Here is a 71,897-nt window from a genome sequence, read left to right as displayed (position 1 = left end):
CAGCAAAAATGTTATGTGAATAACGGCAGTTGTCTCTGTGAGAAGGGAATTAATCGGATCAACAATAGAAGGATGTGTCCAATTTAATCTAGATAATCAGCAGATTAATATTTGAATTGTCTGTAACAGTAGTCTAAAACAAGTCTAAGCATGCCCCAAAAATGCATCCTCATCAAGAAACAAATTTGCCTAATGCAACCAGCTCAGCAGTAGACCTCACTATGGCAAAAGGAACATTAGACGGGGCAAATATTCAACTTAACTATCTACAGAGATATTGCTAGCATGCAGGAAACGTGTCTTCACTCTGAGCTACTCGTGTGTGGGGGAATTCTTCAGCTCATAGGGAGAAAATACATGTACTTAAGTATACGTAAGATAAGATTATAATACAAAGCAGGAACAAGTTGAATATTTTCATGAGCCATACGCGTCTGAAATAATCCACTAATGGTCTTTGAATCATTAATTCCCTATGATCATCCTCTCTTAAATAGGTTCACTTCAAATAGCAGTAGTTTAATAATGCTGTTATCAATGCTGAAATTCGTATTAGCTTTCCAATAGATATTAAATAGAAATGTCGTGTTTCAGTGGTACTGCTCATGGAAATATTTCAGTTTTATGGAAAATTATATTTGGGCTTTGTCCCCTTTATTGATAAGGACTTCCAAATCCTGTACAGAGCATGGGGACAATTGCTTAGAAATTCCTTTTGTTATCATGCTATTCCACACAAAGTCAGGCTGACACAGGCATAAGCAGTCATGTTTTTCCTATGTGCTGATCTATTTATTTAAGCCAGAATCTTCATGAATGTACTTCAAGCTACTACAAAAGTAGTGGAATTCTGCTTGTCTAATAAAAGCTTCATTTAGAAGAGCACTCACAACATGACTTTGTGCAGCTAGAGGACACATTACTTCAGCTAGAATGTCTGTTCCCTCTCCTAATATCTAGGAATATATTAATTATTCTTAAACACAGCTATTAGATGTTAATATAAGGCAAAGATAAAGGTAATTTAGATTGTCCAAAAGGAGTGAGGCAATATTTTACTGTCTAAAGTATATGCTTGTGTTAATGCTTGTGGTCAGAATCCATCATCATGCATCAATGCATGCCAGGTCGTATAGGAAGGAAGCACTACTCTAACTGCCAGCTACAGCATGGATCAAAAGACCAGAGTGATATGCTAATTTGGTCTAAGATGAATAAGCATGTCAGTTGCAGCATTTTATGTAAAACAGAACTTGTGAAGTTTTACAATCAGGTAGACACCAGAAAGGAATTACAATAATCCACCTTGGAGGTGACAGAAGTAGTATATGGATTAGCATTTCAGCTGTGGCTTGAGAAAATATTATCCTCAACCCAGCATCAGCAAGCACATAAATGAGTAAAAAATGTAGGGAGGATGGCATGTAAATGACCACTGAAGAACACAAAGAATAAGAGTACTGTGATTATCTGTGACAAGGAATACAGGGAAAAATGCAGCTATGAACAAGAACGCTAGGAATACAGTGAATATATGTGGTTTTACCTCCATCATATCTGAAACACCTTTGCACCTTTATCTGAAGGCCTTTATTCATCAATGCATTTAAACTGGCAATTTGATATATATCCAAGAGAGACAGAAAATTCTAGCCAGTTCGTATCAAGAGAGGATACCTCCTATTCTTAGAACATGGCTGTGAGAGGTGTTTGTTCCCAAATTCTCCTCAGTGCTTTCAGGTAGTTGCCGTGGTCCCAAAAGGAGTTTGGGACCTATACATTTTCCTGATGCAAATAATGAGGGATTTTTTTTTTTTTTAATGCATCACTTGACAGTGTATTCTAATAAAATTTGTTGTCTCTTTATGTGACAATTACCATCTACAACAGATCTACAATAGAAAATGTGATAAAATCACTACAGAGTGTAACAAGGTTGCCTACTTAAAAAAAATAAAGTTACATAGAAAACATTGAAAGCCAGTGACCTTGGATTTGAAATGCATATGAATAAGTTCACAGAACTAATTTAAGTATTTGTTTAACATTCCATTTTAAACATTTGCTTTCTAGGAACAGATGTGGTGATGCACTGGAACAGGCTGCCCAAGGAGGCTGTGGATGCCTCATCCCTGGAGGCATTCAAGGCCAGGCTGGATGTGGCTCTGGGCAGCCTGGTCTAGTGGTTGGCGATCCTGCACATAGCAGGGGGGTTGAAAGCAGATGATCATTGTGGTTCTTTTCAACCCAGGCCATTCTATGATTCTATGAATCTAACAGCATTGGTTAGTCCTTCATCCTCAGATGAGGGAAATGGTACTTCACGCTGCTCACAAGGGAATTATTGACTTGACTTTAAAACTTGAAACTTAAGATAAAGGTATACGTATTAACATTCTTGTGCTTTGTTTTGTATGAGCCTAGTGTCAATGCAACAAATAACATTTCCCCAGGGAATTATGCTAGAGATGGTATGAGTGTAATTGAAACCATTATAGGAATATAATGTATGAAGTACATAGGTCATGCATTTTGATAAATATGGATATAATTTCTATTTGCTTCACTGGGATAGGTTATACCTGGACAGGTGTTTTATGGGCACATTCCCCATGAAACCGATTATCCTTACTCTAGTGAACGCCAACAGGTATTTTAATTGAGAAAATATTATCACACATTCAGTGTCAAGTAGTTTAATGGTGTTTAACCAGGTGCTAAATAAGTGTCAAATGCTAAGATTCACAGTTCTAATATGTATGTTGCAAAATAATGATTAAGTAGGTATGTTTCACATGTACACAGCCAATAATAATTTTTGTGCTGAGTAGAAAATAAATAAATTAGGCTTAGGTGTACAAAATCCAAACAAGTGGAGCAATCCCATCTCTCCTAACACATGAAAATAATTTTGTGAGAAATATGCAAACCCCACCAAAGTAGCATATATAGTTGCAATGATATTCAATACATTCTTGTGAATTTTAGGCTTTGTAGTGATTTACAGGAATGAGCAGCTTGAGATCTAAATTAATGTGAGATTTGTACAAGCTCTGTTACACAGCTATGTACTTCTACTGTGGTCGTCTGTCAGATCTGTGTCTTGCTATTCCTATCCATGCTTTAGATTTGAATTGGCTTGAACTTCACCAGAACCTGCACTGCATTAAAATAAATTTATCACCCCCCTCTTTTTCTTCTTGAAAACATAATAGATGTCTAAACTGTTCTGATGCAAATCAGCAAATAACAGAACATTCTTCCCTTCATGTTTTGAAGTTCAGGACCTTTAAAGTGCTGCTAGGCTGTGTAGGAGCTGCTTAAACATCTTAAACTCCAAAGAATGACTTTTATTTTCCAAAAATATTTTGGATAACTGAAGAATGTCATAACCCCAGTTACCACGTAAGGGTGCATGTTTCTTGTGTGTTTTCTTGTCTTTGTATATGTTTAGCTTGTTAATGAGCAAAAGCTTTAGACTGCTGCAATGCCTGTGAGAAAATAACTGAGCTTGTGTCAGATTTGGACAGGGGATAGGCTATACTCCTACAAGGGAAAAATAAGCAAGTAACAACTAAGTCTATCTTTCAAGGCCTATTTTTACATAGTCTCCTCTAGACAAAAGAATCAGCAAGACATTTGCGACAGTGCCATCTGGTGACTCCCAGTACCGTCAGCCATAGTCATAGGATTTATTTTCAACATAGGATTTATTTTCAACAGTTACAAGTTTGCATCACAAAACATACCCAAAATAATGAGGGATGACTTTCTTCTGATTTTAATTAGTAAAAAAAGAAAAAAAGAAAAAAAGAAAAAAATAGATGGTGTCTTGATGTTGATTGTTGGCTTGGGGTTTGGGAAGTGTTCCAGTTATTTTCAATATTTACAAACAGCAGTCAAAAGAATGATGCAAAAGTATTAAAAAGTAAGACTATTAAAATATTACGTCATATAATATACATATACTCACATGTGTGTGTACTTGGAAGTGCAAAAGAGCTATTTACACTAAGCGAAGGAAAATAGTTGGACAAAGGTAAAGTTAAGCAAAACATCTTTAGTACTGTATATTCTAAAACCTTCAGTAATAGGATAAATCTTGATTAGCACTAATATTGTACTATTCTTTCAGAATGGAAATTGTGGTGACCCAAGTAAGTGAAGGCCGGTAAGCATAACAAAAAATATAGGGAAAATTAATGGAAAAGCTAATAAGCTGATGGGATTCAATTAATACAAAATTAAAGGTATGAATATAATTAACGATGGTCAACATGGTTTTGTAGAAAATAGGTCTTCTTAAATTAAACTTATTTCATTCTTTGATGGGATTATTAATTTGGTTTATGAAGTAAAAAGCATACTTTTGGACTTCTGTAGGGAGTTTGTATCTAAAAGATCTGCTACAGCCTTCTTCTGCCTTCTTGTAAATGGCCTAAAAAATTTCAGTAAGAACTCCTTTCACAGGATTAAGAAATGGGTAAATCTTCCACGAGAATGGATGGGCCTTGTAAGTAAGCACATTGTGGCCATATTATACAGTGCAAGATCATACAAGCAAGAGCATCTATCCTGATTTTAGCAGGGCACTGTTAGGTTCAGTGGATGGCCTGATACTTTTTATTTATAGCAATTTAAAAAATTGCTGATAGAGTTCATATATTGCATGAAAGCTGGCAGAATGTAAAGGCAAGACAGACAGACCAGAGGGATTTTGAACTGATCAGTAAGGTAGACCAAAGTCTATCATTCTAACTACAAAAAAAAAAAAAAAAAAAAAAAAAACTAGGAACAAGCTGGGCCATATGTGAAAAGTGAAGGACCATGTTCTGCAAATCAGTGTCTTCAGGAAGGATTTAAAGGCTCAGTGAGAACATAAAAATTGAAAGGGAATCGCAAGTGAGATACAGGAGCAAAACAATGAATAGAGCTGAACGATCTTATCTCCACACACAGCGCAGGTGAGACTACTGTTAGACCTAAGGGAGAGCAAAAATAAGACAATCTGGAGGAAAGACGAAAATGAGCGCTAGAGAGAAGAAAAATGCTTTACAGAAAGGAAAATCGTTTCAGCTTATCAAAAAAGAAGATAGAGTGGTGTCTTGATTATAATAGCTCCCTCAGGAGAAAAGCCCACAAACTAAAGAGTTTTTTAGTTGAGAAGGAAAAAGCATAGCAAGCAGCTGTGTACTGAGTACAAGACAAATAAATTAAAACAAGAAATAAAGCACAAAGTTTAAAAGTGGAGATGATTAACTATGGAACAAACCAACAAAGGAAACATAGTGAATACACTATCTCTATTAATGTCTTCAACTCAAGAATAAATGTCTTTTTGGATATGCTTTATCTAAACACAAGTTATTGAACTCAATAGCGAGGCTGTTGGGTGAAATTCAAAGGCTTGTTAAATACAGGAAGTTAGAGTAGATGATCTAATGGGAATATTTGCAAAGATTAATCTTAGCCTCAGGATACTAGTCTCCTTGGGTTACCTCTTCAGTCAATAGAGAGTTTTCTTTAGAGAGCAATTCAGAGAAGAATAACTTCAGAGCTCTGATTCTCCCCTCTCCACTGAGAGCCTGCCTGTCCACTGGCAGGAGAGCAAATCAGAGGTTTAAGGAAAAACCTGTTTTCTTCATTAAAGTGTAACCACTCTAAAACTGTAATTATAAAATTACAATATATTACATACTTGGGGAAGGGCTTAGTGGGTGAAGTCCAAAGTGGGGTGCCTCTACGCTAATTAACCCTTGATAACTCAATCTGCTTATGTGTGACTATGCAGGAGCTATGGTTTGTCCCAAAGATTTTATCACCTATACAGTGAAGGTGAGAATTACAATAACGTTTATTTCTCATCCCTGAATAATGTACTCTGGGAGACCTCCATCCTTCCTCCATTCCTCTCTCATTTTGGAGACCATGAGCTGGAAAGAGACGCAGAACAGTATTTGATGAAAAGCAAAAAGCTCCTGGCCACAGGGAAATTGGGAGGGTGCCTCCACTTGCTCTTCCTTTTTACTACTGGAAATGGTAGCAATTGCCTTACTTCTTAGCTAACATTCTAATGTGGCTATTCATTTTGTACTTCTAGACTGTGATGCTACTACAGTATTTGTACATTCAAACCAGACACTAGGACACTTTGTGCAGCCTCTGTTATTCTGAAAGGAAAAGGTAAGCCACCACAGATTTGCCATGCTGAAAACAATCTCTGTTGTGGCTATTTTAATACTAACATATCCTATTTCAGAAAAAGTTAAATGCATAACACAACATTTAAAGTGCCTAAGCCTCACTTCTCACTTTTGTGGGCCAAAAGCATACAATCAATAAGCATGCATATTTTAATTCTTCCTTCGAGATTTAAAATGTTTTCAAAAATAAATCAAAAGGTTAAATTACACCAATCCTTAATTATACTGAAAATTGATCCTAAGATACTTTTTATTAGAATCCATGCAAAATCAACAAAGGGGTATTTTACAAAGCTGTAGCAGCGGTTGCAAATGTTTGTCTGCCATCTAGTGGAATGTGTGAGAGTTTTCAGCAACGTTTGTACTTTCTCTCCTGCTTTGTGTTTTGTAAACGTTGGACATTCTTCAAAAAAAGTTACAGAAGTGAGCATGAAAAGCAGGAATAACAATAGTTCTCTTATCATAATATTCTTAGACAACAAACTTCAATTGCTTCAAAAGACAAAATAGCCACCTCTGTAAATATAAAATAATGTAGTGCATTGGGATGTGTCAGTTGATTATCACAGAAGCCAAAAGGAAAAAGATGAATACGGTGAAAGACAACGCAAAGCTGTTTTTCCTTTTTTTTTTTTTTTTCCTCTGAGATTCTGTTCTAGAAATACTTTGGCCAAACTTGAACCTAAAACAGAGGTCAAACATGACTCATATATCTAGTATTTGACACAACATAGGACAGTATTTTTATAACAATCCCTGATCTTTATATGATGCCTCTCCACAGAAATGGAAAGCACATCCCAATCCATTGGATACCTAAATTGTACACTGTAACAGCCTAAATCTATTTTGGAGGTACAAAAATACAGGAGTTTATGCACCAGGCCACTGAGCAGATCTGGCCATGCAGAACACTGTGAAGCTCTAACAGTCTCTCTAGAAGTTGTATTCTTATTAGGTCCATTCAAAGTAAAATTCTATCAAAATTGTTTCCAGAAGAAAGATGAGTTGTCATGAAAACTTATTGAATGATGCCTGATCTTGAGAAAATACTGTAGAAATGACTGCTGAAAAACTGGAAACCAATGAAGCTCCTCAAATGAGAAACTTAGATTGGAGAGCTGCAGATCTACTGCCAAGAAATCCAGTTCACAGAACAGAAACAGGAGGACAAGACATCGAAGAATAAACTATGATAAAACTATTTTGAATTAAAATATTTGAATCTGTATTACGTTTTTTAATTGTCGCTATTTTTTAAAATATATATATATTTTTTTTTTTACATGTCATTGAAGAAATGACCTATTTTAACTAGAGTGCTTTCCCACTTTAAAGCTAGATCTGCCCTAACAAAATAATTTCATTGTCCTCCGTTCAGTCTCACTTAAGATGAACAATGTCCATACCCACTGGTAGCTTAAGTTTTGTATGACTGTTTCACTAACTTCAATAAAACTTCACATGGTGTAAGTTAATGCTGAATCTGGGCTAGCATGTCTAAAAATAGAATGGTCGTTGCAAAGTCATTTAACTAGAGCAGACAGACAGGTGCTGATTGACAAAAACTGGCAGCTTTATTACTACTGTCATTCTTACATTGAAATGCATAGCCTGAGATACCGTACTAAAAATAAAGGCCAGATTACCAGACTGCATATATGGCATTCTGTCTTCCACGTGAGCACAGTTGTCACAGCATGTAGAACTAAATAACCATGCATGTAACTTGCTGAGTAGCTCCTAAGCCTGAGTTTGGTTTCACTGGTTTCACACAAACAGTGAAGCTAAACAAAACATTCATTTCTCAACTGGAAAACCACTTGAATGTGAAAAAAAAAAACCCTGAGTTTTACTTCAGTTTGTATCCCTGATCTGCTAGAGACTAGCTAGACTTCTTTTTCTATGGCTGAAGGAACATTTGTCTAGGTGTTTTTGCTTATATCTTTATCTTAAAATATGTTAAGCTAATATAAGATTTAATGAGGTACTGGAAGAGGAATCAAAATTAGACTACAGTATTTGTAAGTGATTAATATTTTTCCCTACATATTTTCCCATATTTTTCCCTTACAGCATTTATATCTTATCTAAGGTCTTTAGCTTCATGTGTAAAATCTGGACTTTTTCACAGCTCTAAATCAGAAATAGTATATAGCAACCTACTGCTCACCACATAATTTGAGTTTGATGCAGTCAGACTCAACTGGTCATTGGAATTAGCCTATTTCTCTGCATGATTAGCTGAGCCCTCTCAAAATTTTCTTTTGTTGGTTCACAAATCACAGGATCATAGGGTTTGGAAGCGATCTAATCCCTCCACTAAAGCAAGTTTGCTAAAGTAGGTTGCACTGAAAATGTCCGCACCTATAAACTGGCTTGGGAACAAAGCTGGAGTGCACCAAGCAGGTCTCTTAGGAGACAAGAATAAATGTCGCCAGAAAGTTTTCTGGAGCTTGAAGAAGAATGAAGCCAGAGGTGATGACTTCAGCTAGTTAACCTCACAAACCACTTGCATTGACAGGGGTGTGTGATGGGACATCTGCAACACGGTAGTGACAGCAGGGGTGGCCAGAAGCCCCTTTGTCCCCCTGCAGCCATCCTCAAGACTAAAGTAAAGACATCCGGTCAAAGACATTTAGCACAGCCATTCTGGGCCTGTGTCTAACCTCACTTACCCTCAGGAGGCCTGGCCTTGTTGCATCCTCGGCCTACCACTGTCTGCTAGGAGATGCCTGATGCCCAGGGCTGCCCCCAGTGCCCCTGCAGCCCACACTGCTCCTGGCAGCCAGACCCTGTGTTTGATGAGAGCCCCCAGCCTCTGCAGTCCCCTGCTGTGCCCTGACACCACTTCAGCATTGCTGAGTGTTTAGTAAACAGTTGTGTTCAATTAAAAAAAATAAATCTATTGCTGAACTTGCTGATGCTGGGGATGAGGAGAAAGGAAACATGATCAGCTATGTACCTTAGTCTCTCTTTCCCTCATCTCTGTTACACAGGAACCCATCACTCTCTTCAAACATGACAATTTTGGATCTGTTGTGCAGATCAAATATAATAAAATCAGGCTGGGTTATCCCTCAGCCTCCTCACCGTCCTGTAGTCTGCTTCCTTTTCCTGTTGGCTCAGGGGTCATCCACAGCTCTTTCCATCAGAAATTGCAGTATGGCCACTTGTTTCCTCCTTGATTCCTCTCTTTTCTATCTTCTTCAGAGAAAATTAGCTATGAGCATTCAATTCACATTCACTGATGTAAGGATGCCACTGATCTCTTCCAACAACTTTTGGAGATCCATTTCCACGCATCTCCTTTCATGTAACAAATCAGAGGTGAAGAAATAGGAACACTGTGATAATAAAAGTGCTCAAACTCAACATATTCAAGATTGCCAGCTCAAATTTTTAACAGGTGGTGGAGCTTTGTTTTTATCAGGTAACATATAAATGTCTTAGAAACTAGGCTTCCATTTATCTTACTGACAGAAACACTGCTGATATTTATCCTCTATATTCTTAATTTTCATCACATTTTCATGGAGCTCTTTTTTACTGCCCTTCATAGATAGTGAAGTCAGAAGGAACTGCTACAGCCAGTATGGCCTCCTGCAAAAAATAATCAGAGACCTATCCCCAGAAACTGCACTGATATTACTAAAAGTCATGACTTTTAGTAACATTCTTAATTTCATTTTAGTAATATCAAACAGTAGCTAGCTTGCCATTTGTCTAGTATAGAATCACCAAGGTTGGAAAAGACCTACAAGATCATCCAGACCAACCGCCCACCTATCACCAATAGTTCTCACTAAACCATGTCCCTCAACACTACATGCAAACATTGCTTGAACACCTCCAGGGTTGGTGACTCCACCACCTCCCTGGACAGCCCATTCCAGTGCCTGACCACTCTTTCAGAAAAGCAGCATTTCCTGATGTCCAGCTTGAATCTCCCCTGGTGCAACTTGAGGCCATTCCCCACAGTTCTATCACTCTTACATGAGAGAAGAGGCCAACCCCCACCTCACCACAACCTCCTTCCAGTTAGTTAGAGAGCGATGAGGTCTCCTCTGAGCTTCCCCTTCTCCAGACTGAACAATCCCAGCTCCCTCAACCGCTCCCCATAAGACCAGTGCTCCAGACCCCTCACAGCTTTGTTGCCTTTCTTTGAACACATACCAAGGCCTCGATGTCTTTCTTGTACTGAAGGGCCCAAAACTGAACACAGTACTTGAGGTGCGGCCTACCAGAGCGGAGTGCAGAGGGACTGTCACGGGTTATCCTTAGATAAAACTCCGTGACGGGGGCACAGGTCTCGGCGAGAAAAAAGAAAAAAAAAGGCAGAAAGGTTTGCTGGCCGGCCCCAGGCCACGTGTGCTCCGGGACACGGGGAAGGACAGAGAGCGAGGCGATAGTTTTAACAAAGAGAAAACACAACAGCAACGATCTGAGGAGGAAGGGTAATTTACTGAATCTAACTGACTCAAACAAAACGAGAGAGACAAGAGTAACAAAAATGAGAGTCAAACCATGAAAGTGCGAGGGAAGCACGTGCTTTCTCCGCAGCGAACTGAGACGGCTGAGCTGGGCCAGATGAAGAAAGAGGCAGCCGCTCCGCGTCCTGTCCACCGCTCCCCCCTTTCACCTCCCCCCAGGTCCTCCGGGGATGCCGCCCCCTCCCCTCCCAATCAGGATACTCAGAGAGTCCACAACAGTAAACGGAACCAGAACATTAACTCGTTAACTCCACATGATGTTCTGATGTGGAATACTGACAACAAAAAATCACGAAACCACAACAGGGACAATTACTTCCCTGCTCCTGCTGCTGGCAACACCATTCCTGATACAAGCCAGGATGCTGTTGGCCCTCTTGGCCACCTGGGCACACTGCTGGCTCATGTTCAGCCTTAGCACCAACCAATACCCCCAGGTCTGTTTCCTCTATGCAGACTTCCAGCCATTCTGCCCCAAGCCTGCAGTATTGTCTGAGGTTGTTTTGGCCAAAGCGCAGGACCCAGCACTTGGTCTTGTTGAATCTCATCCCATTGGACTCATCCCAGCAATCCAGCCTGTCCAGATCCCTCTGTAGGGCCTTCCTACCGCAGGCAGATCAATACTTCCTGCCAATTTGGTGTCATCTGCAAACTTAGTGAGAGTGCATTCAATGCCCTCATCCAGGTCATCAATAAAGATATTGAACAGGACAGGCCCCACCAGCAACCCCTGGGAACATCACTCATGACTGGTTGCCAGCTGGATTTAACTCCACTCACCACCACTCTCTAGGCCCAGCTGTCCAGCCAGCTCCTTACTCTACTGATGTTTTTCCAAAAATTCTTCTCAATTTACCGTTTTTTGAAAATTAAGAATTTGTTCTTTTACATTTCTTAATGGTGTTTTATTTCACACCCAACAGGACAGCAAAAGAGGTAGCAACACAGTACGTTTCTGTTTGCATTGAATTATGCCAACAGTGTGCTTTAAGTGAAAACTGTCCTGCATAAATTCAAGCATACCTTATCCCCATTTCACACAGACACCTATAAGTAATAGTAAAAAGTAGTAATTGAAAAAAGAGCCCATCTACATTTCCATGAAACTGTTCAAATGAAACTCATGACTGTGCTTAAGCTCTCACAGCTATGATACATATGACAGTAAAGACAGTAAAACTGCAGGAAAACTGTGAGGAACTGCAAAAATATGAGACTGATTAGGAAATAAAATGGCAGATGAAACTCAGTATAGATAAACAAAAAAAGGGCACACATGGATACTAAGAAGGGAATTTAAAAAAAGAGTAAACAGTCTGCATATCTAAAGGTTTCCTTCTCAAAAAAATGAGATAAAAGTTTCAAATACTGAAGTTATTCCACACCCTTCGGCAGCCAAAGAATATTTAAATTAACATATTTCAGCATTAGTTACAGTAGTACCAAGAGGAAATTTAAACATAAATTTTATATCTGCAGAATCATGACTGGCACAACCACCATACTTAAATGTTTACTGTGTAGGAACATAAAAATAGTAAAAATCAGGTTCAAAATAAACAAGAAGGATCAATTCTTTTTGTCACAGACATCAATTGATGCAAACTGCTTTTATTCAGGAAGCATATAGTCCCAAGGAAACTGGACAAGTACTGGAAAAAACAGCATTAAAGATTACTAATAGACAAACCACATGATGTTCAGGAAAGCCTGGAATAGAAGACATTTGGAAGCTAGAATACAGAAGGAAAAGAACCAAACATGCTTGTATTGTTCTTATTCTTCCTCAGGCATCTGCTTTTGACTACAGAAGAAAAGGTATTGTGTTACGGAAACCTTTAGCTGGAACCAGTATAGCTATTCTTGTTTTCAAGACTTCAAGGTGTTTGACTCCCTACATTTAAATCTAAGTTAAATATTACCAATTAGTTCCATGTGATAATAAAAAATATTATGTATTCACAATTTTATAGCTGTCAAATTGAGTTTTGAATATCTAAAACATGCCTGACTCTATAATTCTGTATGAGACATGGTGTACCAGAAAAAGTCTTAAGTGCATAAAAACAGTAAGTTCATCAATGGTAAAATGACAGGCACAACTTACCTAGATAGCACTGTACACTTATTACATTTGCAAGCTGGTTTTAAGCATTTTAGGGACATAAAACCAATATGAAACCACAGTAAATGTAACAGAAGTTAGAAACATTTGTATATTTCCAGTGGTAAAGTGATAAATAGCAGTGGCAAGGGAAGCCATCAGAATTACTATATTACCTAAACATCTGGTAACTGAAAGAAAAAAAGAATAATGCAATATCGTGAACAAGCACTCTAATTTCAGAAGCATTTGGGGTACATTTGCTGTTTAAATTTTAGTTCCTTGGTTCTCTTCAGAAACAAATGATGACCTGTTAACACTGCAAGAACGCTTTTCTGGTTTTGACATGCAGCACTGAGTCCAGCTAAAAGTAAGATAACCAACTGCTTTTTCATTTGTTTTAACATTTTCAAGTCTTGCTGATTTCTCACATTTTCTAGGATACATTTCATTGTCAATCTTTTCATATAACAGATGCTTTAATACTTTCAAAAACATTACACCCAGTATTCAAAAGTTTTAACACAGATATACAAAAGATTTTAAATGTGTATGAGTGAGCTAAATGATACTACTTAGATACATCTCTCCCAGCTTGGTTATCTGGAAGTTCTTACACCTTTCTGGAGTGATTTCTAGGCCAGAGTATTTGGAAATTACCGGTCCTCACTAATGCAGAGGAGAGCAATAGAGAGGTTAAGACTGGAGGCATTTTTAAGAAAGGGAGAAAGGAAGATCCAGGGTACTACAGGCTGGTGACTCTTACCTCTGTGCCTAGGAAGATCATGGAGCAGATCCTAATAGAAGCTGTGTTAAGGCACATACGAGATAAAGAGGTGATTTGAGACAGCCAGCATGGCTTCACCGTGGGCAGATTGTGCCTGACCAATCTGGTGGTATTCTATGATGGAGTGATGGCTTTGGTGGATGGGGGAAGGTCAGTGGATGCCATCTACTTGGACTTCTGCAAGGCCTTTGACATGGTCCCTCATCACATCCTTCTTTCTAAATTGGAGAGGTGCAGATTTGAAGGATGGACTGTTCGAAGGATGAGGAATTGGCTGGCTGGACAGCCAAAGGGATGTGATCAATGGTTCTGTGTCAGGGTGGAGGCCAGTCACAAGCGGTGTCCCTCAGGGGTTGGTCTTGGGACCGGTGCTCTTCAACATCTTCATCAGCGACACAGATGATGGCACCAAGTGCGCCCTCAACATGTTTGCAGATGACACCAAGCTGAGCAGTGCAGTTGATACACTGGAAGAAAGGGAATACCTGGACAGACTGGAGAAGTGGGCCCATGAAAACCTAATGAGCTTCAATAAGGCCAAGCGCAGGGTGCTGCACTTGGGTTGGGGCAATCCCAGTTATATATACAAACTTGGGGAAGATCTCCTTGAGAGCAGCCCTGCAGAGAAGGACTTGAGGGTTCTGGTGAACAAGAAGCTACACGAGCCAGCAGCGTGCACTTGCAACCCAGAAGAGGAACTGCGTTCTGAGCTACATTACAAAAGGGGTGGCCAGAAGGGAGAGGGAGGCGATTGTCCCCCCCCACACGGCTCTTGTGAGGCCCCATCTGGAGTACTGTATCCAGGCCTGGGGCTCCCAGTACAGGAAGGATGTGGAGCGCTTGTTGAACCTCCACTGGAGGGCCACTGAGATGATCAGAGGGCTGGAGCACCTCTCCCATGAAGAAAGGTTGAGGGAATCAGAATTGTTTAGCTTGGAGAAGGGAAGGCTCTGGGGAAACCTCCTTGTGGCCTTCTAATACTTGAAAGGGAGCATAGAAAAAGGAAGGTTTTTTACAAGGATGGATAGTGATAGGACAAGGGGGAATGATTTTAAACTGAGACGGGGAGGATTAGGCTAGATATTGTTCTTCAGAGGGTGGTGACACACTGGAACAGGTTGCCCGAGGAGGTTGTGGATGCCCCATCCCTGGAGGTGTTCAAGGCCGCACTGGACATGGCTTTGGGCAGCCTGGTTTAGTGGCTGGCAACCCTGCCCAAGGCAGGGGGGTTGAAACTTGATGATCATTGTGGTCCTTTTCGACCCAGCCCATTCTATGATTCTATGAAATAACGGTAAGACATTTAGCCTGTTTGATTACTTTCTGTAAAGCTATGACCCAGATAGAGTATGTGATGTAAACTCAAATGAACTTTTTTTTCTGCACAAATAAAGATACAAGGTTTATTTTTGTGTGCTTCCCCTATCAGCTGTAGAGCTTGCTTTGCGTTCTATTAACACCACTACACACCTTAAAAAGATTCTAACCACAAGTTGGAAAAGCTAAAACAGTAGCAGAGGAGTAACACAAGAATATTTTCTTCCTGTGAAGAAATATAATTCCTGGATGCAAGGACATGAACTGGATGATAACACACTCAGTAGTTCACTACATATCTGTAAAGGTTTGTTTTTGCATCAGTGGAGATTCTTTGTGTTGAATGGGAAGACACTCCTACACCAAACGTTTAACATTCATAACTAGATCTGTCCCTTCTTGTAATGCTTGTAATTACTAGGAAGTAACAATATATGCTTAATATTTTCAGGTTGTGTGTTCAGAACTTAAGTAAACAAATAGCATTTGATACTCCATGTTATCTAGATTTCAAACTTACATGCATCTCTGCATATACCAAAATTCCTTTCTAATACGAGTTAAAAACACTTTTTCCAACAGAATTAGAAGGACAAATCATTATCTTTATAAAAGTGCTTTATTTCTTACTCTCAGAATGTGACTTAAATGACTTAAGTCATCATCTATACTGTAACTAAAATCAAGTCAATAGAGGCTTTTTTCCTATCTTTCCCATAGATAAAAGCATCCACTCATTTCCACACCAATTCAATAGGAACAAACAGAACACACTTCTAAAGGATGCATTAGCAAGCTATATTCATGATAACATTCACTGTTAAATACTAGCAATTTCAACAAGCCTTCAATAGCTGACACTGTTTAAAAATCCTGGATACTGGTGAAGAGCAATTGCAGTAAGTTCACTCCTGGTTCATAAAAATAACCAAGTATGCAAGTGTGGGAAGATTATTGGTGGGCCTATTTAAGAAAACCGAACTTTTCTTTTAAGCTTTTCAATACATCGCTTTTTTCAAGATCACTTGCAGAGATATTCTGAAACCTTCAGATATAATTTCACTTTGTATTTCTGAGTAGTGGCTAATGTTTAAATCCTTTATTAACTCTGCAACTTTTAATTCTTCTTACAAAGAAGGCTTCTACCACATCAGCTTGTCATATTTTCAGCAGCCTACAAAAAAAAAAAAAAATTAGTCAGCAAAAACAGACATCGTTTATGTTGTAGATTTGAAGCCACTTATAAAAAGAAAAAATGAAAGCAACACAAATAATAAGACAACTAAAACAGAAGAAATAGAACATCCTTCAATCATGTATATGCACAATTAAGCTTATATACACACATTTAAACATGTAGGCAAATATAAAATATGCACAAGTGTAGAAGAGTTAGAAATAGTCAAAAAATTGAAAAATGATGGGGAAAAAAAAGCCCTGAGTAGTATCCATCTAATCAAATCTGAAAGCTGTAAGAATCAGAACATAGTCTTCAAAAACAGGTATATAAACAAGATACCACCTAAGATACCACGGAAAAGGAACCATGATGTTTAGGTGGACAGTAAAGCATCAATATCCTTTAAAGGGCAGATGAGGATTTTTAAACTATGGTTATCTTCCCTATTAACCAAAGTTATATATGGCTTTTTATAGTTTCGTATTCATGATGCACACATACCATGAAATGCTGTAATTTGTCTTTTGAAATATGTAAATCACAGGCTAATGAGATTACAGCAATGTGTGGAGACTATGTTAGCCACAACAGCTTCATGAACTTGTTTACAAGTGTTGCTGCATACCATGAGGCCTGAGGCTGTATAAGGAGCTGATACGGGCTGAAGAAGAAAGCTGCAATGCAGTCAAGACATGATGCAGATAAAGGGGCATCCAGAAGATAAATCTGTATTTTTTTTATTTTAAAGGAAAACTTAGAAATTGAAGTATAGCAAACTGAACCATGGGTCTGATTCTCTTAAAAGTGTGTGCTTTTTAGGCAACAGCATTACCTTTAGAGCTTCTGTAGCCTTACGCAGTTCTTTAATAACAGAAGATAGTGCTTCTGGGTTGATACCTTGTTCACAAAGCCGCACACAAATAGACAAAGTCTCCATATCCAACCCAGTGTTTAATATTCTTGAAATCTCAAACAGAACTGCAAGAGGGGAAAAAAAAAAAAAAATTAGTCCCTACAGTGATCAGAACAGTTATTCTTCAAAACTGAATTTCGACTGTAGAGCAGGGAGGTGGCAGTCATGGAATTTCAACAGTATTCATCTTTGGTTTTCCAAAGTATAAGGTAGAAGCCACAGGATGTAAGAAAATAGCAAATATTAAGCAATACAAGTGAATGACTTTAACATAATGTTCTTCTGATGCAGAAAATGGTGAGTAAAAAAATCACTTATTAAAATGCTTGCTGACTTGCAGGCTACAAGAATAGCTGCTTTTCAACTCCAAACACTTACTGAAATTCCTTCTTAAATGGACTAGAAGCTTTGACAATTGTTTTCAGTTTTATAGCCCTCCCCTCCTATAGCTACACCTAGCTTTATGTCTAACATTATCAGCAGGCTAAATATAAGTAATAGTATTTGAGTTGTGTTTGATGTGAAGAAAGAATGCCATGATCGTGTGTCAGTATGAAACTTTTTGTTGAAGGAGATTACAGTCAGTTTTGCATTGAAACAAATCTCCCTCTTCCAAACCCTCCTTGGAAGGCCCCATTTACCTGGTACCCTTACAGTTTTCATCATATGCACAACACCACACCTTGTCACTATTTTGCTTATGCTACAGTACTCACTACCATGAAGCTAAGACTTAATTTATATTACAGCCCCAAATTAGGGGAAAGAAACAGGCCATCCTTACCACATGAAATCAACATGGTGACTACCGTCCACCTGACAGCTCTGGAAATAGCCTATGCCAGTATACCAAACACATACTGTAGCATAGCCTCAGAGTTGCATTTACCCAGGCCAAGCCACTGAAGGCCTAACACATCCACTCCATCCCGTGGAATTCACAGGGAAAAGTTAGATACTGTGTAAAAAACAAACAAACACTGACTTCCATATAAGTACAACAATACTCATGAAGCTCCATAAGCAGATTTGATTAAGAATACACTTAAGAGAGGAAAGCAGTCTGTCAGACCGAAGTACTAGCTACAAGACACAAAGAAAGCTTCCCCCTCAACAACACAGTATTTGATTTCCATTAGCTTGAAGGTAAATTACTCCATATGGTCCATTACACTGCACACCCCGCCCATATGGAAGACCAACACTCACATAGAGCAACAACAAACTGATGCATTTGTAATAAAATGCAATTGAACATTAATTGCTCCAAAACTATTAAAGACTATTTAATCTTTCCAGAAACAAAGAATTATTTTTTCTACTCATGTACATTTCATATGCACTAATAAAACAAGATGCAGCACAGCTTCCCTGTTCTATTTTAAAAGGTCTAAAAAACCTTATCACAGGTCTAATTTTTTTTTCTATTCATGATGAGTCTTATTCAAGGAAAAGCTAATTACATAACATAGCCATCAGCCTTTTAAACTTTCACTTACTTCACAAAAAGAAAGTGCTTACAAACACATTCATCAAATAGAAATTTTAAAAAAATATTTTGAACAGCAGAAAGGACCCAACAGCAATTTACTCAATATTGCAAAAGGATAAAGACTTCTTTAAGCCAAATCTTTAAGCATCAAGTGTATTTTTAGGTAAATGGAAATTTGTAATTTGTTTACTTCCAAAAAAAATTACCTGACCTCAGTAGATTAAATTATGAGAGTGCATCCTAAATACACATATTGTTACAATGGAAGCATGGGTTTCAAAATCTGAAGGCTAGCAGACTTTTCACTGAAGTTCTTAAAGCCTTACTTAGCCTCTAACTCTGCACGCTCTTCCCTGCCATCCTGCAGAAATGGAAGAAGGGCAGTTATAAAAGTACAGTTATAAAGCTTAGTATCACCATCTTTCCCAAACAAATCTCTCTTCAGGTGCACAGCAGCACCAAGACAGCCTTAACAGGCCTGCCAATCCTGCCTTGCCTCCAAAAGCAGCTGCTTGGTGAAAACACTAGGTGAAAATGCAAGGTCTACACAAGGTCACAAGGTCTTAGATAAAGAATACAGCCATAGCTAGAATACAAGGTAAGGATGTAAGAAAATAGCAAATATTAAGCAATACAAGTGAATACATGCCCCTGGTGTCTCTAGACCCTCATTAGAGCATTTCTAGAGGAAGTCTCCATACTCAACTGATGAGAAGGGACTTCTCATCAACTTTCCACTCAGCCTGAAACCCATGTAAGCTTTTAGCATTCATTTCATGCTTACTTAAGACACAGTTGAAATACACCTCCTATACCTGCTATCCCCAGGCTAACTGGGGAGAAAGTGAACAATTACTCTTTAGACATCCTGACCATATTTCTCACATCTCAGAAATTTAGAAATGATTTGCCAACACAATGCCATTCTGTCACACTGTTTAACCCACAAGAGCCTCACTTTTCTGTATCAGGAACTACTCAAATTCTGTAGTAGCAACTGCTCTCCTCAGAGCTTCTTAAAGACTTAGAGAGCTGGGGCTGTTCAGCCTGGAGAAGAGAAGGCTCAGAGAGACATAATAGCAGCTTGTCAGTACCTAAAAGAAGCCTGTAAGAAGGGGACAGACCTGTTAGCAGAGTCCGTTGAGAGAAGACAAGGAAAAATGGTTTCAAACTAAAAGATGGGAGACTTTTTTTAAAACTGAGGCAGGAGATATTTAGGTTAGATATCAGAAAGCAGTTTTTCACACAGAGGATGGTGACACAGTGAACAGGTTGCCCAAGGTTGTGGATGCCTCATCCCTGGAGGCATTCAAGGCCAGGCTGGATGTGGCTCTGGGCAGCCTGGTCTAGAGGTTGGTGACCCTACACATAGCAGGGGGGTTGAAACTAGACGATCCTTATGGTCCTTTTCAACCCAGGCCATTCTGTGATTTTTATGATATAAGTTGCTCTGAGAAGCAGCGGACACTCCATCCCTGAGACATTCAAGGTCAGACTGGATAAAACTCTGAACAACCTGATGGAGCTGTAGGTGTCCTTGTTCACTGTAGGGAAGTTGGACCAAATGACACTTAAAGGTCTCTTCCAACTGAATCAACTCTACAATTCTTCACTACTTCCCTTCCTCAAAGGAGAGACACAGACTAAACGGAGCTCTCAGCAATAGGCTCATTAACTGAGCTAACAGGTCAATAACGAAACCCAATGGTGCTCTCTGCATTTTTGGCCGTGCTGTAAACAGGGACAGCCCACAGACTGAGGCACAGCTGCTACAGCCCCACAGGTTTGCCCCCCCTCCACCAACTTCCCAGCCTGGGCAGCATAATGTAACTCACACTGCCAACTTCGAGCAAATTAAGAAAACCAAACCCACGTATCTACAAACCGTTATGCCTCATTAAACGCTCGGCAGCAAACCGAGAAGCATCACGAGACTCAAAAACACTGGCACAACGGAAAGGATCGCATCCACAACCCCACCCGCCCCGAGCAACAAAGGGATAGGGCAAACCCCCGCCCGACCCCGAGCGCGCACCGTCCATCGTCTCCCGCACGGCGTTGAGGCTGGCGGCATTGCTCGCCATGGCGACCGCCCACCCGGAAGCAGAAGGAGCCCCCTCACCCCCGACCCCACGTCATTCGGGCGCTCCCGCCTCCCCTCAACTGTTCCTGCCACGTCACACCCCCCAAACGGAACCCTCGCTCTCGGCAGCAGGAAGGCAAGGGGTGGGCTTACGTTCGAATTTGTGCAGCGGCTCTCCGAGCGATTGGCCCGTTCGTGAGCGGAGGGGAGCCTACGATTGGTTCGACGGCGACCGCGACGCGCGTTGATTGGGTAGAATCCGGGAAGGGGCGGGAGTGGTTAAAGAGCCGCCCGGCGCAGCGGAGGCGGGCGGTTTAGATTGAAGTCGGGTATGAGCGAGTGTCGCGGCGGCTCGGCAGCGGCGGCGCGGTGTTGGTGCGGTGTTGATGCAGTTAGCGGGGCTGGCCGGGCCTGAGGAGCAGGGGCGCGGCCGTTGGTGCGGCCGTCCCGTGGACACGCGACTCCGGCCTTCCGCTCCCTGCTGTGTGCGCTCCTTGGCCTACGAGGAGTGCGGGGCCTTATCGCTGCGGGTCACCTCGGCTGCTGCTGACAGCTCCTCGTCTCTGAGGCCCCACAGTGCCGCCGTTCGGTACGCGAACTGCCGGGCGGGAACGCGATTGATTTTCTCCCTGCCGGTTTCTGTTTCAATCGCGTTTTCAGTACCTCGTTCCCTTTGGCTTCATTTTTTAAGTTTTGTCTTTGTGCCAGTCTCGTTTATCGGCTTCTCACTCACCCAAGCCAAAGTCTGCTTTGCCGTTATGAGTTTTCTGTTTCTTCTGAGTGATCGGTCATTTGCTGAAATGTTTAGGATGACCCTGACAAGTCAGAATGACGTTTTCCTCCCCTCGCATTTCCCTCTTTCTCTTCCCCAGGCACATCGCACTGCTATGGGCGATATGGAAGAAGCCCGAATGCAGATCAGCCCCGAAACTCCTGGGCGAGTCACAGTCCTGAATCCTTTCGAAAGTCCCAATGATTACTGCACTCTTCAGGAGCAGATTGTTTCCAGTCCTTCCGTCTTCAAATCAACAAAGTCTTCATCTGTAAGATCTCATCTTCCGTTGTATGCAGTGCTAATATTTCAAAACACGTAACACAGTGCATTTATTTGATGTATAGTATACAAACCCAAAGAACTTGAGGCATTTTGTGGTTCTTTCAGTTACCTCAATATGCTTCATTTAATGCTAACACTGTAATTTGGTCTTCCCACCTTCTTGATAATGAAACTAGGAAGAGTGTTTTGCTAGATTGTTTTTCTAAATGCTACTTGCTCAGTATTTTGTACTAAAGTGTTACATAAATTACACTGCTTTATTCCCAAACTGGATTTTATGACCTATACCTGACAGTGCCTCAGAGTCTCTGTGTTCTGCTTATAGGCTGTCCTATGTCTCCCATGAAATGTAAAGTAAAAGGAAGGTTGCTATACTATCGTGGCTTGGATGATGATTGAAGTGCTTTCAGGGATCCACAGTTTTCACTGTGACCATCGAGAAGCTACTAAACTTTATCACATGTTTCAGATCTTTAGTGGGCCTGTCCTCAGAAATGGAGAGGGAATAACATGACACCTCGGTTAGTAATTGTTAGTAGTCTTTCACTTAATATTATCTCATAATTACTTTAATTCCACCATCAAGACAAAAAAGCCTGATTTAGCTGCTTTTTTTAAAAAATATTTCTAGATCAGCAAGTATTCATATGTTCATTTCTTTTTTTTAGACACCAGGAAAATTTAGATGGTCTATTGATCAGCTTGCTTTAATAAATCCTGTGGAAATTGACTCAGAAGATATCCGACGCCAAGCAGTGTATTTGAGTCACGCTAGGTAACTTATCATCTGTTTTTATTCTGTTAACTTAGCTTGAATAACAGAACACTGTTCATTTGCTTTAGTGATATTTCTCACATCGTTAAAAACATTTCATTCAAGTTTTTCAACATACATGCTCTTGTTCCTGATGTGAATATAATATTTAGATAAGGCCACTTCTGGGTGCTGTTTCTTCATTTTAAGAACTGCAGATCCTCTCTGATTGCAGTTCAGAGGACAGCCAGATACAGCAGTCAGCAGAAGCAAGAAAAATGCCTTGCCAATAACTGTTGTTGGCTATCTCTCCTGCTTCCTGTCACAACACTATTTATCTTCTTGGAGTGTACAGTATTGGGACCTTTGAAGCATAAGTGTCTTTGGGACTCCTGCAGAAGGATAGAGCTGGCAAAGGCAGTACTCTTTGAAAGGTACAGACTGGAATTAATGTGAAGGAGGAAAGACCAATAATCTCGCTCTCTTTGAGGAGAAGACTACTAGTTGCATAAAGTAATTTGGGGATCTTTATCTCAACTTTCCTTTCTTTGAGTCTTCCTGTGGGTACAACAAATGACTGAAGTAAAACAGGCTTGCTAGTAGTCATGGATCTTACTGAGGGATTGTATTTGACACTAACATGGCTAAGGTGACAGTTCAAGTGATGGTTAGTGCTGTGGCCAATAGACATAAACATGTGTTGTCTCAGTGGGTCCTTTCAGTCTGTCCCATTGCTTCATGCTCGCTGCGATGTTTTTCAGTCTGTCTAGATGTGGTGTGGCCATAGCTGCCTATTGCAGTGTCATACAGACAGAGGAGGTTGTTCCTGAGTACGTGATTGTATGCATAGAGGTCTAAGCGTATAAAACTGTATGACAACTCACTTTTGTATGTAGCATAAGTACTGCTTTATGGAAACTAAAGAGTGTCATAAACACAGCTCTTGGCATTAAACTTGCCAGATGAAAGAATTGACTTCTTGAAACCTGTGTAATGTTGCACAGACTGTATGCTTGATTTTAATAATGCTTGTGAACAGTTGCAAACAATCACAAACATAAGGAATTTGGTGAATGTTTTTTAGTTCTCCATTATGTAATGGAGACATTGGGTAGCAGCAGTGTGAAAGCTTCAGAGTGTTTGCAAAGTCTGAATGTGCATCATGTGTAGACTTAGATTTTTGCAATATTACTGTCTTCATGAACTGACCATCTATGCTGTATGCCTACTGCACTGTTTGTAAAATGATTAGAAGCACTTTTTTCTGTCAGAGAAAAGTAACAGGTATATCAGTAATTGTCTGATAATTAATGTGACACGGTCCTGTACAGGAACTTTCCTTCTTAAATTCTATTCTTAAAAATCAAATGTTTTTGTATGATGATAAGTAATTATATTTTAAATATTACTTTAAAAGGAAATTATTACTTTAAAAGGAAAAATCTATACTGTCTTGTGTGCTGCATGTCATGGTTGCAAGTGCTCTGTTGCTCAAAGTTGTGTGTGAGTCTGGCTCAATATTATTCCTGCTGAATACACAATGGCATTTTCGTTTTATTTTTCTGGAGTTATGCACTAAAGAAAATGTATCCCACCTGCTGCACTAGTCAGCACTTCTAGTAGGAGATGGTATTCCCAGTTTCACTGTTTCTCCTTTGGAATCTGGCTTGAAGAGACACTTATTAATCATGATCCACTGTGCATAAACAATGATTGTATGCATGTTCTTTTAGTATGATAGTGAAACTTGGGGCAAGTGTCTTCATTGAACTGTCATAGTGTCTTCAGCATCATCCAACGTAACTGAAGATAGCATTTCAAAGTATTGCAGATCTGTTCAAAGTCCAATTCCCATCAAGGAGGGCTATGAGAAATTTTATGTACAGGTACACTTGTACAAGTTTGTGTGGCAAATAATGTCTGTTATCTGACTGATTTCTAAAGTGATGTACTCAGGGAATTATGCATGAAAGTATTATGTGATTAATCTTCCTAAGATTATGAACGTTGTAATCTTTTTGAAGCTTAGTAAAAAATACCCTAGAAGTAAGATTTGAATGTGACAATTAAAGAAAGTAGAAATGTAGAACGTAACACATCATTTGGAGATGGCTGAAGTAAATACAACTTTTTTTCTAAAGAAAAGTTATTTTGTAATTCAGACTTCTCTACTTTCATTTAATTGTTATTTTTTTGCAAAGGTGTTCAAGGGAATCTGTGAGCTGATTCAAATTGAAATATAATGTTTTGTTCTTGAGCCAGAGAAAATATGGCAGTATAGCCAATTGAAAGGGGGAACTCTGCTGGGAAAGTAGGCTGTCTCGGGAATTTGAGAATGCAAACATCTTATAAATTCTTTTGATTTTGTAAGCCTACTTTCATGGTAACCTTAGCAGTAAAAGGTATTCATCTGAATCTGAACTTAACTAGATGGTTTATTTTGGAAAATCAATTATTATTGACTTTGTGTTCTGATAAAAAGCTTGCTAGTGCAAGGAGTAAATAGGGAAGTGAATCTGTACTTAGGAATTATATACATCTTTTTCAAAATCATTGAAGTAACTGAAAAGTGCTTGTCTGTTTCTAAGTTTATGGTATGAATTCATTGCTTGTAACTGTAAAATATTTTAAGATGGGGTTAAATTTTATTTATCATGTTTTTCTCAAATCATGGAATCATAGAATCACTCAGGTAGGAAAAAACCTTAAAGATCATTGAGTCTAACCACAACCTAACCAAACTACCCTAACTCTAACAACCCTCTGCTAAATCATGTCCCTGAGCACCACATCCAGATGGTTTTTAAACACATCCAGGGATGGTGACTCATCCACCCCCTGGGGAGCCTATTCCAGTGCTTCACAACCCTTTCTGTAAAGAAGTGTTTCCTGACATCCAACCTAACCCTCCACCGGCACAGCTTAAGGCCATTTCTCCTCATCTGTCACCTGTCACCAGTGAGAAGAGACCAGCCCTGCTCTCGCTGTAATCACCTTTCAGTCTACAAACATGGTTGAACTTTCTTTTTTTTTTTTGCATTTGTGATTTTCAGTAATTTAGTTAGCTTTTTGTTGTTGTTTTTCCTTAGAATTGATAAGGAGACAGAAGAGAGGAGGCAGAAAGCCATTGAGGAGGTAATAAAGCTTTCTGTACTTAAAAATCATTGGTTTATTTTAGCTGTATGCCTTAAAAAAAAAAAAAAAAAAAAAAAAAAAAAATCATGTTGATCCTAGAACTTCAAAGTCCAGAGGCCTACAGTGTTTTACTGAGTGGTAAGAAAGTAATTTTTGCATCCAAATCCCTTGCAGCTCTATAGTTGGAATGCTCTTTTGCTTTTTGTCTTCTTTTACATGCCTTTAGGTGTAAATAGTATATTTTGTATCTTTTGTGTTGATAAGCTAAGGGGAATGTAGCTGTAAGGTAACCCAGAAATAATTTTAACTTGAGGTTAAAATAATGGTTGATTGGTGTGGTTGTTTTTTTTTGTTTTTTTTTTGGTTTTTTTTGTTTGTTTGTTTTTTGTTTTTGTTTTTTGTTTTTTTTTCCCCCTCCAGGAATTGTTAATGTTGGATAGTTTATGATTCTTTTCCTGCTTTAAAAAAAAAAAAAAAAAGTGTAGTGTAGCAGAAGGTTGGTGACTTTATCTGTCTGTTTTATGATTCTGTAAAGATGCTTTGTAGTTGGCTTATGTCTAAGATACTTACAGAATCATAGAGTCACCAAGGTTGGAAAAGACCTCCAAGATCATCCAGTGCAACTGACCACCTATCACCAATAATTCTCACTAAACCATGTCCCTCATTACAACATCTTAAACGTTCCTTGAACACTTCCAGGGTCTGTGACTCCACCACCTCCCTGTGCGGCCCATTCCAGCGCTTGACCCCTCTTTTGGAGAAGCTGTATTTCCTAACCTACTCTAAATTTGCATTTAAAAAGGATTCATTGTAAGAACAGCCTGCAACCCTGTCTCTGATGGATTACATTCATACCTTGGGTAGCTAGCTGCATCTTTCAAGCTCAGTTTTCTTGTTTTAAGACTAGCTTCTGTTGTGAGAACAGAACTTGCCATGTGTTTCTTGAAGCTGTATAGTAGTGCTCCTGTCTTTAACATCTGAGCATTCTACATTGTAGCTGTGACAGCAGGTATGGTTTCTAGTTTGAAAAAAAAAAAAAAAAAAAAGTAAAAAAAACAAACTCTGAAGGACAGTGTTCATACATATTTCACTGTTAGCTCATTTATCCAAACGCATTTAAAATATTGCCAAAAAGCCTTGGTCATTCTCTTTTTCTGTTGTTAATGCAGAATCCCTTCAGTACTTCTTCAAAATAGTCTAATTATTAAAGTACAACCATTTTTCAAACTGAAATTTGAGAAGAATTGTGCTAAATTACTCTGCAAGGATGGTAGTGTGCAGTAAGTGCTATAGAGATCATTTGCATTTTTGGATGAGTAATTAGTATTAAATGAAATTAAGTGAATTATATACAATTTTCATTTCATTTCATACAATTTATATACCTTACAGAACATGAGGGTTTTTTCAGATTGTTGTTCTTTAACTTTTATGGACCTGAAATAATGACATTTCAGATATAAGAGAAAACTGCATTATGGGTTTTGGGGAAGGCAGAGTTAAAATTCATAAGTACAGGTTTGTGAGTAGTAAAAGATATGCCATATTTTTTTCTTATTCAAAATACTAATCTAAATGTCAGTTTGGAGTTCATAATTCTTAAAAATGTTAGTATGTTTTTTCTGATCTAGTTTTTCACAAAGAGTCTCATAGTTCCTTCTCCTTGGACTGAACATGAAGACAAGCAAGTTTCACAGTTTAATTCAACAAAATGTAAGTAGCTTTCATCTGTCCACTCAAAGTTATCCAGCATTGGGAAAAATTATTCAGTACTCTTTTTTTCCAATCTCAATTTAAATTTCCAGAAGCACTGCTAAGACATGGTGCAACTAATGGATTTCTAGCAGTTCTTTCCAAGTGCTTTCTTATTTTGAATATCATTTATTAATCCAGAATCTTACATATTTTTTTCTGATTTGCTTTTTGAGATCCTGTTCTTAATTCTTTGTTTCCTGTTCTAACCTTTCTTCACCCAGCTTCAGAGAGACATAACATTGATGAGCTAATATTGAGAATAGACAGCTCTTCTGTCTCATTCTTTTTTTCTTTATAGAATGGCCTGGGTTGAAAAAGAACATAATGATCATCTGGATTCAACCCCCCTGCTATGTACAGGGTTGCCAACCATTAGACCAGGCTGCCCAGAGCCACATCCAGCCTGTCCTTGAATGCCTCCAGGAATGGAGCATCCACAACCTCCTTGGGCAACTTGTTCCAGTGTGTCACCACGCTCTGTGTGAAAAAATTCCTCCTAATATCTAACCTAAACCTCCCCTATCTCAATTTAAAATCATCCCCCCTTGTCCTATCACTATCCACCCTTGTAAACAGCCATTCCTCTTCCTGTTTATATGCTCCCTTTCAACTATTGGAAGACCACAATGAGGTCTCCCAGAGCCGTCTCTTCTCCAAGCTAAACAAGCCCAGTTCCTTCAACCTTTCTCATAGGAGAGGTGCCCCAGCCCTCTGATCATCTCAGTGGCTCTCCTCTGGACCCGCTCCAAGAGCTCCACTGGGAGCCCCAGGCCTAGATACAGTACTCCAGATGGGGCCTCACAAGAGCCGAGTAGGGGGGGGACAATCACCTCCCTCTCCCTGCTGGCCACCCCTTTTGTAATGCAGCTCAGAACACAGTTCCTCTTCTGGGCTGCAAGCGCACACTGCCGGCTTGTGCACCTTCTTCTTCACCAGAACCCTCAAGTCCTTCTCTGCAGGGCTGCTCTCAAGGAGATCTTCCCCAAGTTTGTATATATAACTGGGATTGCCCCAACCCAAGTGCAGCACCCTGCGCTTGGCCTTATTGAAGCTCATTAGGTTTTCATGGGCCCACTTCTCCAGTCTGTCCAGGTATTCCCTTTCTTCCAATGTATCAACTGCACCGCTCAGCTTGGTGTCATCCACAAACTTGCTGAGGGTGCACTTGATGCCATCATTTGTGTCGCTGATGAAGATGCTGAAGAGCACCAGTCCCAAGACCAACCCCTGAGGGACACCTCTTTTGACTGGCCTCCACCCTGACACAGAACCATTGATCACAACCCTTTGGCCAGCCAATTCCTCATCCATCGAACAGTCCATTCTTCAAATCCACACCTCTTCAATTTAGAGAGAAGGATGAGGTGAGGGACCATGTCAAAGGCTTTGCAGAAGTCCAGGTAGATGACAGTTAGGTGGACTATCTTCCCCTGTCCTCTGATGCTGTCACTCCATCATAGAATACCACCAGATTGGTCAGGCACGATCTGCCTGTGGTGAAGCCATGCTGGCTGTCTTGGATCACCTCTTTATTTCATATATGCCTTAACATAGCTTCTAGGAGGATCTGCTTCATGATCTTCCCAAGGCACAGCGGTGAGACTCAACGGCTTGTAGTTCCCCAGGTCATCCACCATCTCTCATATTCTGTCTGCTTTCCCATCAGTATAAATACACGGGAACAGAGTTCAATTTCTTTATAGCTTTATTTGACATGTTAAATCCTGTTGTCCTCTTGGTGCTCTGCTTTCTCACTGTCTGTGTATGTAGTATTCTAGAGTTTACTAAACTTATTCAATTTATGCTGTTACTTGGTTTTAGTATTAATGTATACATAACCTACAGATTGTGTACTGAGCAAATGAGAAGCTGGACAAGTGTTGGCTATGAAGTAGTATTTGACAGAAAATTCTTAACTTTTTTTTTTTTTTTTTTTTTGCAAGTTTTGACTAAGGATAAACTGTTAGGATATTTTGTCAAGTCTATACAACTTCTGTATGGTGTATTTTTGTCAATTTTCAAATAACTAATTACTGATTAAAGGACACAGGGCACAATCTTAAACATAGGAAAGTGAGTGATAAAACAAAATGTTTGAATGTTCCTCAGCTGTATACAAAGGATGGAGTGGTAGATTGTTCATTTTTGTCTTCAAGTCCAGACTACATGATTTTCTGCAGATCTGTTTGCGTGAAAACAGCCTATCCAAGGTAGAGGAGTGGACAAAGTTTTGGGCAAAGTGATGCTCCTTCACAAAGCTTCCAGAAAGGTGCTGGAATTCTGTTAATCAGTTATAATTCCAACTTTTCTTTAGCATTCCTTTCTAATCTCTCCTAAGCCTTAATCCAACTATATAAACTACACAACTACTGTATCAAGTACACTAACTTAATGCTGCAATGTTTCAAAGCTATATGCAATTTATGCTTAAATTTCTTACCTGTTTTACAGCCATAGATCTAAATAACATTTCTCCAATTGGAAGACAACTAACTTTGCCTGGGAAAAGCAATGGTGAGTAAAAAGTGTTGTCTGATTGCAGTTTTCTTTGAAGTGTAATAACCTCTTTTTTAGGACTACTTAATTTGAAAAGGGGAATCAATTTTTTTTGTTAATATTCATGTAGAAATAACTATTCTTGAATTGTATATTGCTACTGACTCTTCTGTTTCCTATAGTAACTTAGTTATGTTGTTTAGATATATTTTTTTCCAGAAGTTAAAAAAAAAATCCTCTGTAGAATGCATTTTTTCCCAAGTCCAAATATATAGGCTATATTCTGAATTAAAAATATTGAATATAAGCTTTGGGTTTACGGGGAAATTACAGTTTTAAGAAGTCTTTAATGTGTTGAATTGTTTTGAGTAACAGAATCTTGGTTATTCTCTCTGCCAAATAAATAGTTTAAAAGATGTCTTAAGATTTCTGCTATTTCATTTTAGATAAGCAGTTTTTTCTCCAGGGTATTTTGATCTTTCTCCCAGTTCATTTTCAATCCTGCCTTTCATCAGAGTTCTTTTTTCAGTTAAGCATCTCTCTCTAGAGGCCTCTATGCTGCAGCCCTCTATTTTATCTGTAGGCCTGAATATGCTGTGTATAGCATTGACAAATCAGAATCCTAGCCTTAATTAACAGTTTTTCTTATTGCAGCTGTAACTTCTAAATAGCTCTATCACAGTGCAATTTAAAAGCAAATTTTTGTTTCTTCAGTTTTACTGAAAGTTCACTGTAAGCTAATTTTGTTGTTTTTATTCATTGCAGCTGCTTGTCAGACAGTACTGTCTTTGCCGGTAGATTTTAATTTAGAGAAAATCCTAGGTATGTATGTGTTACAATTTCTAAATTTAATTATAGATATCTAAATAGAAGATGTATTTTTGTCTTGTTTTTGCTTAATGTACGAATGAGAATTTTAACGGAATGTTAAGTGGTTTTAAAAGTAGTCAGTTACTGCATATTGCTTGGGATGCCTAAGGAAGTTCACATGATTAGAGTGCAGGCATAAAGGTGAGAGTGGAGTGATATGGAGGTCAATTGGGAAAACAGTAAAAACATCAAATACAAGAAAGTTACCAAGCAGAAAAACTTTTTTTTCCCCTTCAAGTAGGGGGTTACTTATCTTTGCAGAGCTGATTTACTCACAGCTTGCTGTCAATGAGGCTCCTAGCCTAGCCTGGCCTTGGGCAAATCTATGCTGTAATTCTGTGCCTTTCAATATATCCATGGAGGTGACTGGAAGTTACATGGTGGCAAAAATGCCATGATCCCTGAGGAGAGAGGGAGACTACAGAATTAACAGACTGATTATAACTATTATCTCAAGCGATTGCTGTTGGATTCTCATGCAGGAAAGAGGACAGGAAAGGCCTGTGCTTACAGTTTGTGTATGTGAATAGGCAGTTCAGAGGTGTTTGGCTGCATGCTTCTCTCCCAGTACTGAAGTTCACCATCCTGTATGTGCCAGTTAAATTATTTGAGGTTGTGTTACAAACTTATTTAACAGAACTATACAAAGTACTTTAGTGTTAGATCTTAACAAATGCTTCCATCAGTGAGTAGATTATTAATTCATGACAACTTCTCTTACAAGAAAAAAACAATTAGAATAGAGCAAGGTGCTTGAATGAGTTTTGTTGATACGATCTTCTGTTGTAAACTATTAACTGCTTTATCTTCAAGTTGAGTCTGTGACCATCAAAGCGTATCTGAGAGACTTGAAAAAGGGTCTTGTCTTATACAGTATAACAACCTATTCTTCCAAGTTAAAACATTAAAGATGATAGTCAGAAATGGAACTATGATAGACAGTGGATTTGTTGTATGGTAACAAATGTTCGTTTGCAAAAGGTCCCTAGATTTAATTTCTTGCTGTATTGGTAAATTGAATTGTATGTTTTACTTTTGCAATGTATGCCTCCACAGTGGAAGTTTTTCTTCCATCCTTATTGGAAACAATTGCCTTCTCTTCATTTCTAGGCGAATATTTTAGAACTGACGAATTTGCAGATCAGTCTCAGGAAAATCTGAGCTCTTCATCACTCAGAAGAAAGCTGTTTTTGGAAGAAAATGGAAATATGTCTGAATGTGTGACCCCTTCTCTGCATAATCCATGCAGTAGTCAGCCACTTGGAGTGCTTTGCTCAATAGATATATCTCCAGTTCGGTGCAGAAGTCCCTTGGAAACATCTAGTTCAGTAAGTCAGATGGGGGATAGATGGGAGGTGACTTCATTGGCACAAACTCTTTACCGCAGGCTGTACCAATTCTATTTTCTGACAAACTCAAGACAATCATATTTCTGTAGTAAGCTTTATAGGAGATTAAGTATCAGGCCAATGTTTTTTAATTACATTTTTGGAACAATTTATATGAGCAACAATTTTGAGAGAATGCAACTAATTTTTAATTATAAAAAAGATATGATGGTGTGCTACTATTCTCTATAGAAGGGATTATGTTTTAACTTCCTTCTGCTATGAAAATTATGTAGGATTTGGTACATAAACTACTGAACTGCTCGTTCATAAGATACATTTACATGGAAAAAATACCTATTTAAATCAATGAACTCTGTCTAAAATATTAACTGATATGAACAGGGATATAATTATATCCCTTGTACCCCATAAACATTTGTGGTGGAAGAAATAACTTGTCATATGAATAGGTCTCTGAATGCAGTGCTAGATATGCTCTTTTCCCCTCTCTATTGACCAGTGAATTCAGATAAATAGATAAATATTACAACACAAAACATAATGTCTGTTTCTTAAATTAAGTGAATCCTACATCGAGGTAACCATAGCACAGCTAAGCTGTTTTAGGTGGTATGGCTTCATCTGTTTGGAAGACGAAGCGTGTATGGGAAAAACACAATCCTAACAAGAGTAGGGCTCAAAAGAAGTCTGTATTAGGGAAAACTGGTAATGTATTCCTACAACACAGTTATGCTGTTTGGAGATTCTTTTTTGCACCATACTCTCTTAAGCAAGATCTCTTTTTTTTTTTTTTCCCTTTTTTTTTTTCCTTCTTGAGGAAAACTTTATCTGCTTGTGCAATAAGTAATTCAAATTGATTCCATTAAATATAAATAGTGGTCAGGTTTCATCTATCATGGTACGAGTGAGATGTAATCGACTATGCAAAGAATTAAGTACTGTTTAGGCTGCTCATTAGTAATATCCACTGTATTTACAAACTACCTTAGTTGATGTAATGTGACAATTTATTTGGCATAAAGTGAAAAGTTGCAATTGGAGTATCTAAGCTAATGGTAGACAGATTGTCTTCTTGTAAGATTAGATTTCCTCAGTACTGCCATAATAATTTTTTAAATTAGAGAGATTGTTATGCATGTCAGTCTAAGTCTACATTATGAAGATATACTTTTTTTAAAGGGTCAGTTTTCATCCAGCCCTATCCAGGGAGGAGCAAGGACTTACAGTCTGGGAAGTATTACCAGTCCCTCATTTCCAGAAGGGTCTCCTGCACGTAATGGTTCTCCTACTTTTTCACCCATTGCTTTTCACATAAGACATACACCACTGTCAGGTATGGTTTTCTTGTATATGTATTATTCTTTCTTGATTTACATAATTTGATTATTAAAGCAGTTCTGCTCTGGAATTTGCCTTTCCATTCAGAGTCAGAAAGGCACGCAGCTTGGCACACCGGCAGTCTCCTACTGTATGGCACACTTACTTTTTGGCAGTGGAATATCTTAATTGTGTGAAACAATTGGTTTTTGTAAGTAGATACATTTCCCTAGGAAGATTATTTGAAAAAAGGAATAGAGACCTAATGAACAAAATGTAAGGGATTGATTTAATGAAAAGAGGGGGTTTAAACCTGAACTTAGTCAAGTCACAGTTTTTATTTGGCCCAAACCGAAGCATTTTAATTGGACAATGTTTAGCTTCAGTTTTCAAGTCGTGACAGTCAAGATTGTTTAAAATTATTTTTTTAGTGAAGAAACAACAGCTGTTGGTGTTGCTGCTCTAGAAAATCATGCAATCATAGAATGGCATGGGTTGGAAGGAAACTCAAGGATCATCAGAATCACAGAATTGTAGGGGTTGGAAGGGACTTCTAGAGATTATAGAGACCAACCCTCCTGCCAAAGCAGGTTCCCTACACCAGGCCGCACAGGTAGGCGTCCAGGCGAGACTGGAATATCTCCAGAGAAGGAGACTCCACAACCTCCCTGGGCAGCCTGTTCCAGTGCTCCGTCACCCTCACCGTGAAGAAGTTCCAACCCCCCTGCCATAAAGCTACTCTCAAGGGGTTCTCCTTCCAGTCTGCACATATGGGATTACCCTGACCCAAGCACAAAACCTTGCAATTTGCTTTGTTGAACCTCACTAGGTTCACATGGGCCCACCTTTCGAGTTTCTCAAGGTCTCTCTGGATGGCACTGTTTTCTTCTGCCCTATTATCTGCCCCACTCATCTTTCATCCATTATTTGGAGAGACTTAGGCCATGTTTATGCATGATTTTGCTTTCACCTTGTAATATTTCAGCACAGTTTGTTATATATAGGGATTGCATTGGTGTTTTCCCATTTATTTTTTTTCTTGACAATTTTATTACCACTTAAATTTATTATACATGCCTGTAGAACGTGTGTGTTTACATTCATTAATTCTGAAAAAGCCATAGAAGCAACCTGTACACACAGTATTGTCAACAGAATAGAGCATCACTGTTTGAAAATGCAAGGCATAGCTTGCAAAATACATAACAGGAAAAAAAAAAGTGATAAAACTTGGATTAAAAAAGTTTCCTTTACCATGATTATTGTTCTTGAAGACCTTGGAGCAAGGAGGCAGTGCTCTGTGAAATACTGTATAGCTGGCTATAATTATTGTAAGGAGCATAAGGCTTTGAGGACTATAACTTGTAAGTCCATCCAATAACGTTGGTTTTTTGTTTTGTTTTTCACTATTCACAGACCAAAGAAAACTTGCATTTTGTTCTCCAGATATTCCTTCTGTCTCAAATAGAATGACACCTGCAAGTACAAGAAGTCCTTATATAGATGGTTGTTCTCCTATTAAAAACTGTTCTCCAATGAGGCTTGGAGGATGTAGAGGAACTGCCCAGTATCAAACTTCTGTCATTAGAATACCATTTGCTGTTGAAAGTCACGATGAGGATGAGGACAAGGAAAATGCTTCTCCAGCAGAAGCACGCTTTCCGGAAATGGATAATGGGATAAACTTCTGTCAGCAAGATGGTGATACCTTTGCACCTGGTACACATCTCGTCGTTGCAACGGTGTCTATTACACCAGATCATTCGGAAGCTTGTCATCAAAGGTTGTCATCCTATCAGGATATAGAAGGCTTGAAGGAAAACAATACGGTAGATATGGCTGATGCAGCTGAAGTGTCAGAGAACACTTGGATAAAAGAAACAATTGGCAGTAGCAGTGCACCAATGACCAGCTTTATGACAGGGATTACTTTCAGTATTTCAGAAAACTCTCGCATGTGCATGTCACCTCTTGCAGAAAGTAGTGCAATTCCATGCGACAACAGTAGTATTCAGGTAAAAAAAAGTTTGCTTCTCTGTGAAACTGAGCTTAATGTGATGTTCAGAATATCTTCCATTCACTTGCATATTTTTTTCCACACCAAATGAACATAGCAAGGATTAAGTTGTGTTAATCGGATGCAAATTACATCACTTACAAAATTGGAGGGGTTTTATTGGTGGTAAACTGGAGTACAATTTTAAAACTCTGCTTCTTGATTTCAGGTGGACAGCGGCTATAATACCCAGACGTGTGGAAGCAGCATCATGGATACTGCAGGGGCTGAAAACAGTTGCAGAGAAAATGATGTGAACTCTAACACACTTCAGACTAAATCTCAACTTCCTAAAACAAAGGTAGGAGTTCACTTACACAGAAGTGATTTCCTTTGCATGTAATGCACCCATTCCTTACTTCATTGTTTCAAGGACCCTGAAAGTGTCTCAGGGAATTAAGTGGGAAAAAAACAACCAAAAAAAAACAAGAATACCTAAAGAACAGCAAAAGCCCCAGCATGGTAATATTGCATCATTTCAATAATTATGTTGAAAACAAGTCGGACAAATATTGTAATAAAATACAAAGCAATAAAATTAATGTATACTATGACAAAGTCAAAAGAAGTTTCAGAGGAAACTGAGGTCTGTGCACAAACTTAGGCTGTGAGGCTGCTTATGGTTTATGATGCACTGTGCATTGAAGTCTCCTCTATTCTTGTTTCTGTTCTTGCTACATTTTTTTCTTCCATTGCCAAGTTTTTAAAACTTGGGTTTAAATGTGTGGCTTACAAGCCAAGTAATGGCTCACCTTTCTAATTACAAAGGAAAAAAAAAAAAAAAAAAAGCCTATCAATGCTCCAGAGCTCTTAGTCTTGTGATCAATGGGAAGTTCTTCCAGAGACTGGGAAGCAAGGCTGGTTTCTTTGCAGGCAAAAGCAAAGGTCATCTCCTCATACTTAGTAACTATGGTCTTGTGAATTTCGTTCATGGTCAAGTGCTTGGCATGATTTATGGTCTTTGATGAAGAGGAGACCAGTGATACTGTAGTGACTAGTCATAAAAATACTCAAGCCTATTTAGTCTGTATCAATCCGCTAATAGCTGCTGCTTTGCTGTGGTAGAGAGTAGACTGATGGAGTCTCACAGATCAGTTACATTAAATTTTGATCAGTTCAGATTTGGATAACTGTGCTCATACAGGAAGAACAGATGAATTTTTTTAAGTCGAAAATCTAAAAATACCCGCTAGCTCTGAGGTCTTATCCTAATCAACCTAATCATCCTATTGGGTATAAATTATGTGTGTGAATATATCCTTCAAAATCAACTGTCTTCTGTGAAACCTGTTGTACAGAATCAGTGTACCATGCAACTGGCTTCTCCCATTGCTACTCTTTCCATTTCTTGATCCTGATTAAGTCCAACTTTGCACTTTGGATTAGAATTAATTTTTGATGGCATTAAGTGCTTGATTCAAATCTCAAAACAGAGAACCCACAGAGAGTGCAAGGAAACAAAGCATATGGCAATCATTGGCTGAAATAATTCAGTCTGGCTCATTCACTGCATGTGGTCTAAAGAGGTTCTTGCTGACAGTATATCTCAAAGATCTGTCCAAAGAGAACAATCTTCCTTTCTCCTTCTCAAAATGGAGAAGGCGGGAGGCTAAAGTACTGAGTTTGGAATATAGAATCGCAATGTTGGAAAGGACCATATACGATCATCTAGTCCAACTGTCAAACTGTATCGTTTAGCCCAACCATTTCTAACTGTAACTTGACAATTTCAGGTAATAAGTTTGGATATTGATTTTTGGGGGGATTTTTTGTGAAAATGGTTTTAAAGTAAACTTTTTCTTTATAAACCTTAGGAGTGTTCTGTTTTAAACCACAAAGACAATCAGTTGCTGGGAGCAAAATCTCCAGAGAAGCAGTCCTGTTTCCATAACGTGAAGATGCATCATACAGTATTTTGTCAAAATGCAAGCTGCAACATTTCTACCTGGAAACATAAAAATGAAAATCAAATTCAGGGATTTCACACGAGTGGTATGTAGTTCTGATGGAGAACTTGAATTGTGTTATCCAATAAATGTTTATATATATGACCTCATTTGCCTGGATTGTACAAACTGTCTTGTTTTTCCTCATGGCAACATAATAAATTGGTTAATATTTGGAGAGTTTTTAACAAATGTGATTTTTTAGGACTTTTAACAAAACTTATTGGTATTATTAAGTGATCGTTTTGAAAATCAAGGAAGCTGAGCTCTGTACAAAGAAATCATTGAGGTTTTTTCCTACCCGTTACCACTGCAGAAGCTTGTTGTTTTCAAAGTCTGGGTATAACTTCAGCTTTAAGAAGGAGCTGCAAAATGTACAAAACTCCTACAGACCCGAAGGAGATTTTTCTTTGGGAGAGAGAGTAAGCAGTGTTAGTCTTGATTTGAATTGCTTTCTTCCTTAGCAGATTTACTGTGTGTTGTTGGTACCAAGAACGCAGATAGAGATGAAATGGAAATGTGATTGGAGTAGGGCTAGGGAAATGGGAACGGGATCATAGTCTCAATCTAAAAAGAAATTAAACTCAGCTGTGACTTTCATTAGGAACATGCGTGTGTTTTACAACAGATTGCAAACTGTTTAAAATGGGTGCTTTTGATTTTTATGCCCTGTTAGTCCTTCACAGGTTTTCCTTGTGAACAGCTGCATGTAAACTCCATTACAGTTATAGAAATAATGTACCTTTTTTTCCATAGCTAAAAATCTTAATTGTTTTTAGTAATAAGATGAGCTTCGTGTCAAAAGAATCCTTTCCATTCTTTGAGCAGGTTTTCTCTTGGTTTGACAGAAATCAAGGAAAAGGACACGTGGCAGAAATTCCTTTATAGGAAAACAGAATCTGTTCCTTTTAATCAAACAACTTACTCATAAAAGTGTGCATCCATCAGTTACCTGTACCAAATGCTTAACTAAGATGTACTACTCAGTACTTCACAATTAAATGATTGTGTTACTTTAGAATTGCATTTCTACTGATGTTGAAGATGATTACCAGACTCAGCTAATGTCTCGTAAGAACACTTGTGTCCAAACTGATGCTCCCAGCATCCTTTCAAAGGAACAAAGGTGCAGTAAGATTAAGTGGTCTTAGGATGTCCTTAATTGAATGGTGCTGCCTTTCTCATATTGCAGCAGACAACTGTAGTTTTACTTTCCCCTTATATTTGTTTCACAGTCGTACTGTCTGCTGCGGAAATGACCAAAATGTTTAGATAAGTATTTTGAAATGTAATTTCGATATGTCTATTTCTGCTAAAACTATGAGTTTAAAAAAAAATCTCATGATATCTTCAATGGAAAAAAAGCCACCACTGAACAATAGTAATAAAATGAGGAAGTCTGGAAGCTGAGAACTCCTTTTGCATCATCTCAATGAGATTTAGTTAAATTGGATTGTATTTGTTTAAAAGGTTATTTTCAAATTAATTTCTTGTTAAGTATGGCATTCTTCCGGCCCTGCTGACTAAAACGGAGAATGAAAGGGAAGTACTGTAAGGGAAATACTGAAATTTCTGCGTTTGTAGTGCTCTGAAGTAAATCTTTGTGGATTATTCAGAACATGTTCCAGTGGTTGCTCCAGCTGAAGTAGTGTGTGTTTCTTCTAGCAGGAAGGATAAGCAATTCCAGGATGCTGGGTGGAAATACTGCTTCCAATTCTGAGCAGCAACTCACAGAAAGGCCTGTCTCAAAGTGACAAATGCACGGCTATTGGCACACTAAGCCTGAAATAGTTGGTCACATCTAAATGTCAAGGGGACTGGAAAAATGTTAAAAATTTTCAATATGAACAAAATTGCATAGCATTACAAAGCAGTGTATTAGAATTGGGACTTCTGTGCAGCCATTGTATCAACTGAACAATTCCTGAAAAACTTTGATCAATGATTTTACTGTAAAGAGTTGCTGAAAAAAAGAGAAATTTCTATCAATTAAACAGTATTTGGTTTTAGTTCTCACATTTCAAAATGAATAATCAGTCCAATTAAAAATTTAAAAAAAAAAAAACCTTCAGGTTTCTAACCAGTGATCACAGCACACAATTTATTGTTATAGAAGTAAAAAAAACCAACAAAATATTTCTGTACTACGTACCTAGCAATAACTTGAACCTAATGTCCCGAGTGCACTGCTTGATAAACTTGAAGCAGTGCCCTGCTAAAAGGTGAACTGCACTGAATCGATTACTTCTAGAGGATTTTTTCCTTTTTAATAAAAAATTGACTTGGACATCTGGGAAATTAGTATATTTAATAGGGCATCCAAAATGAGCCTCAGATGACAAGGTTTGAAGCTCAAAGGCAAGACAACTTATTGTCAATTTAAAATATATTTATTATCTTGTCTTTTCTGTTTCTAATGATGATTTTTAAGAATAATGAGTGGTGAATTGTAGATTTTTGGAATGTGCAAAGGATTTTTTTAAGTCTGATCACTAAAAATAATAGTATACATCAGTATAGGTGAGAAGCAGGGTGTCCATATCATAATCATTTATGAAGTGTATAGTATGTATGATTAAGACTTGTTTTCTTTTAATTAAAACTTGTGATTCTTTGTAGTGCTGTGTTCTATTACCAGAGGTAATTTTTAGAGTAACTGCAGATTAAAAAAAAACACAAAAATGAAAGAAATCACTAAGCTGCTTGATTGCACCACATCTAAGTACTTGCTTAAATGCAAGGGGAAGATAGCACCAGAAATGGTTGTACGTGTGAAATAATTAGACATTCCTTTACCCCAGTAAAATGTTATCTTCTGTCCTGTTTCAGACTTCAGTTAGATCGGAATTCTTTTATGAAAACTTGCATATATGCTTTATATAATTGTTTTGTAGAAGAAACCTACGGTAGAAATTACCATGGAAATCATTTGACCATTCTGTTTCTGTAGTTGTACTTCATGCATTGGTTGGCACATGTTGCACAAAACAGTCCTTGTTTACATTAAATAGCTTTTTAACAAGAGTTTTATAACATGAATAGTTGTAAATTGAGTAGTAAAACAGAATAAAGACTTGTCTTCAATACCTCACTTGTTTAGTGCTTTGGTATAACCTGCAGCATTGTTTGGGTAGGGGACGCTGGGGAACAGTGGAAAGACGTCAGGCAAGGATGTTGGCAAGCTGCTATAAATATATGCATTTCAAAACTAATTTGAATTACCATAATATATGGTCCTACAACCAAAGTGCAGAATCAGTTATAGATCCAATATGCTGTATGTTTCCTGGAACTAGCCTTTCTTTGTAAAATAGCCAGAATAGTCTTTCAGAATAGTGGTGGTGGGATTACAACAGTCCTGTAATCTGCTGTTTTTCTATTAATATTGCAATATTAATCATTTTAATTGTCTCCTCCTGAAGTCTTTGTAAAGATGGGCTTTAAATTTGATGAAATCGTCTGTAATGACAGCATTCAGGAAACTGAGTGAATACTATCAAGTGACTACTAATTAAGAAAACTACTGAAGAGTGATTGACTTCAGCAGCTCATGAGTTAAGATCTTGGAGGAAAGCTATAACATGTGGGATTGCAATTTCTTGACTCATGAGCTAGGAATGGGCATTGGTAGAACAAGTCTGTGCTGAGCTAGAAGGAAAGCTACTATAATCCCAGGCGCTCTGGAGGATAGCTCAACTGCAATAAACTTGGAGAATTCGATAGCTACCACATTCGTTAGCTTGATCTCTCCATAGTTGCTGTGGTGGGAGTTCTGCACTGAGTCTGGGTGTGTATCTGTTAAGATTACTTTGGTTCACTACTGACAAGACAACACTGATGTGTCTCATGACTACAAAGCTAGGTGATTTAACATGACTTCAGGTTTTTGGAAAAGTGCCAACGTGCCATCACTGTGGCAGTGCAAGCTAGATCAATCACTGCAGTGCTTACCTTTACTTGTGGATTTCTGTATAATAGTTAAAAGGATGGAAACAATTACATTTAAGGCAGTTTGTCTGAGGGAAGCAATGATCATAAAATCATTAAGGTTGGAAAAGACCTCCAAGATCATCTAGTCCAACCGTCTACGTATCACCAGTATTGCTTGTTAAACCACGTCCCTAAATACTACATCTGCTCTCTTTAAACACCTCCAGGGACAGTGACTCTATCACCTCCCTGGACAGCTCATTCCAATGCCTGACCACTCCTTCTGAGAAGAAATTCCTAATATCCAACCTGATCATCCCCTGTTGCACCTTGAGGCCATGCACTCCAGTCCTATCTCTAGTTACATATTAGAAGGGGCTGACCCCCACCTCACCATAACCTCCCTTCAGGGAGTTGTAGAGAGCAATAAGGTCTCCCCTGAGCCTCCTCTTCTCCAAACTAAACAATTCCAGTTCCCTCAGCCACTCTTCATAAGGTCTGTGCTCTCCAGACCCCTCACCAGCTTCATCTGGGTGTGTTCCAAGGCCTCAATGTCTTTCTTGTAGTGAGGAGCTCAAAACTGAACATGGTACAGCCTCACCAGAGCTGAGTAGTACAGGGGACCCGTCACCTCCTTTCTCCTGCTGGCAACACTATTTCTGATACAAGCCAGGATGCTGGTGGCCTTGGCCACATGGGCACACTGCTGGCTCACATTCAGCTGAGTGTCAACCAATATCCCCAGGCCTGTTTCCTCTGGAAGTTTTTCAGCCACTCTGCCCCAAGCCTGTAACACTGCCTGGGCAAGTTGTGGCAAAAGTGCAGGATCCAGCATTTGGTCTTGTTGAATTTCATCCCACTGGCCTCAACCCAGAGAATCAGCCTGTCCAGATCCTTCTGCAGGGCTTCCGACCTACTTAGTGTCACGTTGCAAACTTACTGAGGGTGCACTCAATGCTCTCATCCACAAAACCACTGGATCACTGAACTGTAGGGGCTGGAAGGGACCTCCAGAGATCAAGTCCAATCCTATCAAAATGCAAAGGCAATTACAGCGTGCCTTTCAACTGACCACAGATCACGCCAGACAGATCATACAGTCCTGTCCAGACTGTCAAACTGTTGCACCAACACCCTCTGTAGGAGTTAATCCTCGAGGATTGAGCTGCTTAGAGCTTTGGCAGACAGATGTCACACACACATACCAGAATTTGGGAAGCTCTGTTAGGTTCACGTTTCTATTGATACTTTCTCTACCTGTGTTTTTGCATTTGTGCATACAAGAGAAAAGGCAAAAGATGCCTGTAAACACTTCTTACCGGCCTTTGCAGCTCTTGGGGTCGCTTGAATGATTAAAACAGACAACAGGCCAGAATATGTAGCCATACCACCCACTCCTTCCTTCAGCAGTGGGGTATTCAACACCTGACAGGCATACCCCACTCTCCAAGTTATTATCCAGCAAGCCCATGGTACATTAAAGGCCAAGCTTTGAAACAAAAAGGGGGAGCACGGGTATGACCCCTCAGGAAAGAGTAGCTAAAGTGTGCTATGTTCTCAATTTTCTAAATTGCTGGACAACAGAAGGCCCTCCAATTTACAGGCATTTTGGCTGTAATACCTTAACTCCTGCCAAAGTAAAATCACAGGTTATGGTAAAAAAGTCTGAGCTCTGACCAATGGGAAGGACCCTATTCGTTGATAACTTGGGGTCAAGGTTATGCTTATGTTTCAACAGGAACATTTCTGAGATGGGTACCAGCATGATGAGTATGGCTGTCCCTTTTGTCATCTGCTGTAACATGATCACCACACTTTCATCAGTGACTTGCATTCCAGCTCAACCAAAACAGAACGTGAGAGTCACCCTTGCCAACAAGACAGGACAAGACACACTTTGTCAATCGCGCCACCAGGGAATCCGTTCTCGACATGCTTGGTGGGACAATCCCTAGACAAATGGCCCACTCTGAGCTCTGTTCTTGGGACAGCACTTAATACGAGCGAGGTAGTTGACAGATGGGATGGATGGGTACCCATCTGCAACAGTGCAATCTGGAACCACAAGAATTGGAATTGTTGGGTTCGGTTAAAATGGATTATTGTTTGTATTTTAACTATAGTGGGAAGAATCAATCATTAGTTCAGTGTGTTAATTCTAGTTTAGCTGCTTATAGAAATCACTCTGCTTGGTGTAATTACACCTCACCTAACATCTCAAGATCTAGCAACTATCCGCTTGGTTTGCCAGTAGGAGCTTTTCTAATTTGTGGGGACAGGGCGTGGCCTGCTATCCCCTCTCACATCAAGGGAGGTCCATACAGTTTGGGAAGATTAACTTTACTAACACCTAGTATCACCACAATTACTCACCACTGGAAGTGCCTGAAGCAAACATGCTTTTCAATCAGAGTGTAAAGATAATGTAGAATTTTGGAACCCTGGGGGAATAATAGCAGCATCCTTTTCAGCCCTAGGTGTTGCATCAGCTAAAGCACTGAGCACACTTAATAAACTTGGATGCTGGCTGGCCAAGCAAACGAATGCTACTTCCTAGGCTCTAAGTGGACTGCTACTAGATACAGTCTCAGTAAGACATGCTACGCTACAGAATCGTGCTGCTTTAGACTTCTTGCTGTTAGCTTGAGGTCATGGGTCAGCATTTCGATGGCATGAGTGGTATGAACGTGTCAGACCATTTGAAATGAATACATGAAAGCACTCAAAATTTGCAGAATGGAGTTAAGAAATTACAGGTTATGACAGGTTGGATACATTTGGAGGCCTATTTGGAAGTCTGGGACTGTGGATACAGAATGTGTTAAAAATAGGGTTAGTTTGTCTTACGGCTTTTCTCTGTTTTAGTTTGCATTCCTTGCTTATTGCAGTGTGTTCAGAAAATGACACAAGATGCTTTAGATCACGCTTTTTTCATTAGCAAAGAAGGGGGAGAAGTGGGAGAAGGAGAGGTTGGTTCGACCTCGTTGAATGTCGACTTGATAAGACGCTGGGAAACAGAAATGGACAGAATGAACAAGGATGTTTTGTAGCTAGGCATAAGATAAGCTCTGCTGTAATGAAGACTTGTTATGGAACTTGATTGCTTTGGGGGATGAGCTGCTGGAGAGGAGCTCTGCAGAGAGGGACCTGGGCATCCTGGTGGACGACAGGTTGGCCATGAGCCAGCAGTGTGCCCTCGTGGCCAAAAAAGGCCAATGGCATTCTGGGGTACATTAAAAAGAGCGTGTCCAGCAGGTCGAGGGAGGTGATCCTCCCCCTCTACTCTGCCCTGGTAAGGCCTCATCTGGAGTACTGTGTCTGGGCTCCCCAGTACAAAAAAGACAGGGATCTCTTGGAAAGAGTCCAGCGGAGGGCCACAAAGATGGTGAAAGGCCTGGAGCATCTCCCCTATGAAGAAAGGCTAAGTGAACTGGGTCTATTTAGCCTTGAGAAAAGAAGACTGAGAGGGGACCTGATCCAGGTTTATAAATATCTGAGGTGTGGCGGCCATAGTGGTGAGGCCAGTCTCTTTTCAGTGGTATGTGGAGACAGGACGAGGGGAAACGGACATAAGCTGCAGCATAGGAAGTTTTGCACGAATGTGCGTAAGAACTTCTTCACGGTGAGGGTGACGGAGCACTGGAACGGGCTGCCCAGGGAGGTTGTGGAGTCTCCTTCTCTGGAGATATTCAAGTCTCACCTGGACGCCTACCTTTGCGACCTGGTGTAGGGAACCTGCTTTGGCAGGGGGGTTGGTCTCGATGATCTCTAGAGGTTCTTTCCAACCCCTACAATTCTGTGATTCTGTGATTCTTTCTAGCCAATAGATTGTTAGTGGAAATGTACACAATACGTGTGTTAGAATATTAAAAGTTTGCTTAGGAAAATAAAGTAGAGAATCTTCCTTGCTCAAGAACCCTGTGCTGTGTTGCTAACTTGCGAAACTAACTTGTGCGACGGGGATTTATCCCTGTTTGAAGCAATTGCCTCAATTAGGGGTAATTGCCTGGCAGTCTGGGCACATTAGAATAATGTTACAAGCTTGATCTACTGTCAATTGGAATTCTGTATGGCTCTCCTATTCTGATGGAAAAATGGATGGGAGAGTTGCGCTTGCTGAAATAACTGACAAGTAGCAAAGGCAACTGCAGCTTGACCAGCCTTACAGCTGTCCTCAGTTATAGGACAAGACAACACAGTGTGTGATTGAATATGCATAATAAAATAAGGAAGAGTATGGTGAGAGATATGATGTAAAACTCGCTTGAGCTGTGCAAACAAGGTTGTTAACTTCCTTAAGAAAAGATCCTTCAATCTGCTGAATGATACCTTGAACATACAAGGTGTCAAGTTGTTATATTAAGCCTTTGTTCCACAAAAATTTGAAAAGCTCGAGCCACTGCAGCAAGTTCAACAACCTGAGATGACCTGTCGATGATATGAATGTCTGACTGCCATCATGTAGCAGCCACACACCAGAGAACCACTGCTTGGGGTGTCTTACTCGAGCCATCTGTAAATACAGTAATAGCATTAGGTATTGGAACACGTGTAAGTAAAATAGCAGTAGTAAGGGATAGATAACTCAACTTATGCAGTAACTGATGACTGGAGATTTGTCCAGTATAGTCAGCCATAGCATTTTATAAACTGAGTGAATGCACAAGCATCTAATTATGTCTTTTTTAGTAGTGGATATGTAGATGGAATCAGGGTCAAAAGCTTGTAAAATTTGTAGGCAATGTCGACCTCACTGTATTAGTATTGCAAACATCTCCACTCGTGATGTAATGGTTTTTGAAAATGTATGTGGTAAGAATATCCATTCCAGGATGATGAGAGGATCTTTTCTTGAGGTATCCCATTGACATAACAAACTAGATGGTAGATAAGAGATACTGGGAGTGATAAACAAACATGATGGTTATATCGATGTTGCAATTATGTTACTGCAGAGTTTAAACCTTGTAGTGCTTTTGGTGTTAACTGTCTTTTAGATTATATCTGGGTCTTCTTTGAGTAGCTGGAATAGAGGGTGTAGCTCTTGCGTAGTAATACCCAGAAGCAGACACAACCACTTGGTGGTTCCTAAAAATTTTTCAGATCATTTAATGTCTATGCATGAAATATTATTTTGAGGATTAGTAGATGAATGGTGTGAGATGTGATTTTCCATCCTAAATATTTCCATGGAGAATTGAGTTGCACCTTTTCTTCACCTATTTGTAAACCAACAGATTGTACTGCCTGCTGGACGAGCAGTAAAATGTCCTTCAGACTCTCTTCTTGTGCTGTTATTATTAATATGTCAACCATGTAACGATAAGGATGTGAGGCCTAGCTTTTCGTACTGGTTGTAATGCATTTGCCACCATCAACTGCCATATTGTTGGACTATTAAGCATTCCTTGTGGTAAAACAGTCCAATGATACAGCAGAGCAGGGCTTAGTTGGTTGATGGAGGGAACTGAGAAATCAAATAATGGTGCATCTTTTGGATGAAGTCAAATGGTAAAAAAAACACAGTCTTTTAAATCAATGAGTGCTATAGGCCAATTCAAAGGTAACACTGAAAACAAAGGAAGACCAGGCTGCAACGCCCCCATGGGCTCAATTACTCTGCTGACATCACACAGGTTCTTTAAAAGCCTCCACTTTCTGCCATTCACTTGACTTAATGATGATAAGGTCCACCAAACCTAAAAATTGCTGGCCTTTTACTAAGCATGGTAATGGCATGTCTTTTCACGTTTGTGTAGTCCATAGCAAGGAAGGTTTGTCTGTGCTCCCAAATCCACCAGTTCGGTCCCCAATGCCAGGTTCAGCCATAGAATGAAAAGGAACTAACTGTGCTATTTTCTAGCCTTTGGGGATAAAGTAGGGGGAAGGCATCCATGCCATTATCTTAATCTCCTCAGTGTAGTCAGCATCTGTAACTCCTGGTAAAACAAAAAATCCCATCCGTGTAGCAGAAGAACGTCCCAACAAGAGGGCGCGACACCTGTCCCCAAGGGGCTCGTTACACCTGTTGAAATGGGAGTCACGGTGCTATCAGTCAGCATCACTGACTGACAGTCAGCACTGCCAGTGGTGGTCTGAGTGAGCTGGCCAGGCAGTGGCTGACCAATCTGGGACCGTACTTTTGTCATGGCACGCGGTCTCACACTCTTCTTCTTGTTTTGCAGCAGATTGAAGAGCGGTGCAGCAACAAGGAGTTTAGATCCGCATTCTTTCACCTAGTGTAGCCCCCTCCCACATCAGGGACAGGGTCAAGACATAATACCACAAGCTTTTTTATTTGCTCACTTAGGCTTTTTAAAATCCTTTTGTACACGAGCAGGTTCCCCACAATTGTAACAATTCATTTTTTGAGCTGTCCCTGTATCTAGTCAGGACATCAGCGTATCGGCTAGCATGGTCATTTTTTGACCTTCTGTGCCTACATTTTGACAGGCTTTAATCATGTCAAGAATGGATGGATCTGCATTCTTTAAGGATTGTAGAACTTTTTGACAATCTGCATTTGCATTTCCTACTGCTAAGTGCTTAAGCAAAACATCCCGGGTGGCTTGACACTCGTCTCTAGCGTATTTTGTAAACGGTCAAGAAATTTGATGTAGAGCTCGGCAGCCCCCCTGCTTAATTGATGTAAATGAAGCATAAGACAAAATAGAATCAGGTATCCAACGGATAGCACGCAACACCAAAGTCTTAACTTGTTGAAGGCACTGCCTATGCATCTGTGCCTGGTACCGAGGTGCTGCCCAGACTCGCTCATCCATGAGTTATGCCAATACGATTTAAATTATTCAAATTATTCATAGCCTGGATGGTAGCCTGTTCTTGGTATTCAGTCATAAATACAGTGTATTACATGGGAGACAGGATCGTTTGTAACAAAATTTTCCAGGCATGAGGGTCATTAATGTAACAGTCACTGATTGTAAGCAAAAGATTATATGTGAAGGTGGACTGAATTCTGTAATCTCTCACTGACGTCCTTAGCTTCTTCACTGCCTCATAAGGCAGGGATTCCCAATGAGGTGGGGGGCTGTTTTCCACACTACATCACTGGAAAGGCTTGTGACATATCAGCATTACCCTGTGATGTTGCTTCTTTTCTGCACTGCTCTAAAGCACCATAGGATGCTGTAGAGGCAATCACATTCTTCCTTCCTGTCCCCTTCAAATTATCGTCAGGAGAGAAAGAGTTCGGTTCGTCCTCCTGATCTGCTGGATCAGGGTCAAAAAGATCGTCCGGTTCCGGACCATCCTTGTCTGTAACCGAATTACACACGGCCGGCAGAGGCGGAGCGGCAAGAGGCGTGACGGGGGCGAAGGGCGGCAGCGTTACGGCAAGCGACGGGGGTGCGAGAGGCGGGAGCGTCACGGCTCTTGGCGGCGGCGGGGCTGAGGGCGGGAGCGGCGAGGCGAGAGACAGGAGGGGGGCGGTGGGCGGCAGTGGGTCGCGATTTTCCTTCTAACCGGGCGGGGGTGGGGTGGGAGCAGCAGAGCGGGTCCGGGCAGGAGCTGCGACGCGGGCTGACGGGCAGCGGCTGTGATGGGGGGGAGGGCGATGGGGAACAGTGAGAAGGCTTTGTCTTTCCTTGTCGGATTTGTTTGAGAGCTTCCGATGTTTGGCGCCAAACAGGTAAAAGTTTAGCGGCCGTTTTGTCTGTAGTAGTAGAAGCCTCCCAGAACTTTGTGCCAGTTTTGTCCCGACGCTCCCCATCGAAAGAAAACCCAGTTATCGGAAACTCGGGGACAGTTCTGCTTATCCAGTTAAGAAAAGCAGCTGATGCTGAGATAGATACAGGCTGATTCTGAAACACTAAAATGCTCCGTAATCCTTCGAGATTTACTTGTTGCTCCTTCGTTAGTGAGCTCCCCATCGTTCCCGCCTACTCACCTGTCCTGCTGAACGTCGTTCAGTGGGGCGGCACAGCCTCAGCTTGCTGTGCTCCACAGTGTGCGCCATTTGCTGCGTCTGAGGCAAAGACTCAGAGGCGAGCGATCCAAAACTGATTTACAACAGGTTCTGGCATCCCTTACATACACTCACAAGTTTTCTCTTGTAACTTTCCCACCCGCGTTCGCACGTCGACAAACGTTCCACACACGCTCCGTAACTCAGCACGCAGGCGCTTATCCAATCAGAGCCGTGAGTGGTTCCTACCCGCTCTCTCTTCCTCCAGTCAGGGTCGTCACCACGCGGCCATCACACAGCTTACTTGACTGTCGTTTTTCTCTTCTTCTGGAGATGTCCTTGGTTCTCAGCGTTGCTTTCTTGTGTTGTTCATTTTGCTCCACAGCTTCTGCTCTGAATAGTCTTTCTTGTATTCCCATGCACACCTGTCCTGATTCCAGCTTGCTTTAAAGTCTGGGACAAAGATCACCATTTCTGTGTGGCATGGTTAATCTTGCCACCTTTTTATAGTGCACAATCACCCATATCCCTACACTCCAATCCAATGCAAGAGAACTTTCCCCAGAAGGAGCAGAAGCCTAAAACAGTTTCTCTCTCTTAGAGATAGTTCTTTAGCACCTCAGAACTGAAACAAGTAATTTCACTTCTTCCTTGGGTTAACTGAATGTACTGAAGACAGAAAAGACTTTTTTCAGCTAAACTGTTTGCTGCTAATTATCCAGTATTTTTAAAAGGAGACAGCCTTTTTAATCGTGGTGATATATATGGCTGAAACTGTTAAACACACACGTACAGAGGTGGTCTTCCTTTTTAATGATCATAACCGAATGCACGTTGTTCACTGCAAATTGACTGTTAGCTTTTACAAGCAGCTCAAGACACTCACTGCAGGCTTTTCTGGTGCTTATTTGCAGAAGGATATAGTTGCCATATGTTACTGTTCTTCTCAAGCGTGGGGTATGCTTACTTTGCAAGCTTGCTTTGGTCTATGAAGTGAATTCCTAATGTCAGTTTTTGGTATACATGTTCTTATGTTCTTATTGTCTTCTGAATGGGATATAGTTCATCATCTTCCTTGGATGAATCAGGATTGAAGCAGTATATTTTGTAAATGACAAATAATTGATAGAAACTGTGTGGACAATGGGTGGATACAGAAGTGACTTAACAGTAAAAAGTTGTGAGTTTTACTATTATGCTTTTATTTTCCTTTTTTTTTTTCTTTTTTTTTTTTTTCTTCTCCATTTAAACATTGGATAATATCCTTTCACTAGCAGCAGTCCACTGGACCACAGCATTACTGTATAGGGAAGGCTGACTTAGAAGAAACAGTGGGAAGTGTTTTTCTTGCTAATACAAGCCATGATTTGGTAACAGTAACTGTACAGCAAAAATCTGTTCCACTTAACTTTGTAAAGTGATCCTTCAAAGCTTCCAGTATCAGTAAAAGAAATTTATGAAATTGGGGTACATAAATAAATACTGTGCTCTCTTCTGTGATATCTACATTTTTGAGACGACAATGAACCATAATGCCACTTTAAAAAGTATTATGAACATTGTTACTTTGGAGAAGTATTTATTTTCATCCATACAGTAAAACTACAGACATAATTGGTTTTAAAACTTATCTTCTTGCACACATACAAACTGTAAAAAAGTAAAGATGAGTTTTACAAATTAGTAAAAAATGGATGTAAAAGTAAACAGTATGTTTCTATTATTTTGCCCACAGGGAAAAATAAGTAAATACAAGTAACTCACATCTACCTTTATTAACAATTCTACCTTGCTACTGGTGCAGCTTCCAGCTTCTTCTTCTTTTTTTCTGGTTCATTGCTGTGGTTTGTCTCTGTAGATAAATATGCAGGAACACACTTGCAAGTATCTACAGTAAACAAATCAGAAAACTGCATGTTAGCTTCTACTATTCTGGTAATACGTTTACCTTCTACAACTACACTATCCTCATGAGAAAATACTGTATTCATCACCTAACGAAGTGTTTACCATCGCGTAGCTATCACAGCTCAAACACTAAGCAAGCAGCAGCATCCCTCCCAAATGAAGCACCAGGAGTTATTTGGCATCATATTTTCTGGTGTTTACTATGCCTATCAAACCGAGTCCTTGTCAGGCTCAGTGTGCCGCTCTGATCAAAGCCCAACAAAGGGACATTACATTATTCTATTAGGTAGAAACTGGAAAAATGTGGGAGTACAAGAAGGACTGTACAGAACAGCAGTTGTGGAGCAAGATAAACAGCATGAGAACCAAGGACACCTTTAAAAGAAGAAGGAACAGCTCGCAGCTCTGATTGGATAAGCGCCTGCATGAACGATGGAGGAGTGTTTGTAGAATGTTCTGCTGACACGTAAAGGTGGATGGGAAAGTTGTAGAGGCAGATGGGAAAGCTAGAAAGAGAAAACTTGTGAAGGTATATAAGTGATCTGAGAACTTGCAATAAAGGATTTGGATCATTCACATCTGAGTGAATCAGATGCTGCAAATGACACCCGCTGTGTGGGGCAAATCAAGCCAAAGCTAAGTGAGCCCGATCCGGCAGAGCTGCCCAACTGAACTACGGAGAGAGTGGCATTAGCTGCATTTCTTAAATGGATGAGCAAAAACATCCCTGAATTTCTGAAACCTGGGTTCTCTCTTGACAGGGAGCTTTGGGACAAAATTGGCACCGAACTCTGGAAGGTTTCTATTACTGTAAGACAGAACGGCTCCTAAACGTTTACCTGTTTGAGGCCAAATAATGGAAGGCTTAAACAAATTCGATAAGGAAGAATTTCTTCCGACTATTCCCTATCGTCCTCCCTCCCACCCCCGCAGCTGCCCTCGGTGCAGAAAGCAGATCCTGCCCGGACCCGATCCACAGCTCCAAACTCACCCTCGGCCGGGGAGAAATCGTGACCCCTCCCCGTGCTCCCGCGCTCCCGCGCTCCCGCGCGCCCCCGTCAAGAGCCGTGACGCTCCTGCCCTCCGCCCCGCCTACGTCGCCTGTTGCTGCGTTTATGCAGCCTGCATGTAACTTGGTTAAAGACAAGGACGGACCGGAACCAGAGGAAGATCTGATTCTGGTCCAGTAGATCCGGAAGACGAACAGAACATTTTCCCTCCTGATGATAAGTGGAAGAGAGCGGGAAAGAAAAATTTTTCTACAGCGTACTATAGTGCTTTAGAGCAGTGCAGAAAAGAAGCAACATCACAGGGCAATGCTGATACGTTGCCTTTCCTGTGTTGTATCATGCAAATCAGCTCCCCCTTGGGAATCCCTGCCTTATGAGGCAGTAAAGGAACTATGGGAATCAGTGAGAGATGGAATTCAGTCTCCCTTTACCTATAATCTTTTGCTTGCAATCAGTGACACTTATGTTATGACGTCTCACGACTGGAAAAGCCCTACATCAAATTTCTTGACTGTTTACAAAATACGCTAGAGAGACAAGTGGAAAATCAAGCCACCCGGGATGTTTTGCTTAAGCACTTAGCAGTAGGAAATGCAAATGCAGATTGTCAAAAAGTTCTACAATCCTTAAAGAATGCAGATCCATCCATTCTTGACATGATTAAAGCCTGTCAAAATGTAGGCACAGAAGGTCAAAAAATGACCATGCTAGCCGATACGCTGATGTCCTGACTAGATACAGGGACAGCTCAAAAAATGAATTGTGGGGAAGCTGCTCATGTACAGCAGAAGGACTGGAAAAAGCCTAAGTGTGCAAATAAAAATGCTTGTTATGTTCCGGCTTGACCCTGTCCCTGATGTGGGAGGGGGCTACACTAGGTGAAAGTATGCAGATCTAAACTCTGTGTTGTTGCACAGCCCTGCAGTCTGCCGGGAAACAGGAATAAGAGCACGAGACCGCGCGCTCTGACAACAAATATGGTCCCAAATCAGTAGGCCACTGCCCAGCCAGCTCACTCAGACCAGTCACCGCCGGCAGCAAGACACTTCAAGAAGTGGTTCTCTGGCATGCGACTGCTACACGATGGCAGTCAGACGTACATGTTGTCAATGGATCACTTCAAATTGTAGAACTCACTGCAGTAGTTCAAGATTTTCAAATTTATGTAGAACAAAAACAATATATAACTGACTCTTTGTATGTTGCAGGTATCATTCAGCAGACTGAAGGATCTTTTCTTAAAGTTAACAAGACCCTGCTTTGTTTGCACAGCTTAAGGGAGTTTTACATTATGTCTCTCACCATAGTTTCTTATTTTATCATGCATATTTGATCACACACTGTGTTGCCTGATCCTATAATTGAGGGCAACTGTAAAGCTGTTCAAGCCTAAGTAACCTTCGCTACCCCTCAATTATTTCAGCAAGTGCAACTCTCCCATCAATTTTTCCATCAGCATAAGAGAGCCTTAGAAAAACAATTTCTACTGACATTGGCTCAAACCTGTACACATTTGTTATCTGCTTACGCTGCTATCGGCATCCCACATACCATAAAAAGGGATAATGGACCTGCATATGCTTTTGAGGCCACTTGAACAAGAAAACTTGTGAAGGTATGTAAGTGATGTGAGAACTTGTAATAAGGGATTTGGATCGTTCACATCTGAGTCTGTGCATCAGATGCTGCAGGCAGCCAGATTTTCCACAAGTGTTGTGGGGGACAGTGTCAAAGGCTTTACTGAAGTCCAGGTAGACCACATCAACAGCCTTACCTTCATCCGCTAAGCAGGTCACCTTGTCATAGAATAAAATCAGGTCTGTCAAACAGGATCTACCATACCAAGATTTGTTATGGAACTTGCTTGCCTTCTAGCCAGTCGATTGTTAGTCGAAATCTACTGAATACTTGTGTTAGAATATAATAAGCTTGCTTAGGAAAATAAAGGAGAGAATCTTCCTTGCATGAGAACCCTGTGTCGTGTTACTGACTTGCGACAATTGACACCTGAACAGGGATGTGAACAGGGACTTGACTTGACTTGAAGGCTGACAGGTCCAGAGTGCACTGAGACAAACATGGTAGATGTTGAGACAAACACGAAGAGCCTGTACATGGATGCACTGAGACAAATGCGGCAGCTTGAGGATTCATTATCCTGTCATGGTTTTGTGTTTTTTGGTTTTCAATATTCCACATCACAACATCATGTAGTGCACTGGGAATTAAAGTGTTAATACTCAAATTCCAGGTACCTATTCCTATACATCACGGAAATCATGTGATCTGGTGGTCTCTTAGTGCCTTGCAGTGGGTGCTGGAGGGTGCTTTCCTAGCTGTTCCCAACTTTTCAGGTTTGACTCTGTTGGAAATATCCAAATAATTTTGTCAGGACGGTATCTCTGATAAAAGCAGATTTTTATTCGCGATTGCAATGGCGGGCGTCCCGCAAGCAGGAGCGCACCTATGGACACAACATGACAGCCTTTATACCCTGTTTTCTCCCACTTGCCTCCCCCCTCTCCCCTGTTTCCCCACTGGCTGGGTACTCCAGGTTCACAATCTTAGAGGATTTACATTTGTTATTTACTTGTTAATTTGTTTGTTATCTGGTGTCAGTCAGTCGCCATCCTGTCATTTCCAAGATGTCTCAGTGCTCTTCTTGTCGTATTGATATGGTGATTTGCTTCCAAGTCTTCGTTAAACAAGGATCACCATGGTGAGGGATGATGTCAGGCCTTCCCATGTCTCTTCAGGCGCTTCCTCGGGCATGCCATGACTTGTTCTCTGGTTTGATCTGGTGCAGGATATTCTTGCAGTGTGTATGACATAATATACATATATACACCTATATACACCTATATACAGAGCGTGCGTCCCTGGGAAGGGTTATCTAGATGATAAGTGATGTAAACTATCAGAGATCTTCCCCAAGTTAAGCAGAAAGACTCCCAGAAAGAACTATGACAGTGGAGATCATGAAATAAAAATATATATATTATCCAATTCTAATGCAGAAACAACATTTGATTCCCACAACTCGGTCTCAGGAATCTCTCTCTGCCATTTTAATTGATTTATTAGCCTCAATTTCAATTAGATTGTATTATATTTTGTTATCTTGCATTCTGATTTCATAGTTAGTAAAATAAGTTTTCCTCCATAGATCGTTGCTGCTGGCTCTTTTTTTCCTTCCTTGAGCCCAGCTTCCATTTCCCTATCCCTTTTCCCTTTCCCTTCCATTTTGTGGGAGCAGGCAACGCCCAGGGGCCTACTGCCCCCCTGTCATGTGCATAGATTGATCTAGTTAACTCTGTGACATGTCCCTAACCACTCCAATGGCCTCTCGCTGGACGAAGGTAAGGGTGTGCACTATGAGGAACAAAATGACCTCAGAACAGAAAAACATCCTAGTTACTTTTCAATCTATCCTTGAACAACAGGGGGCGTCAGTATCCTCCCGTGATCTACAGCAAATGCTTGCATGGGCACCCAGGAAGGATTCTTCCATCACCAGTCAGATGGTTTACAAGCCAGAGTCTTGGGAAGGGATTGGGGTGAAATTGTGGGATGCATCGACTAAAGGTGATAAGGTGGCATCCAGGTTGCATGAAACCTGGAGAAAAATTTCCGAAGCTTTAAAAAGTCATGCGGGCCCATCATTGGTCAACCCCAGTATACTAGAGGATGAAGGAGCCTCAGGCTCCTCCTCAGACTCACCTGCTGTGCCAGCAACCCTCTTGTTACCACTACTGCAGGGGAGGCTTGCCACCTCCCCTCCTGAGGGCTGTGACGATCCCTTTGATCCTGGCCCAATAGACCTTGAAGGAGATCCCGATCCACACGATACATGGGTGCTCATTTGGAGGGAGGCTAGGAAAGCTGGAGACACAGATATGTTAAGGGCATTCCCTGTTATTGTGGCCTCAGACCAACTACTGCAGTGGGAGGATATATCATAAAGCATCCTGCGAGATTTACGGCATATGGTCACAGACCATGGCATTGGTGCCCTGTACACTGTCAATTTGATTCAATCTATATGTGATAGCTTTGTTCTTACACCGCATTTTAAAATGATGTGTTGTCTTATCATGATGTCATGGTTTTATTAATTTTTGTTATCCGTATTCCACATCATAATATCATATAGTGCTCTGGGATTTAAAGTGTTAATGTTCCAGTTCAGGGCACCTGTCCATAAGAGAAGAACTACCATGTTCCCCAGAAGACTTTCTGTTATCATTTCTGCTCAGGGGGAACAGATATAAGGCTGTGGTAGGTCATCTGACGGCACTTCTTTCCTTCAGCTCTCCCTGCTGCTCAGCCCAACTGTGCATCTCACCTCAGCGAATGGTGCAGCCTTCAATTTTCTCAGACACGCCTTCTCATCATATTTATTAGCTTCAGTTCTAATTGCATTGTATTATAGTGTGTTATCTTGCATTCCAATATCTTATTTAGTAAATTAGTTTATTTCTTCTCAGATCATTGCCAATGTTTTTAATTATTCAGGGTCCCCTGTTTCCCTTTTCCAGAGGAACAAATTCATGAAATCCCTTCTATCCCTCTACTCACTGAACTGGGCTGAACCAGCCTGTAAACCATCCACATTCTTGGTGAAGGATGCAGGCAAATGCTGCTTTTCAGCTTTTAGAATGAATCTTTCTCTGCTCTTGGAGAGCTTTGTTAGGGAACTTAATCAGCATTTCAGGTTTCTGTGCTGAAAAACTTGACCTTGAAGCTCAGGCAGACTGCCAGTATACTGGGATATTTGTAAACTTTGAGCACTGCTATCTTGCTTCTGTAAAGAGAAAAAAAAAATGCTTTCTTTGCTAAAACTGCTTTTCAAGGGACTGCATGCCATCGTTTTGTTCTTTTTTAATGCTCAAAATGTACTCGGCCTTCATTAAGTATGCCACATTGCTCTATGGATTAGAGCATATGGATATAATTGATTGAAAACACTGATGAAAATACCTATCTGGTGTTTGCATACAATGTGGCAGACAATTCCAGAGGAAGCTGCTAATTCTACAGAACTTGTGGTTTTTAAACAGGCTCCCAGTCTCTCCTTTGAATCCTTTATGCATTTCTTGAATGTTCATCTGATCATGTTGTTAATCTTGCTGAATGAACGACTTATCATTTCACTCAGTATTTGTATTTATCATATTTTGAAGAAGCCTTCCCCAAAACCTGACAATACTGAGTGGCAGGGAGTATGGAGTATGGAGAGGCTTGGGAGAGATTTTAGAGAGATGGACATCTTCGGTGTCATGGAACTTCACTCAGGAACATTTGAAAGACCCTGAGAGCTTAAACAGATATTTGAGACAGGAATGTTGCAGCTCAGACAGATCTGAGGAGGCACAAATGATTTGTGGCCAAGCTAATTAAGCTGTTCAATGGACTGTTGGCCAAGATCCCCTAGGATGCTGTCTTTAAAAACAAAGATGTTGAGGAGAGCTTGCTATTCTTCAAGGATGCCTTCCTGAAAGCACAAGAGCTCGTTGTCCCTCTGAATAAGAAAGTGAGCAGAGAAGGTAGGAAACCGACATAGCTTGACAAGGACCTGCTGGGCACACTAAGGGGGAAGAAAGGTGCGTACAAGCTCTGGAAACTAGGGTGTGTCACTTGGGAAGAATACAGGGATGCTGACCGGACTTGCAAACGTGGGATCAGGAAAGCCAAGGTGCAGGTGGAACTGAACTTGGCGAGGGACATGAAAAACAATAGGAAGACAGTCTACAGGTACATTGGCCAGGAGAGACAGGCTAAAGCGAATGCACCTCCTTTGGTAAATGTAAAAGGAGAACTGGCTTCAACGGACGAAGAGAAGGCTGAGGTACTGAATGAGTTTGCCTTTACCTTGCCACTGGCGGCCAGGATTCCAGTACTTCTCACGTCCCTGAGCCTGCATCCCTAAACCTCTAGGTGGAGACTGGGGCGGTAAATCCCCCCTCCCCCCCCACTGTGAGGGCAGAGCAAGTCTGAGACCAACTCATTAGACTGAATGTGTACAAGTCTATGGGGCTGGAGGGTGTGCATCCCAGGGTTATGACAGAGCTGGCTGAGATGGTTGCCAAGCTGCTCCCATCATATTTGAAAAGTTATGGCTGGCAGGTGAGGTCTCGGATGACTGGAGGAAGGGTCATGTCACTCCCATTTACAAGAAGGGGAGCAAGGAGGACCTGGGGAACTACAGGCCCATGAGTCTCATCTCTGAGCTGGGAAGATCATAGAACAGATCCTCCTGGATGGCATGCTTGATCATATGAGGAATGAGCGTGTGATCCAAGATAGCCAGCACGGCTTCACCGGGGAAGATCATGCTTAACCAATCTGGTGGTCTTCTATGATGGAATGACGGCATTGGTGTGTTGGAAATATCCAAATAATTTTGTCAGGACGGTATCTCTGATAAAAGCAGATTTTATTCGCGATTGCAATGGCGGGCGTCCCGCAAGCAGGAGCGCACCTATGGACACAACATGACAGCCTTTATACCCTGTTTTCTCCCACTTGCCTCCCCCCTTCTACCCTGTTTCCCCACTGGCTGGGTACTCCAGGTTCACAATCTTATCAGCGGATTTACATTTGTTATGTACTTGTTAATTTGTTTTGTTATCTGGTGTCAGTCAGTCGCCATCCTGTCGTTTCCAAGATGTCTCAGTGCTCTTCTTGTCGTATTGATATGGTGATTTGCTTGCAAGTCTTCGTTAAACAAGGATCACCGTAGTGGGGGATGATGTCAGGCCTTCCCATGTCTCTTCAGGTGCTTCCTCGGGCATGCCATGACTTGTTCTATGGTTTGATCTGGTGCAGGATATTCTTGCAGTGTGTATGACAAAATATACATATATACACCTATATACACCTATATACAGAGCGTGCGTCCCTGGGAAGGGTTATCTAGACGATAAGTGATGTAAACTATGAGGGATCTTCCCCAAGTTAAGCAGAAAGACTCCCAGAAAGAACTATGACAGTGGAGATCATGAAATAAAAATATATATTATCCAATTCTAATGCAGAAACAACATTTGATTCTCACAGGTGGACAGGGGAAAGTTGACTGATGTCATTTACCTGGACTTGAGCAAGGCCTTTGACATGGTCCCCCACCACATCCTTATCTGCAAATTGGAGGGATGTGGATTTGATGGGTGGACCACTTGATGGATAAGAAATTGGTTGAAAGGCCACAGACAGAGAGTGGTCATCAATAGTTCTATGTCCAGGTGGAGGCTAGTAACAAGCTACGACCCCCAGGGGTCTGTCCTGGGACCGGTACTCTTTAACATCTTTATCAATGACATCGATGATGGAGTTGAGTGCACCCTCAGCAAGTTTGCTGACAACACCAAGCTGAGTGGTGCGGTTGACATGGTGGAAGGAAGGGATGCCATTCAGAGGGACCTCCACAGGCTTGAAAGGTGGGCCCGGATGAATGTAATGAGATTCAACACAGTAAAGTGCAAGGTTTTGCATTTGGGCCGGAAGAATCCCAAGCATCCATACAGACTGGAAGGAGCGGTCCTTGAGAGCAGCCCTGTGGAGAAGGACCTGGGGGTCTTGACAGATGAAAAGCAGAGGTTGGTGACCCTGTATGTGGCAGGGGGGTTGGTGATTCATGATCCTTGAGGTCCCTCCCTACCCTGACCATTCTGTGATTCTGTAATGCTTATCAGGCCTCATTCAATACTATCCCAGAGAGGTAATGGGTTTCTTAAATTGAGAATCTCCATGCTGAAAGAGAGTGTCTCAGAGCTGAAAGGGAGAGTCTCAGGGAGACAGTACAAAATGAGCGAGAGAGTCTCCAAGCCGAAAAGCATAGTTACCAGGAGAGACTCCGAGCCCAGAGGGAGAATCTCCAGGCTGAGCAAGAGAGCCTCCTAGTTGAGAAAAAAAGACCACCAATCCGAGCGGGACTCCCCCCAACTTGAAAGAGAGGCCCTCCAAATCGAGAGAGACTCCCTGCAATTCAAACTCAACCATCTCTCATCTCAACAAGATACCCTTTGATCCAAGCAAGATGCCTGCCAATCCAAGCAAAGACACCCTCCTGTCCGAATGAGAGGCCTGCAGTCCGAGAGGGACATATTCAAGTCCGAACGGGACACATTTCAACTTGAGTGAGACGGCCAGCAATTCACAATATTCAGCCTCCAAATTGAACTAAGCAACATTCAAGCTCATCAAGTCATGCTTGAATCTGAACTAAATACCCTCATAATCTAACAAAGCAGACTCCGATGTGGGGAAGTCTCGGTACTCTCAGGACACGCTGGAGACACAACAGCACACCGATGTGGTTAAAAGCTGTTAGTCTGCTTTATTGTTAAGCACTATTCTATTTATACATGTTAACAGAGCATTCTACAAAACATTCTTCAACCATTCACACAGGCGGTTATCCAATCAGAGCCGTGAGATGTTCCTTCTTCTTCTAGAGGCGTCCTTGGTTCTCATTCTGTTTATCTCGCTCCACAGCTGCTGCTCTGAACAGTTTTTCTTGTATTCCCACACTCCAAGCCGAGCTGGAGTAAGGCATCCGAACTGACCAACCTGATCAACCACAGGAGGCACCAGAATCGATGTCAGTTGCTCCTGTAAGAGGATGGAAAATGAAACGAATCTTGACTCACTTAGAACAGAAGAAAGAGGAGGAGGAGAAAGTAGAGGAAGCAGACACTGCAAGAGATGAGGAGGAAAGAGGTCCAGAGGAGCGGCTCCGAGATCCAGGAGAAGCATCCCTGAGTCCAGGGGAGGGGTCCTCAAGAAGGTCGTTCTCACCAATGCCCAGGAGGGCAACAAGAAGTCCTGAAAGAGTATGAGGTGAGCAAGACATCATCACCATTGTTGGAAATATCCAAATAATTTTGTCAGGACGGTATCTCTGATAAAAGCAGATTTTATTCGTGATTGCAGTGGCGGGCGTCCCGCAAGCAGGAGCGCGCCTATGGATACAATATGACAGTCTTCATAGCCTGTTTTCTCCCCTTGCCTCCCCCCTCTCCCCTGTCTCCCCACTGGCTGGGTACTCCAGGTTCACAATCTTATCAGCGGATTTACATTTGTTATTTACTTGTTAATTTGTTTGTTATCTGATGTCAGTCAGTCGCCATCCTGTTGTTTCCAAGATGTCTCAGCGCTCTTCTTGTATTGATATGGTAATTTGCTTCCAAGTCTTCGTTAAACAAGGAGGATGGAGTGGGGGCGGGGGGGGGGGAGGGGGCGGGGAGGAGAATGATGCCAGGCCTTCCTATGCTTCAGGCACTTCCTCGGGCATGCCGCGACTTGTTCTCCGGTTTGATCTCGTGCAGGATATTCTTGCAGTGTGTATGACAAAATATACATATATATACCTATATACACCTATATACAGAGCGTGCGTTCCTGGGAAGAGTCATCTAGAGGATAAGTGATGTAAACTATCAGAGATCTTCCCCAAGTTAAGCAGAAAGACTCCCAAAAAGAACTATGACAGCGGAGATCATGAAATAAAAAAAATATATATTATCCAATTCTAATGCAGAAACAACATTTGATTCCCACACCATTACAGATCGATCTCTGAAAATGAATGAAGTTTGAAGTCTGAGAAAAGACTTTTCACGCCATCTGAGAGAGCCTATTGTTACCTAGATACTCGGAAGTTGGGACAATGGGGCCAACAGTGTGTGGCTAGACAGTAGAGAAGCTCACCAGCTGGGCAGCACTGTTAGAGACTCTTCCATTGACAGAGCTACTAGTACACGCCTGTAAGAGATTATTTAATTTTCATTGTCTCAAAGGTTGCTAGGGGCACAGATGGACTTGTTGAAGTCCGGGCAAGTCCTGGGCAAAGGTTGTGAAATCCTTTCTCTGGAGAACTTTGATGGACAAGTCCTGGGCAAGGGTTGTGAAATCCTTTGTCTGAGGGACACAGATGGACGAGGCCAGGGGCAACGAGAGAGATAAGCTGCAGCTAAATAGCTGTGAAGAGGTCTTTGTGTAGACTTATCTCAGCATGATCGCCATCTCGGGGTACTCACATGACTCTTGCTCAAGCGCCCAGGGATGTCACGTAGGATAAAAGAGGTTTCTGCCATAAGAAGCCTCACGACCTGCCTCTCACTCTCATGGACTTGCTCTACGCTCTACCACGATGCTGAAGAAGAACAGAGGCGTCTGCCATCAGATTCCTCACTACAGAATTCCTGCGTGCTGACAGACTCTCCTGGGCCTGCCACCTGAGTCCTGCTGCTTCTTCCTGGATTGGCTCCGCGACTTCCTCCTGCCACCTGCTTGCTGCCCAAGGTCGGCCACACTGCTGCTCTCTCCCCATTGCTGCTTTTGCCTCGGACCTTTGAAATGTCGTGCAACGGGACCGCTGCTGGATCCTGGTGGTGACTATCCCAGCTTTGCGCAATTCTTGCTTCTTCCCTGTCTTTTCTATCGCCCTCCTTCCCTTCCCCGGCTCCCTGATTAGGATTTATAATAAACTGGTTGAACTAACATTTGAACCGTTGTTTCTTAATCTCATGCTGGGTATACAGATATTAAAAGAACCTCATCTCCCTCCTATAAATTGGAGCCAGAATGGGTCCTTCACCCTCTGGAAGCGGATGTTGTTAGCCGTAAAAGAAATATACCCCTTCAAAGACGATCTGATGCCTGAGAAAAAGAAATGGACTGATACAGAAAAAGGCATCTGTTATTTGAGAGAATATGCCATAGTGGAAATGCTACATAACCCCACCTTCTTTCTTGATGATGCAGACCGAGAGCATGATCCCAAGAGTGTCAGGTGTACACCAAACATGTGGCCTATGTTCACAAAGACTGCACCAGAAAGGTATGCTAGTAAATCTGCAGCAATGTATAGCAGAGGAGAAAGACAACCCCTTATAAATGAACTGATTCATACACTTCAAGACTTTGAGTTACATTTAAACCCTGTACAAGCTTGTGTTTCAGCCACTGCAAAAATAGCTGAAAAACTGGACAGAATGCCGAGCAATCAAGATGATGTAATAGACGAACTGTCTACCGTGCTTAATGCTGAAGGATCTATGGTGGTAAAAGATTCATCCAGTGGGCACCAGGATTCCCAAAACAGCCTACTGGAAGGGCTGACAAAATTGTCTTCCTCCCAGTCTGCATCATCCAGCATCTCAGCTATCAGAAGACGACATCCTCCTGCTCTAGCAAGTGACAACAGTAAAACTACATCCTGTATTGCCCTGCGGTGTTACCTACATGACCATGGAGAAGATATGAAGAAGCATAAAAAACCCACTCCTGCACTTCAAAGCAGGAAGAATTACAAGACAGATCGACCACCAAGGTGAACTTCTCCAAAAAGTTGATTGCTCCAGTTGCTGCGGGATTAGGCCATAGCCGTAGGAACATCAGAGGTAATAAATAGAGGGGCGCTGCTTCCAGCCAAAGGAGGAAAAAGGATACAGTGTATTGGACTGTGTGGATTAGATAGCCTGGCACATCAGGACCACAGAAATATAAGGCCCTGGTGGGCACTGGTGTACAGTGCTCTCTAATGTCCTGGAGTCACCAAGGGACAGAATCAATTTATATTCATGGAGTAACTAGAAGTTCCTGTGAATTTGCTACGTTGAAGGACAAAATAAGCCACGCTGGTTAACACTGGTAAAAGCACCCTGTTGTGACTGGCCCAGGGCCTCCCTATATACTTGGTATCAATTACCTCAGAAGGGGATCCCAAAGAGTATCAATGGGCCTTTGGAATAGCTGCTGTAGACACAGAAGGTATTAAGCAGCTGTCTGTTTTGCCTGGCCTGTCAGAAGATCCATCTGTTGTGAGGTTGCTACGAGTGAAAAAGCAACATGTACCGATTGCTACAAAAATGGTGCACAGACAGCAATACAGCACCATACAGCAAGGGATTCCTTGCTCCCCATTCATAAATTGATTAGTCAACTAGAGAGTCAGGGAGTGATCAGTGAAACTCACTCGCCTTTTAATAGCCCCATATGGCGGTAGTTCTGTAGTACCCAGTGCAGTACATGTCCGGTGCCCAGCAGTAGTACCACATACTGTAGTACACAGTACTGTAGTGCTGCAGTACTGGACATGTTAGAACTCCAATATGAACTGGATTCAAAAGCAGCCAAGTGGTATGCCACCCTGACACTGCTAATGCCTTCTTTTCCATTCCTTTGGCTACAGAATGCAGGCCACAGTTTGCTGTTACCTGGAGAGGCGTTCAGTATACCCAGAGTTGTATGCCCCAGGGGTGGAAACAGCCCAACCATTTGCCATGGGTTGATCCAAGCTGCTCTGGAACAGGGCAGTGCTCCTGAGCACTTACAGCACATTGATGACATTATTGTGGGGGGCAACACAGAAAGGGAAATTTTTAAAAAAGGAGAGCAAGTATTCCAGATCCTTCTGCGTGCTGGTTTCGCTATTGAGCGAAGCAAAGTGAAAGGACATGTCCAGGAAATTCAGTTCCTAGTGATAAAGTGGCAAGATGGACATCGTCGCATCCCAATGGATGTGATAAACAAAATCACTGCCATGTCCCCGCTCACTAATAAGAAAGGGACACAATCTTTTCTGGGTGTAGTGGGTTTTTGGAAAATGCATGTTCCAAACTGCAGCCTCATTGTAAGCGCCCTTTATCAGGTGATGCGGAAGAAGCATAATACTGCATGGGGTCCTGAGCAGAACGTGGTTTTATGATTTTTAGTTATCTGTATTCCATATCATAATATCATGTATTGCACTGAGATTTTAAAAGTTAATGCTCCAGTTCCGGGTACTTGTCCCAGAAAAAAAAAAAACAACAAAAACTACATACCCCAGAAGACTGTTATCATTCCTGCTCAGGTGGAACATGGAACACATATAAGGCTTCGATAGGTCACCTGACGTCCCTTTTTTTTTTTTTCCATCATCAGCCTTTCTTGCTGCTGCTCATCCTGACTGCACGCTGTTAGTGTAAGGCTTTCAGCTTTTTCAGACACTCTTATATATTTGATTGATTAGCTTCAGTTCTAATTATGTTGTATTATAGTGCACTATCTTGCATTATGATACCATACTTAGTTAGTTTGTTTCTCCTCAGATCATTGCTGCTGTTTTTAATTATTCTGGGTCCCCTGTTTTCCCCTTTCTGGAGGAATGGATTCATGAATCCCTCTGCCACGCTAGTCACAGAACTGGGCTGATCCAGCCCATAAACTGCTAACACATGAGCATTGTTACTTTGGAGAAGTATTTATTTTCATCCATACAATAAAACAACAGACATAATTGGTTTTAAAACTTATCTTCTTGCACACATACAAACTGTAAAAAAGTAAAGATGAGTTTTACAAATTAGTAAAAAATGGATGTAAAAGTAAACAGTATGTTTCTATTATTTTGCCCACAGGGAAAAATAAGTAAATACAAGTAACTCACATCTACCTTTATTAACAATTCTACCTTGCTACTGGTGCAGCTTCTAGCTTCTTCTTCTTTTTTTCTGGTTCATTGCTGTGGTTTGTCTCCGTAGATAAATGTGCAGGAACACCACTTGCAAGTATCTACAGTAAACAAACAAATCAGAAAACTGCATTTTAGCTTCTACTATTCTGGTAGTACGTTTACCTTCTACAACTACACTATCCTCATGAGAAAATACTGTATTCATCACCTAACAAAGTGTTTACCATCGCGTAGCTATCACAGCTCAAACACTAAGCAAGCAACAGCATCCCTCCCAAATGAAGCACCAGGAGTTATTTGGCATCACATTTTCTGGTGTTTACTATGCCTATCAAACCGAGTCCTTGTCAGGCTCAGTGTGCTGCTCTGATCATAGCCCAGCACATAGACATTACATTGTGCCTTGGCAGAAATTGGAAAAATGGAAAGCAGACCATAGAGCACAAAGAGGAATTAGAATAAAGAAAAGCCTGTGTCTTCACAGAGACATGGTGAACTGCACTCTAGGAAAGAGGTCATTAAAAAGCATGCTATGCTTTCCTTGAGAATATGGAAAAGAGGAGCATTCAAGCAGGTGAAGCAGGTTCTAGAGTGAAATACTACTGATTTAAGTAACTGAACCAGGGTTAGACACATGTACGTTTCTCTGCAAGTGAGTCTATGGGCAAACTGCAATGCCTGACCAGTAAAGAGGTAACAGGTACTTCAGAAACTTGATGCACAGAAGTAATTACTATGATTTCAATGCCAAGATAGAAATGATGTGAAAATTGCAAGAGCATATACCAGGAGAAGAGTCATGCTACTTGCTCATTCAAATTATATTCTAATAGGTTACAATTCATTGCATCAGAGTAACACAGGCATCTATATTGGAATTAAAAACCCACCACCATAAGCTTAAGGCTGTGAATTTGTTCAGCCACCTAGGATGAATGTCATAATGATTACTACCTAGGGAAATCAGACTGTGAGAAGAGAGAACATGAAAGCAAAAATTTAATTGTTCTCAATGACTAAACGTCACAAGAAAGCATAAAGCACTCTAGCTTTCTAGGCTGTGTAACGGTATATTTCCTGGAGTAACTAGTTAGAGATCCCACAGAAAGGAAAAGCGGCCCTTGCCTGAGAACCTGATTAAGAGTCTACCCACAGAGCAACGCCTGTGATTTCATCTCAGTGCACTTGCTGGAATACACCATCACAATACAAACAAGAAATTAGTAAAATCTTCACTACAAGGTGTCACAAAGAAGTAAGATGTTTTCAAGAAAGGGAATTTTAAAACTAATTAATACCGTCATGAAGAAAGAATATGCCATTTATCAGTGGAATTAAGAGCACAGCTGAAAGAAAGTCAGTAGTGATTGGTATTGCATACCAAAAAACAATCATTTAAATGAAAACCCCATCCATATGAAGAACAACTGGTTAAATGTTAAATCAAGTCCAAACAATCGGGGAACATTAACAGCACTTCGGCAAGTATCTCCAGGTAAGTGAGAGGCAGAAAATTCTTCCTCGCTACTCCATCAGGATGCAGCTTGATGTTAACAAAGTCCCAAAAATCAAAAACAAGCAGAAGGGTAACAGGAAGTGCCAGGACTCAACAATATCCCTCCACTCTACAAGCAAGTATAAAAGTGTCCTTAAAATTATTTAAAACTGGGTTTGCTATTAGAAGAAATGAATGACGATGAAAAGTGTTGTCATGTAACATCATACAAAGCAGACAATGCGATGCTGTCTGTATCTGCCTCAACTAACATTTTGAATCATGCACATGATTCTGTTCTTCCTAGCTCAAAACTCATATAAATAGAAGAACAAAAAGGTGACAAGGAAGATCAGAGATACAAAACAGGTTCCAGACAAAAAGTACACAGAAATGAGTGGCAAGGGAATGGTAAATGGAATGAATAAATAAACAGTTTATTTCCTACATTATGAAGAAGTATGATATCAAATAACAGTATCAGGCATCAGACTTGAAAGAAAATAAGGGCTTTATCGTATAGGGTGAGTTGTGGAGCTTATTGTCACAAGACCATGTGAGAGACAGAAACATAAGATGGGGAAAAGCAAAGTCATTAAAGAAATACACAGAACAGATTCCATCATTACTTCTGGAAGAAAAAGATGGGCGAGACAGCATGTGAACTGCAGAATGCTGGAAGCTTTGAATGCACACAAAGGGGATGATCAATGTATGTGTGTCTTATTTCTAAATTCTTTCTTTACTAGTAAAAGTTGCAAGCAGTAGGTGTTTATGAAGCCAAGTTGTTTTGGATTAGTTAGTGTTGTCAGTCCTCTATCAAGGGATAAACTAAGATTACAGTATTGACTTCATTATAGTGGAAGAACCTTTCCTTACATTAGCTTACTAAGAATGAAGCATGTTGCTCAGAGAGTGAAGTTAAGTGCAAGAGCAGCATTCTGAGCTTAGCCTAAAAACAGCAGCTCTGACAAATGCTACTTGATGAGCCCAAACCAAGTTTGTACATACTAGTATGTGGGCAGCCCTACATACTAGTGTGTACCAGGATGCACAGCTGTTCTCTACTATAGATGTTATTCACTATTTGGAAGCATGACAGTTGCTTTCAGCTCAGACTACTACAACAGATCAAAATGTGTTTGGAAACATGATTTCTCAGAAGAACCTAAGATATATGCATAAACAATGATGTTTTGTTTATTTTCACTTCCCCTACTTTTGCATACTCAATTACTGCAACAAACCGTTTACCAAGAGTCACATGCAACATAATGTAAGTACACGATCTCGTATTGCCATGCAAAACATTCAGCAGGCTTGAGGCATGTCTCAGATGCAGAGAACAGCAGCTACAAGGAGAAAGTCTTTAAAACAAGACACAGGCTTATTAAGAGATTGCAGTTTTTTCAATATTATCACAAGAGACTCTTTGATTGTGGAAGTTGTTTTAAGAAAGCACTGCCACTTACGTATTCTATGTTCATTAAAGAACCAGCAATTACAGCTTCCTTCTGAGGAACCCATCAGAGTTGCACAGTAATTTACTGCAGCTAAAAGAAGATCCTACTCAGTTCAGGCAGAATTTCAGAGCAATCTGATTACAGAACCATGCAACTTAAGATATACCATTTCAGCAAATCATAATCCTTCGAATGGTAATATTCCAAATAGGCCAAGAATGGAAATTTCACTTAGAACCCTTCATGCTGTTCAACACACAGTAAAAGCAGATCTAAGTTTTAATGAGAATAGATACAAAGCAAATAAGTATAATTTGCTCATTGATTTTTTTCGTTGATTTTAAAGGTTTTTTTAATTTTTATTTTTTACTTATAGGTATTATTTCAATTTTGCTGTATCTTGACCTTCAGGTTACTAGAAATCACAAATCTTATGTCTTACCTTTGGTTCTACCAATTCCATCCGAATTTTCTGATGTTGAATGTTGGAAGCATCTAACGTAATGTTCACTTTGACTTTGTCAAATACACATAGTGTTGTGCCTTCCACAGTAAGTGATGGTACCTGTAAGTTCAAATTTTGTATAAAATACTTACTGTTCATACTGTCTTACATTTTTATACAAGTAGATACTTTGAGATGTAGTTCTTAATGTCCAGAGAGTTAGAGTGCAGGTACACATCTGTGCGGCTTTTTTTTTGGATCATTAGATATTGCCTATTATAGAAGCCCATTCTGATGTCAAAACCATTTTGCTTAAACGTAGAGAAGATCACAACAATACTACTACTGCAGAGTAATAAAATACTACTGAAATTAGAAAAGGCTCTATTAGCCTTCTAACACTACTAGCATAGATTTTAGTCATTTTGCTTGCATACCTCATAAAAAAAACCCAAACAATAGCAACAAAGAATAAACCTTATGAAATGTACCTCACTGTTGTAATCAAGTTTTGGTGTTGGCTTATCTTTTTCTTCAAAGAAGACTGTTCCTTCTAACCCATACTTGGGAATCAAAACCACAACTGCATTTCTTCTTACAAACAATATATACGCATCTTCATTCACTACTCCCTTAGTTTTAAAGAACAGCTGTAGCAGAAGGTAGAAGAAAAAAAATGTTAGCACATTCCTGTCTGGATTAAAAATATACCAACTTGAAAAGAGTAAAGTACTCAAGCAAATATAAATCCATTTACTTACTATTACACACCATATTTTAAAAGTTCATTCAAATAATTATACTTGCTATTTATAATACCATTTCATTCAGAATATTTATTAAAAATATACATACATATAAATATAGATATAGATAGATACACACACACACACACACAAGAAAAGAAAACCAATGAAAAACCACCCATATGGATAGTGAGAGAAAAGCACTTTCTAGAAATGCAACTCTAAGCTTCACATAACATTCCCAGTACTGAAAAAGCTTTTCCTTAAGGAAACTGCACTTTTTCATAACAATTCCTGCAGACTTACTACTGCTCACCAAGCACAACCTGTCTGTTATTGCTCAGTGTTTCCTTCTTTCCTTTAAGGGCAACATGAATCCTCCACAGATCATGCTTACATCTCAGAAGTATTTACCTGTGTGTGGAAAGCAACAGATGCTCTTTGTGCATATTGAGCCATTTTATGCCGGTAATTGAGATTTTTACACAGATCTGCCAGTTTATGTTTATCAGTAAGTTCCGGATAGGTACTGTCTGCTCCTATGGCCACGGCCAAAAGACGATGAACTATAATGTCAGCGTACCTGCAAAGAAGATCTGTGATGTGTCAAAACATTTTTATCAGGTTTGACTAACATTTTGCTTTGTTATAGATCTCACAGCTCAAGAATTCTTTCTAATAGCAATGGTCTGCTGATAACTCCCTACATTAATTAGAAGATCACATTCTCTTTGCTGATCAAATATACACTCTGCAGAGAGTTTCTTCACAATACTGTAAACTACACTGTTTTCTTTTTAATCTAAAGAATTCTTTACTACATTCTACCAACACAGCCTGCATTATAAATACTTACAAAGAAGAAATAAAGCTTTAACTTTGAACTCAAGAATGATGTTTCAGCACAACAGGTTAACCCCCTTCCTCTTCCCTTTCTCATGAACTAGGAAAACTTCATTTCAGTGCCCTTACTCTGCAAAACATAATCACACAATGCTCGTGGCACACAGCTTTTATGAGAACTTGAGCCAGAAATTTTTTAACGTCTCTGTTAACAGGATTTACTAGTGGAATTCCAAGAAGTTCTAGAAATTATCCACACAAGAGAGACATAACATTAAATTATATGTAGAAAATGAAATAATCTAAGTGTTCACAACACAGCTTCCACCTGATGAGTAGCCAAACACTGCCTTACTCTCTGCTGGACTTAGTTAAAGCTAAATAAAGTTGGTTTGTATAACACCTCTTGTTTATTAAAAAAATTCCAACAAAAAAAGATAAGCATTTCCAAGTAAAACACTGCTTTGAAAACTATTTTCAGAATAGGAATGAAAAGACTACTCCAACTTGACAACAGAGGAAAACAAAGCGTTGGGTTTTAAAAATTGTGTGGAAAGGAATTCCTAACTCACATGAGAATGCCTAGAAAGTTAACTTAAAAGCTCAACTTAAATGGGGACTGCAATCTTTGAACAGAAGATCCCAAAACTGGAAAAGTAATTTTTCTTAGTTAGGACTTATTAATCAAATCAGAGTTGTTTCAGGCTACACTAACTCCCAGCTGACCTAACGAGAAGATGGAAACTGTGAACACATGCAAACACTTCCTTACTTCCAGACTTTAACAGAGAGCAGCAATGTAAGTGATGCAAAGCCAACAACTGTCTGAAAAACAGCATCCATGGCTCGGAAAGGAGAAGAGTGTTTCACTAACAATTAAAATACAGAAAAGAATTAGTGTTATCTACTTGCTTTCCCTGAAAGAGGTTGGTCTTTTTTCTTTTTTTTTAAAGCACATAATTCTTCTTTTCATCAAACGGTACAGACACCTTCCTGCAGGTACTAGCAGGTAAAAGGCAGATCAATATATGCTTTCAAGACATTGATTTCCAACTGCCACTCTTGGATAAGTGGCCAACCAGACGGAAAGCACAGCTTTTTCAATTAATTCACGAGAATGGTAAAAACCTGCCTTGGATTTCGCTGCCTTCACAAGGATGTCGTAATTCGATGGAGGAGGAGCAGGATGTTTCCGGAGCAAGGCAAACTCTGGGAACTCATCATAAATTTTTTGTGCTACAGAGACATTGGCAAGCAACATGAACTCTTCAACCATGGAGTTGGTCTCTCTATCAACAGAAAATATTTTGTATAGTTAGAAAAGTGTTAAATTAGATACTTGCTTTGTATCCTAT

The 71,897-nt window shown here is 40.4% G+C and overlaps 3 protein-coding genes across 6 annotated transcripts in view; 1 reads left to right on the top strand and 2 right to left on the bottom strand.

Annotated features, from left to right (window-relative positions):
• Positions 1-15,504: 15,504 nt before the first annotated feature.
• MZT1 (mitotic spindle organizing protein 1) lies at positions 15,505-20,682 on the bottom strand. The gene is made up of 3 exons (XM_010728739.4): positions 20,525-20,682; positions 16,917-17,062; positions 15,505-16,078 (listed from the first exon to the last, which is right to left on the bottom strand). The coding sequence occupies exons 1-3, from the start codon at positions 20,571-20,573 to the stop codon at positions 16,055-16,057; spliced, it is 219 nt and encodes a 72-aa protein (XP_010727041.2). The 5' UTR covers positions 20,574-20,682; the 3' UTR covers positions 15,505-16,054.
• Positions 20,683-20,811: 129 nt separating this feature from the next.
• BORA (BORA aurora kinase A activator) lies at positions 20,812-40,404 on the top strand. 4 transcript variants are annotated; one of them, XM_085215747.1, is made up of 13 exons: positions 20,812-20,901; positions 21,445-21,615; positions 22,298-22,404; positions 25,473-25,518; positions 27,153-27,234; positions 29,728-29,790; positions 30,538-30,594; positions 31,753-31,970; positions 33,174-33,327; positions 34,728-35,326; positions 35,537-35,668; positions 37,182-37,359; positions 38,979-40,404. In XM_085215747.1, the coding sequence occupies exons 2-13, from the start codon at positions 21,460-21,462 to the stop codon at positions 39,065-39,067; spliced, it is 1,881 nt and encodes a 626-aa protein (XP_085071873.1). In that variant the 5' UTR covers positions 20,812-20,901; positions 21,445-21,459; the 3' UTR covers positions 39,068-40,404. The 4 variants fall into 4 exon arrangements, with proteins under 4 accessions (XP_085071873.1, XP_085071872.1, XP_085071874.1 ...); XM_085215746.1 differs by having other exon boundaries at positions 20,835-21,161; XM_085215748.1 differs by lacking the exons at positions 20,812-20,901; positions 21,445-21,615; positions 22,298-22,404; positions 25,473-25,518; positions 27,153-27,234 and adding an exon at positions 29,449-29,545.
• Positions 40,405-58,507: 18,103 nt separating this feature from the next.
• Positions 58,508-71,897, bottom strand: part of DIS3 (DIS3 exosome endoribonuclease and 3'-5' exoribonuclease) — a 28,250-nt gene continuing 14,860 nt past the window's right edge. The window contains 5 exon segments of the mRNA XM_085215744.1: positions 58,508-60,701; positions 65,548-65,648; positions 68,951-69,073; positions 69,445-69,603; positions 71,675-71,831. Of these exon segments, the coding sequence (XP_085071870.1) occupies positions 60,692-60,701; positions 65,548-65,648; positions 68,951-69,073; positions 69,445-69,603; positions 71,675-71,831 (550 nt within the window). The 3' untranslated portion in view covers positions 58,508-60,691.

The sequence above is a fragment of the Meleagris gallopavo genome, chromosome 1, assembly GCF_905368555.1.
Source record: "Meleagris gallopavo chromosome 1, MGAL_WU_HG_1.1, whole genome shotgun sequence".
NCBI classification, from domain to species: domain Eukaryota; kingdom Metazoa; phylum Chordata; class Aves; order Galliformes; family Phasianidae; genus Meleagris; species Meleagris gallopavo.
Note: the sequence above shows the minus strand (reverse complement) of the source record. Positions and strands in the feature narration are given on the sequence as shown.

Bases quoted from the DNA above. Each gene is read 5' to 3' on its own strand.
- MZT1 (XM_010728739.4), bottom strand. From the start codon at position 20,573: ATGGCGAGCAATGCCGCCAGCCTCAACGCCGTGCGGGAGACGATGGAC. The intron at 17,063-20,524 runs GTGCGCGCTCGG...CCCCTCTTGCAG, and splicing joins CGTGCGGGAGACGATGGACG to TTCTGTTTGAGATTTCAAGA. The intron at 16,079-16,916 runs GTAATGCTGTTG...TTTTTTTTGTAG, and splicing joins AGGCTACAGAAGCTCTAAAG to GCTGCTGAAAATATGACAAG.
- BORA (XM_085215747.1), top strand. From the start codon at position 21,460: ATGGGCGATATGGAAGAAGCCCGAATGCAGATCAGCCCCGAAACTCCT. The intron at 22,405-25,472 runs GTAACTTATCAT...GTTTTTCCTTAG, and splicing joins GTGTATTTGAGTCACGCTAG to AATTGATAAGGAGACAGAAG. The intron at 37,360-38,978 runs GTATGTAGTTCT...TGTTTCTTCTAG, and splicing joins TCAGGGATTTCACACGAGTG to CAGGAAGGATAAGCAATTCC.